This window comes from Lagopus muta, chromosome 11 (genome assembly GCF_023343835.1).
Source record: "Lagopus muta isolate bLagMut1 chromosome 11, bLagMut1 primary, whole genome shotgun sequence".
Classification (NCBI taxonomy): Eukaryota; Metazoa; Chordata; class Aves; order Galliformes; family Phasianidae; genus Lagopus; species Lagopus muta.
Genome location: NC_064443.1, coordinates 16,246,804 through 16,318,173, shown reverse-complemented (window position 1 = coordinate 16,318,173; position 71,370 = coordinate 16,246,804). Strand labels below are relative to the sequence as shown.

At 47.0% G+C, this 71,370-nt stretch overlaps 1 long non-coding RNA gene across 3 annotated transcripts; it reads left to right on the top strand.

Moving 5' to 3' along the window:
* Nucleotides 1-14,490: 14,490 nt before the first annotated feature.
* Nucleotides 14,491-68,091, top strand: LOC125698728 (uncharacterized). Of its 3 annotated transcripts, none has more exons than XR_007379293.1 (5): nucleotides 14,491-14,618; nucleotides 63,305-63,579; nucleotides 64,038-64,115; nucleotides 64,753-64,868; nucleotides 66,575-68,091. It is a non-coding gene; the product is annotated as an uncharacterized LOC125698728 (long non-coding RNA). The 3 variants fall into 3 exon arrangements; XR_007379294.1 differs by lacking the exon at nucleotides 66,575-68,091 and adding an exon at nucleotides 65,881-66,290; XR_007379295.1 differs by lacking the exon at nucleotides 14,491-14,618 and adding an exon at nucleotides 61,526-61,589.
* Nucleotides 68,092-71,370: the final 3,279 nt, after the last annotated feature.

The window sequence follows — 71,370 nt, the reverse complement described above, 5'->3', positions numbered from 1 at the left end:
GCACAGAAAGGCTCCACAGAAGTGGATCAGAGGTTTACAAGATGGAAACGGCACTTTTCATGGAGATTTTTCCAAGTTTGTGGCCCTTTCTGGTGGGACTGTAGAGGGTTCGCTTTGTGCCGGTCCCTGTGGAGCATGCAGTGACGATGTCACCGTTGGCTAAATATGTATCTGTGCAATGTTGGCTGCAAAAAATGGATGAAACAAATGAGGAAAGGTACAGCAAAGGCCAGTGCTCCTAGAGGTTGGTGCTCTCATCTGTGCTTTGTAATTCTGAGCTGGGAGAGGAGTGGTAATCCACCTCTATTGCACGTAAACAGTGTCATTTACTGTAGGGTCTGGATTTACAAGGGTTTATGAGACCTGAAAGCCATAGATAAGCATTTAGTAGGATTTACTGAAAAGCCATAAATGAGACTTCCAACAGGAGTTGGGTACCTTCTGCAAGTCTCACTAACTTTATACCTACACTTCTAGGGGTGTAAATACCTTCTAAAATCTAACAGACCCTCCCATCTTACCATATAAATCAAAGCAGGGCAGCCTGAAGGATAGCAAAACCATTTTCTAAGTGGGGAATCTGGACCCTATCAATAAGGTCACCATTCTGCAAATAGTTTTAGCATAAGAGCATAAGAAAAGTTGTTTTCCTACACATGGAGAGCAAATTGTATGTTGTAAGCAGGTGAGGCTGCAGCAAGGCTACAGATGGGCAGGATTTTGAAACTCCTATGGCTTCTTGCTAAAGAGGCTACCCTCCTGCATGTATCCATGCAAGCAATTTGTTCTGTCATCCAAATGGCAAAATGTGCTCTGTGTTTTCTGGGGCCTCCACACAGCTGAGATCCCAGAGCACAGCACTGGGAGCCCTTGCTCTTCCTCATCTGGAGATGCCAAACGTCAGGAGGTCGATGTGAGCAGGTTCCTGTGTGACCCTGCCTTCCTGAAGGGAAAGAACAACACCAGGCTGTGTTCTGCTTTTGAAAAATTCTTCTGATGTGAAGGGGGAAAAATAGTGCTGCAGGGACAAGGATTGAGCTCAGTTCCAAAACTAACAGACAAACAAAAAACCCCAAATAACAGAAGGCCCAGAAGCCATCGATCAAAAGGAGCCAGATCCCCAAGTGGCTGTTCAGTGGGGCAGTCTCCAGCTCCCCAGGTCTCTGTGTACAGCTGAGTGCCAGAAGCGAAGAGATGCATGTGAGGATGATTCTCGCACTGCAGGATCTGGTAATGGTCCCTGGGGCTGTGGTCCCTTGCTGCACAAGTGAAGTGCTGGTGCAGCAATGTCTGAACACTGCTGGCCCTAAGTCTGGTGATTTCTATCCCTAGGGGCTGCAGGGTGCAGGTCCTGCAGCAGGAGCAGAGCAGAGCTCAGGCCATCACTGTGCTGTGCGAGCTGCTGGGCTGCTGGGAAAGACAACAAGAGGGATTGTGCTGGAGTGCCTGGCTGATGTGGAAGTAAATCTTAGGAGGCGACGCAGAGTGCAGCTCCTTACATCAAGCTTTAAGACTAATTGATCGCTTTCCCCAAGCACACAAACCTGTCTTTATTTTGAGCCCGAAAGGAAAAGTTCTCTCAAAGTCACCAGAGACAAATAATCCTTCAGGAGTCACTGCTGACAAGGAATTATATTTTCAGTCATTTTTCAGTTGTGTGCGTCTCCATCCCGTCACATTAGTTTGCTAACACTTCCCATGTAACAATGAGACAAACAGAGCATTGTGCTGGTCCAAGCCAAACATTCATCTCTGCTTGGCGCTGGTTCAACGGGCCTGTCAAAACTCCTTGTGCACTGGCCAGAGCTCATTAACAGTGGTTGGATGCATATTTAGCATGGAAAAGAGCTTTACCGAGGGCTCTTAGTAATGCAGGGCTGAGCAGAGAGGAGGGTGGTGGGAAGCAGAGAGGGGACACGTTCTTTGCAAAGTTGAAATGAAGGGAAAAAGTACGTATCTGTGGAGCAAACATATTTCCAAGCAATGCTTTGTGCAGAAGAGAAGCGAGTTGCAAAATCCCTGGGCCCAACGCCAGCCTTAAATCTGTCTCAGAAGAGGCTCTGATGTTATCACTCCTCAACGTGCATTCACTTAGAGCTGCTCTCACTGGGATGGGAGAAGATCTGCTGACTGCAGCCTTCCTCCCCAGCCAACCTGTGGGGGCTGAGAGTGGTTTGGCCACAGGCAACTCCACTGAAGTCAATGGAAGGATCTGATGGTGGGGTCTCACACCCCTGGGCGCTGTGTGGAGCTAGCTCAGCCCTCAGCAATCTCAGAGGCCTGTTGGGGCTGGTGAGCATTTCAACAGGAGGGAGAGGGAACTAATTACACAGCCTGGGTGTTTGTGTTGAGCCGGTGTCAAGAAAGAACAATCAGGGTGTGAATGACACTTTCCAACTTGTCCGAGGTGTTCTCGTTGCTTTCTGCACATCTTTGCAGCAGAATGCTCCGTCTGCAGGAGTGTTGCTGATTTTCAAAGACATGTTGATACATTAAGGAAATCGACCCCCAGAAATGCCCACATGAAATAGAGAAAAGAAATTCTTTCCTATTTCATGTATCCATACTCAGGTACCCATGTCCCAGTTTGTCTAAGAGCACCTATTACTAAATTCCTGTGTGTGGGGATGGGTTGATGGTTGGACAAGGTGTCTTTTCCAACTTTAATGATTCTACAATCTCCTAAAGCTCTCACTACAGTTCCAGTAAGTATTCACTCTTGGAAAGGAACAACAGACCCTATGTGCTGCAGGAGAAAGGGAGGAAAAAAGAGAAAACCTGTTGGTATTGAAGAAAGCTTTTAATTCCTTTGCAGAGAGATGATTCAGTGTGAGGGCAAATAATGAAGATGCTGGAATTGAGAAGATCATAAAAAAAAAATGATGAAAGAAGTTATTCATGGACTAATTGCCAGAATGCTTGAAGCAAATGCTAACAGTTAACTGATTGAGTATCTCAAGGTGTGGCTCATTTAAACCTAGCGTCTCTTATTGCTTATTCAGTTAACACTTGTATGCTTGCTTGCAAACAACTGCAGTGCTCATTCTGCTTTTTTCCTTCCTTCTACCTTGCTGTGCTCTGCGAGATCTTGAATGTTCCTAGTCTGATATCTCATAGTGAAGTCCATTGTGATCCATGCAAGTTGTTCTGGGCCCCCAGCAGCGTTCTCTGTGCCAGGATCTGCCTTTTGGAGGTGAGCTGTGCAGTTCTGTTTGTGGTCCTTCAGGTGATGAGGGAAAATGCAGCGCAAGGCTCAGATCTCTGCTGCACCCTTATCCCAAACCACTGCTGAGAGGAGGAAATGGGGGAGATGGGCAGTAAGAACTCTGCGAAAATAGAACTTCAATTTTAAATATATTTTATTATTTTAGCTGGGGGAAAACAAGTCTAAAGCATGCCAAAAGGGAGGGTTCCAATCACCGTAAGCTAACTGTTGCATATCCTGTGTATCTTTATGACATGAACCTGAATGTGTTTCACCAAGAACCCCTGGCTTTAATATCAATTTGCTTGTAAAGACACATTCCATAAGGAATGAACAGTGTGAGCAGGGTGGGTCTGGCTAGGGGGGAAAGGCTGCTTTTGCACCACTGAATGTCCCCAACTTGCAGCACAGCTGCTGGCCCTGCATGAGATGGACCCTCCCACCTCCAGCATGCATTGTGCATAACTTTGTGCAGGTGGGATCTTGCTTCCAGCCCTCTGCCTATAGGAATGCATTGGATGGCTCGATTCAGTGTTTCGATGCCATGTTCTTCCTATTCTAAATCGCTGTGCAGCACCAGCAGGTGACCCAGCTGTTGTTCAAAGGGAGGAGAAAGCTGGTGATGGTGGGGACCACAGTGGGCATTCACAGAGCGAGATGTAATACAACGCAGGAGTAAAACTTCACCTCAGGCAGTAAGGTTTGTGTTGGGCGAAGGGAATAGCAATAAAGACTTTTAGGAGTTACTGTGAAATGTGAGAGTTCCTTAAAATCAATTACCTTGTCCTTCAGAGAGACTGACTTGATTTTATTTTTTTAATAATGCAATAATCAATAATAGATTAAATCTCCATTCCCTTACAAATCCTCTTGCCTGGGAACAACAGAACAAAGGTCTCCCGAGGTCCATTAGGAAAAGCAATCTGAACACCAACCTGGATGGTGTGTGTCTTAATCCAGAGCAGGCACGTGCACGCAGTGACCCTTTCCCTCTCACAGGCTGCATGATTGAAGAAGCCCATTCCTTCAGGATCAGGCCACAACCTGCTGCAAACAGCCCTCTGCAGTCCCTGCCTCCAGGAGCATTCAGCAACCCGTTTGTTACCTTCTGGTTTGTGGCCACTGCTCATTGAACTGAGAGCTGAGGGATGCGGTAGGGTGAGTTGCAGCCAAAGGTGGGGGGCGAGTCCAAAGCAAGCAGAGCTGTGGCCATAGGGCTGCTGCATTGCTGCTTTCCTCCCTGTCCCACTGCACACAAGGATGCTCGGGGTCAATGGAGGCTTTCCTGGGGCAGTGGCTGCAGGCATCTAACAGCATGCCTACTGCTATGGAACGAGAATGTTTTGCTCTTGTGTGCTGTCCAAGCTGCATCTCTCCAGAGCATTAAGATTAGCTTGGAAAGAAAGGTTTGGAAGGAAAATTGAAGTGTAAAATTGCTTACTTGGTGAGCTCAGGGAGGAGGGAGCATATCTGCAGACCTTGGGATTCTGGCACACGATGATGCTAAAGTACCTGCGTGTGATGTTTCCTCTGTTGACATCTTAAAAACACGAAGCAAGCAGAGGCTGGGATGCAGATAAGCGTGGGGCTGATGAATGCTCACAGAGGGAAGCTTAGCTGGAAACCATATGGGCAGTAAAAAGGCAGCTGTGTAGCATGGTCCCTGGTAAGTGGGGCTTTGCTGCTCCAGCCACAGGGCAGGGCAGCACAGCCTGGCTGTACCAGAGCAGCTTGGTCAGAGCTCCCTGGCTTGGCTTCACATCCATGCTGGGTGTTCACAATATGTTGCAGCAATGGTGTAGGATGGGAGCAATGCTGCTCCAGCCCTGCCCTGCGCAGATCCCAAATGCCACTCGGGACACTGGGGAAGGCATAGCACTGAGAGCATCACTGCCGATCTCCGGGATGCAGAGGTTGACACATTGCATTAACTGCAGAATGTTTTATTAATCACCAGAGTAAACGAATACATAAAGCCTCCAGAGCTCACTGGCAGGAAGGCAAGTCCTGCTGCCCCAAGGCTGCAATAATTTATGCTCTTCTCTTTTAATGCAGTGTCTTTTCCTGTGACCCCACAAGATTTAATGCCCTTTGGAAAGGGTGCTGTTAGTAGGCTGCAGGCACTGCTGTCAGAGCACCTCATGCCAGGGTCACTGCAATGTGCATTGCTCAAGCAGCACTCCAGCTTAATGTCCCTTTTGGGTTTTGCTGCTGACCTGAATGGAGCCAGGAGTTCATCTCTGACTGCACAGTAGCCAAACCAGACCTCTTGTCTATGCATCTCCTTGTAAATCCTTTCTGGAAATAGGAGAATAGGTGCAACTTTCAGGTCCTCCCTCAGCAGGACTGGGATCCTCCTTTGGGCTCCATCACTGCCTTGCTGAGGGTGGGCTCCCAGGGCTGCTCTTGCAGCAGACATGCCTCTCTTGGAGCTGCTGAAGGCTTTCCCTGTTGGGAGCCCCCCGGCCAACTGGTGGGCCTCTCACCAGAAATTTGGGCAGAATCGTCTTTGATGGCCTCCTGCTGCTCTTTTCTTTCCACATTCCATCCCACTGCTCCTCCCACCCCCGTTTCTTTTCTTTAAAAGCTTTATTGCAAAGCAGTAGGTTGTTTCCTACCTCTGTGCCTCTCCCTTCTCAGACTCCACTCCTTAGCACTTTTTTTTTTTTACTTCTGCTTTTAGATCGACCCAAATGACACTCACTGTTCTCAGCTTACAAAATAATCAAATGGTTACAGAAGTACAGAAATGCTCTGGTTTGGGGTTCTGTTGCTGTCCAGCAGGGAGGGTGATGGGAGGTGGGGAGGGGGAGATGCTTTTCTTTCTTCTGCCCCTTTTCAAGGAGTGAAGCCATGCAGTGTGATAGCGACAGGGTGACCAAACTTAAAGGGATGGCAGTGGGGATGGCTGGTGTCTGTGCGTTAGGGACCCCCACAGACCATCTGGAGCTGAGTGACATCTCCCCATTGGGTGTCCTGCTTACCATGGTGATCCATGAGCTGTGCGCAAGGAAGAGCCTTGCTGTAACAGGGCTGTGTGTTAATTTGACTCATAGAATCATCAAGGTAGGAAAAGACTACTAAGATCATCAAGTCCAACTGTCAGCCTATCCCTACCATGCCCCAGCTGTCAATCCATTCCCACTATGCCACATCCCTCGGGGCCACATCTACCCTTTTAAGGAAGATCTCCAAGGATGGTGACTCCAACCCTTCCCTGGGCAAATTTGGGTGCAATGAATGGGACAATGGAGTAAAAAATGTGAGTGAGCCTCTGCTGCAGTGCAAGGCAGTTACCTGAGGTGCAGGACATAAAGCAGTAAGATATTCACTTGCTTCTTCTCTGAGCAGTGAGGGCCATTAAAAATAATTGCTCCTTTCACAAAAGCCAGACGAATAAGAAAATTGGTTTCTAAAATTCAGATATGAAGGACTAACGAGGAGAGGTTAACTGGAGTAGGCCACAGCAGCATAGTTTTGGGGCAGTCCTTCGCACGGCATCACTGTCATCTTCAGGGCAAAGATCACCTGAGGTTGGTCTTGCTCAAGCCTCATCATATGTCAGCACTGCAGGCCTGCAAAACCAGGAGGGGAGAATGAAGACAAGCAACACAGTCTCCCCTTATGTAGCAAACTGGAGGCACCATTGCTATCCTGTCCTGGGTGATGTCCCAGCTGTAGATGCAGGAGCAGCGCTCTGGCTGCAGCCGTGCAGCTGCTGATTTTTCTTCCTGGGCTTTCATGCTAACTCTGTTCCCATTGGTACCCTGACGCAGTTTTCTCTATCAGCCCAAGGTGCAGTGCAAACGCACGCAGTGGGAGATGCGGCCCTCGTGGGAAATCTGTGCTGGCTTCAGATAGACCTTAATTTATTTGATAAAGGCAAAACTGTAAACAACCTAATCTCCCCCTTGGGCCTCGCAATCCTTCCTAATTATTAGCACCAGAAGGAAGCTGAGCTAGATGCCTGCTCCACCAAGCTCGGGGGATTGCATCCCTTCCAGGTCTCGCTTGAATGTTTTCTGGTAGCATGCCTGGGTCTGTGCTGGCAATCAGGAACAAATCCCTGCTCTTCGCTGTGTGTGCCTAATTCTCTGTGCCTGTGAGCAGCACCAGCTCCTTGTGACACTTTGTGGATGGGTGTCCTGGGACCAGGATTTTTGGTTCATCTCAGGAAAAGTGATGGATGCAAAGAAGATGTGCTGAGAAACTTTCCTTTTTTTTTTTTTTCCCCCTCTTATTCCTTTTGTTCATACCTCCCAGGTAAAGTCTTCTTTTTGCCCTGGCTTCTTTTTATCTCAGAGGCTTTAATATTCACAACTTAAAAAGGGGAAGTGCATGGAAGAGGTAAATCTCCGAAGTCTGAGACTACAGAGCTACTGAACAAGACAGAGCTGTGTGAAGGTAATTGCAGGGGGACAGAGGAAACCAATCCTCATCGTAGGACACAGCTATTGAGCTGCTATGGACTTTCCAAATCTGCTCTGCATTTGAGTTTCACATAGCAAAGACATTTTTAAAGGTGCCTGTGTTAAATTACAGGATCTTGAGCAAATGCATTGCTGAGATAGAGACAATCCTATGCCATTCCTGGGCAAAATGCTCCTTCCTCATCCAGTGCTTGTGTGAATGGTTTCCTTCTGTCCTTTCCTCTCCGCTGCATGAATGACTTTCTGCTCTTTTATCTCCTTTTTCTCATACGTGCCTTCACTGCTTCCCTTGGGCCTGCTTTAGTTTTCTTCTTAAATAATATTTTTCTGTTTTAATGTCTGCAAATCCATGGCTGAAAATGCAGAGGATGATGAAGCTGAGGAAACTGAGGTGTTTTTAAGGAGGCTGAAGGACAGCAATGATAGGCACCAGCACCAAGCCTGGCTTAGGCATAGGGAGGCAGCTTGCTGGAACCAGAAGTTCTCATAAGCCAAGGGAAAGATTCCCATCAGACTCAACGGGCTTTTGTCTTTTACCTGTCATGGATAGGCTCCAATTTTCTGTGTGAAAACAGAGCCCAGACCCCACTGGTATGAAGGTTAAATCTTTCAGATCGACGAAAGTTTCTCCTGAAGCACCTTGGTCCCATTACCCGCATGCCAGGGCAAGTTTAGGGTGACATCTGTCCCAGCCCAAAGGGCTCAGACTGCAGAACCCCTACAGAGTGTGCAGGTATTTCATGAAGCAGCACCCATCCTGCGCCCATCCCAGCTGCTCCCTGCTGGGACCATGCTTGCCTTGGGCTGTGGGCTGCTGGAAGTTGAGCTTTTACAATATGCAGCTCATTTCAGTGCTTTTCCAGAGGCTGCTGGAATGCAAGACACTTCCAGAGTATTTTAATAAATATAAAAACTTAAAACAAGTGCAGACATGCTGGCTCTTGCCAATTCTCCTTCCTTTCTCAATCAGGGCCTGTGTCGTATTTTTTTTTTTTCTTGGAGTATCAAGAAAGAGCAAAGCAAAGGATATGACAATGAAAGGGGGGAGAAAGCTCTGCTACCCCTAATTCACAGCAAACCTGTGTGCATAGCTTGCACCATGCTGTTCTGCCCTGCTGCAAGCACCTGATGGGAGGCATCTCCCTGTGCCTGGTAAAGCAACCTGACATTGGTGGGACACAGTCTGTTACCCCACTTGGCACCCCGCTGCTGACTGTGGGGTTTGGGGCTTCTGGGCACTGGCTGTGGGCTCACTCCCCTGGAGGAGAGCCGAGGCAGCAGTACCATCCCTCAGCCAGAAGTTAATCCGACTCCACGCGACCAGAACCTTATGCTCCACAGCCACAGAAATTAGCTTTTCCTCCCTCATTTCAAAGCTAATCCTGCCCAGAGCTGCTTCGGCACAGTCTCGCCTCCCTGGTATCTGAAGGCACGGAGCTGCAGCCGCGCTGACATTTCTGGCTGCAAATGCTGCCCTCTGCACACACACTTGATGCTGATACAAGGTCTCTTGGCTGCCTGTGCTCAGCCCCATCTGTCGCAGTGGCACTGTGCCCGCCAGCAAGATGCTATGCTATATTTACTGGAGCAGAGGTGCCAAGCGGACCAGATGTTTTCAGCAGGAAAGTGAAGCAGGGAGGCAGGGGCACTTCTAAAAGCACTGGCCCTCTTGGCAGCACTGCAAGGCAGCAGCACGGGGAAACGAAGCCATGTCACCCAGCTATCAGCACATGGGCAGCCAGCATTCCGCAGCTGAAGGCAGGAGAGCTCCATCCTCAGCACTCCAGGTCAGCTGTGCTGGTACTGAGACGAAGAGCAGAAGATGGTGCTCGCAGTTGGGTTTTGCAGCCATGAGCATTGCATGCTCAGCCATCATATCTGAGGAGAGACAGTGAATAAGGTGATGTTTCCCCTTCCACCTGAGCAGGAATTTCAGGACCAATGGCACTCCCTTGTCCCCCTAGCAGTGCACAGGGCGTGGGATCACTGGATACAGCACCAGGATGGGAAGCACTGTGTGGCTCTGGTGGCACCTTCAGCACTGGGGAAAGCTGTTCCTCCTCTGCTTATCCGGGGCAGCTTAATGTTTTTCAAGAAAGGACTGGAAAAATAAAAGGCATTGGTAACAGTGGTGAGGGTTGTGGATAACAATTCATTGATATCTGTTCACACCAGCTACAACGAAACCAACCCAGGATTACAGGCTGCTCAAATCCAGGAATGAAGGATGTTTGAAGTGCCTCACTGTTAGCAAAGCCCCCAGAGTGTTTTCTTGATATCGTTGTCAGGGAAATGTTGAGGTTGGAGATATTCACCCCACAGTTACCTTGGCTCTGCCATCAGTTGTGGATGTGCATGGAAGCTCTGTGCCTCAAGATCTCCTGGTGCTGAGCAGAGAATGAGGCAAACCCACAGAGCAGCTCACATGTGGATGCTCAGCGCTGACAATGCTGCTCTGCCCGAGAAGAGATGTGGTTCTCCAGGGTTACAGAGAAAAAAGCATGGGAAAAAAACAAAAAGTTTGAGCAATTCTTGCAGAAATCTGGCACTTCTAAATTTATTGTTCTGATTGACTTGAAAACTGCACTGCATCTGTGTTATTCCAATCAAGCAGCTCAGTGCTTCTGTGGTGTCGCAGTGAGCATCTTGTCATGAAGTCGAGCTCTGGAAAATAGTTTTGAAGCTCCCGGGACCACGACCTGTGTTTTATTGCTGTTGGCTGATGCTGTTTGTGGAAGTTGGAGCGGCGAGCTGATAATTTGCCAATCACCACCAAACAAGAACTGCTCAGCTTTCCTCGTTGGTGTCCCATGGGAGATCTCTGCTGCTTGAGATGCTCCACGAAACACAGCAAAGCTTTCTAAATTTATGGGGGATTGGGATGGACCCGGGATGTGAACGCTGCTGGCTCCCAGACAGACAGAGCTCTCTAGTTTTTGTTTTTTAAGTGTGGAAAATGGAGCTCGTGGCTGTCAGGGTTAGCCCATCCCGTGACTTATGAAGCAAATGCTGGGCCAAGCTCAGAGCTCGCAGTGTTTGTTTGTTTTTAGCAGAGCTGGCCAGAACACAGCAGCACTGTGATACTACCAGAGGGAAGCCTTAGGTTTTCTCACCTTTAGTTCTGAAAGCCTGGGAGGCACACGGCCCTCTGCTCCAGGCAGCCCACAGCTGCAGATGCAGTGGTGATGCCATGGGTGAGATTGAGCCCTCAGCTCAGAGGCCATCACTGGCAGCTCGGGGAAATCCTCACCAGAAGCACCGCTCCTGTGCGCTGTTGTGTTCCCCCCAAAATCCCCGGTTTCAAGAGATAAAAGCATCACCCACGCGTGACTCATCTTGTTAGGTGTGTTTTCCCTCCTCTTTCGAACTCATCCTGGAGCTGTGTGTGCTGTTGTGAACAGAAAGCAGCAGGACGGAGGGGGCTTTTGGGGGAAGGCAGGGTGAGAAATATTTGTGGTGAGTGAGTGCCGATGGGCATCGGTGCTTGGGAGCATACAGCCTGCTCTCTGCGAGGCACTGAAGAGCAACTGGTGAGGGGAGAACTTGGGTGCATGGGGAGGGATGAGGAAGGCTCTGACCTGCTGCAAACAGATGGGGAAAGTCCCCCTGAGTCTCATTCCCCTGTGGGAAGGCTGGGAGTGAGAGAGGCTCCTCTTCGCCTCACCGCTGGGAACCAGGTATAGCCACTCGAAGTGAATTTAACAAGATTAAAGCTCCCTGTTTGCTCTCCCTTGCTCTCTTCCAGCCCCAATTAACTCCTGCTTAAGCTCCCTGTTCCCAGCCACCGACCCCAGCAGGGGCTGTGTGATGCCCTGAAATGGGGCACGGTGGCACTCGAGCATCAACCATCTGCTCCATTGCTTCTTGCTGTGTCTGCCTTGAGCTCTGGATGCTCTGGAAGAGGAGCAGTGTCCTCAGTTCAGTGGCAAATGGAGGAGAAGGTGATGGAAGAGAAATCCATCAGTTGCATCCCTGCACCACTCCCCATCTCCATCTCCATCTTTGCTCATCCTCCCATGTTCAGGACGTCCCGCACTCTGCTGGAGAAGCAGCCACCTTTGAAAGGTATTTTTAACATCACCTTCTGAAAATGTTGAGGCTGAAACCTCCTGGCAGACAGAGAGCTATTCTTCTCTCTGATGAAGAAACTATTTCCTCATACATCTGGTTCATATTTTTCTTTAGGTTTCTGCCAGAAACAATTCCGAAAACAAAACGCAGAGCAGAGTGAATGTATACATTCCTGAAGGATTCCTTCACCGCTTCTCTCTGACCCAAACTACAGCCCTCCTCACCAACCATTCTTTCTTTCTTTCTTTTTTTTTTCCAATTTCTTTTTAATTAGTTTTCCTTTCAAAATGTGAAAACATACGGCCTGATGAGCTCTGGAACGCTGCTGCCTGCGTCATATAAAATGATCTACTTTTAGAAATTAATTACAGAGAATACGACAAGGAAAATACTCTGTTGCAGAAACTGTTGTTTGTTTGTTTGTTTTTTCCTAATTTTTTTTCCTAATCCAGTCAGATTTTGTCTGGAAATCCTTATCAGATACAAGTTTTGCCACTCTGAAATGTTGTGTTTTTCTTGGAAATCCAGGTTTTAACCCCCAAAGGGGAAGCAGTGATGCTTGGAGCTGCAATTAGGGTTGGTGTGCAGCCCTACGGCACTGTGCCGTCTCTGGTCTGGTGCCACAGGAACAGTGCCAAGGCAATGCTGGCAGGGTGCAGCTGGTGGGCAGGGGGAAAGCAAAGAAAAAGCCTGATGGAAAAAAAGCAAAGGGAGAGGGATATCCCAGCTCTGCTGCATCTAAGCCCCAACAACTGGGAAGGATGGAGTGGGAAGCTGATGGATCGGTGCAACTGTGCTGCACGCACCTGCAGTGCACGGTGTTGTCATAGCACCACACTGCTGCCCCTGGAGCTGCTGCTGGGGAAGCAAAGCGTTTGCAAGACATTGGTTTTCCCTAATTGGGAACAGACACCGTGCATTAAGAAAAAAGAGTGCAGCCCCAAATTATTTACGTCCCTTGTGGGAGCTGTGACTGCTCATTTGCAGTCAGCCTCTGCTCATGGATTATTTTTTTTTTAATTTTTTCTTTTTTTGCCAAGGTATCCAGCAAATGCCTAAGCTAAAGACCCCTCATTTTGCAGTCAATTCGATGGCAATGGTCGCAAGCAGCTCATGGAGGGAGGCTTGTTGCTGATGCAGAGCAAAGAAACCCAGGCTGGGAGCAGGACTCCCTCTGCCTCCCCCCTAAAAAATATCAGCTTTTCATTTCTAGCTTAGTTTTGCTGTGAAAGAGTGAGTGTGAAATGCCTGGGAGCTTTGCAAAAGCAGCCAGGGTTGAAGGCTTTCCTCGGGCGAGCCCGGTGCTCTCACAGCCTGAACCGAGGGAGGTAGGGATGGTTCACACAAGGCTGAGTGATGCTGCGAGGCGCTGGGGCAGAACTCGTGAGGCTCCTCTGGGAGAACAGCAGGTCAGGGCTGGGGGCATCGGGCTGCCCTCAGGGACACCGTGCGCTCAGGGGAGGATGGAGGGCAAGTCGTGGCTGGGGTTTGACCCTGGGAACGCACTTCTGGTCGCGGTTTGACCCGCTGTCCGTGGTTATTCAAACGTTGAGAGCGAGAAGGGTTACAAGGTGGCACTTTCTGGCTTTCCAGGGAAGGAAAACCGCCGGGACGCGGCGTGAACGCTGCAGCTCGGGCTGCTGGAAGGACGGGGCTGCTCCTGCCGGGGGGAATCCGTGCCAGCTGCCTCTCCTGCAGAGAAATGCCGGCTCTCACGCAGTAATTGCTGCTGCTTGTAAGCCGCGCTGCTAAAAGACCAAAGTGACTGATTACAGAAATGGGAAAGGATTAAAATCTCTAAAACAATGCGAGGGGAAGAAAATAGATGAGTTAGCAAGGGAACCGGCTTATCTCCTCTTGAGCAAACAAACAAGTGGAAGCTAATTTTCCGAGCCAGCAGCTGAATGATTAATGGAACTCCCCGTGATTAACCCTCCGTCACAAGCTCACCCCCTCCGGATAACCGCTTCGCACAGCCATTGCTCTGTTTCACGTCGGGATAAAGACGCGGTTTGATGGTCGTAAATCTGCCGCTCAGGTTGTATTTCAAAGGGCTGTGGCGTCCAGGTACATCTGCGGAAGGCAGAAAGCATCTTGCAAAGATGTTCCAGATGCACAGCACACGCACTTGTTCTAAGCACCGTCCGTTTGTGTCCTTCCCAGCATGCCATCACAACAAGCTCTGTGACACGGGAACAACACGCTTTAAAACACGAACTTGTCTTTTTCACCACATTCTGTTAAATGATTAATTTGCCTTATATTAACTTAAAATGAGCTCATTAAGAGATTTCTTTTTTTTTTTCTTTGAAAGCACTGCTCATTATACTATCATTTTAAGTAATTAAATCAGAATAAATGGCTCTGTGAAGCTATTTTAATGTAACATCTAATTATATCTGACCTAGACACTGAACTATAATCATTAACTACATGAACTGTGTAATGTTCTGCAGACTCTTAAATAATTTACACTGGCTGGATTCAGCTGCGTGGTGTTGCAAGCTGAAGTCATTAGATCCAATGCACCTGTAGGCTGTGTGGGGCTGCAGGGTAGAGGATGTTGGATGGGTTTTCCCCAGCACAGGGTCAGGCTGCTGAGCTGTGAGCTCTGTTTGGTTGGGTTGTTCTCCTTTATGTTGTGTGAGGATGGAGCACGTGTTTGCCTGATGCTTCCTTCTCTCAGGCTCGCTAATCAAGGTAATACATTGAAACCAGGTGTATTTAAATGTATTTAAATTTTAAGTCTCTCATTTAGATGCTTTCACACAAGTGGTCAGAGCACTTGGTTACAAGAAGCTTGGGCTTTTGCTGTGCTGAGCTGTATGATTTCTGTTTCTTTTCCACTGAAGCTGTGCCTCCATTTTAAAGAAGTTTTTTGCATCCAGGCTTCTGTTCCCTGAAATACTCAGGTAAGATGCACTCCTTAAAATGGGTCTCTCTGGGAAAGAGAAATAGACTGGTGGGACTGTAACCTCTTCCTAACTCAAACAGATGGAGAGGGGCCACGTGCTGTCATGCCACCCCATCCATCTTTGTGTGGGAAGGGGGCCGTGAGCACCATGTTGCAACCTATCCAAAAATTGCTGGTGCCACCTATTGGCGGAAAGTAGTCGGTTATAACACGATTAATGCGTGTGATTGTGCCCTCTGCCTCTCATTTTCCAGCTGGCAGGTGGTTCAAACCAGTTCTACTGTTGGTCTTCATATCGCTTACTGTTGGCAAACATTGTTTGCATTCCTCGTGTATCTTGGATGTGATTTGCAGAGCAGTGGCAGTGATGTGGCTTGTGGCAGTGGCCCCATAGAGCCCTGGGGATGTGTGTGCAGAGAGGGCAGGTCTGCAGACTTGAGCTGGGAGGCTGGAAACCTGGCTTGGAAAAATAGGTGCTTTTAGACAAACAGTTGAAGCCTACTTGGCTTAGGTTGGGCTTTCCTGTGGCAGGTGGCCACAGTCATGGTCAGGAAGATGAAGGATGGCAGTGTAACTTGGGGGTGTATGGCATGGTACAGGGGGCTGTGCCCACAAAAAGAAAGTGTGGGAAAGGATCTCCCATCCTTGGGATTATTTCAGCCTTGCAATAGAGGTGAGCAAAAGCTGGCTTCCTGCCGTGCTGCTGCCTCAGTGCATGAGGCCTTCAGCCAAGCCCTGATAGGCAACAAAAAGCCATGCTGGCCTCTTGCCTGGCGTGCTTAAGGAGTTTTATAGCTGTCATATAGTGCAGACCTATATTAGCATCGGGTTTAATACTCCCGGGAAACATTCAGCCACAGCACTGACATCATGGACTGAAGGCTCCAAAGGTTCACTTGCTTAAGTGGCTATTTGTAACAGAGTCTTTTAATAAAAGCTCGTTAGAGGAGAGCTCCTGCCTGAACCTGATTTCTGAGACAGATGGAGCAGAGCACAAATGCCCAGCATGGCCTGGGCTTTGGGGAGCAGCCCCACGAGGGCACTATTAGGGAAGGAGAGAAGCTCTGGGTATTGCATAGGGACCAGTTTCAGTTGCTGGAAGGGCTGGTGGGACAGAGGTGAGAAGGGCTCAGGCATTTCCAGCTCCTCCTACTTGCCCTCACTGCTGATTAGTTTGGTCCCCAAGCAAGGAGCAGAGGGTACAGGGTGCTCCCAAGTTAAGATGATGGGATGTTGGTGCTTCTCTGTGCCACTGTGTGCACCCATAGGGGTGCAATGCCCAGCCCTGTGCTGCCACCAACACTCTTGTGCCAGCCTTGAGCTGCAGTCTGTGTTCAGGGCTTCCTTTATGCTTTCTATTGCAATTTGGCTGAATTTTTTGTTATTTATTCTTGATGCACAGGGTAAAAACAATCTGAATTCTAGGGAAGAGTTTTTTTTAAATGCTTGTCTCCTCTGTAATTTTTCTGTCATGTCGTAGAGAGGAGCTGCTTGAGATGTTTCAGCAAAGAACTTACTTCAGTCCTAGGTGGTTTTTTGTTGTTGTTGTTATTGTTGGTTTTTTAAATGCCTTAAAAAATTTGCTCTTTGATGTGAAAATTATATGCACTTAGAGATATGCTAATATGAATCTGAATGGAGGAGTGCTGAGCATGGAGAGCAGCTTGTTTCCAGGCTCTCTCCTTCACCACCTGCATCTCAGACAGCCCCAGCCTCATCCATCCCTGTGCAAGTCTCTCTCTGTAGCCATGCTATTTACATGCCTATTCCTCATTTAAATTAGGTTTAAAAGCAGATTCTTCATGTTTGCATTGGGAATTTGCCTTTCTTCTTTCTCACATGAAGAGTTTTATGCCTTTCTGGTGGCTCTGGCTTTGCCAAAAGATGTTGGTGAGACACCGCTCAGGAGATGCTCCAGAACCAGCTGTGCTTTCCATGGCTGCGCCCTCACTGCTCACAGCAGAGCTGAAGCTCGGCCACAGCCCTGGGTCTCTGGTGGTCCCAGGTACTCCCTTGTTTTTGGCTTTGTATGGATGAAATCTTACTGCTGACTGAGCTAAAGCTGCCTGGCTTGGCCGCCAGTTTTGAGGGGCTGCATGCTTCTGGTGTCTGTCTGCTCTCAGAAATGTTTTGCCTACATTTTTTTACATATGCAAAATGAGATAAGCTGGTGGAAAAAAATGTAGTGGTAGAATAGCAGCCAGGATTGTATCTTCATGTTTACTTCCCTTGCTGGTTTCTGAAGCAGAGCTTGCAGCCTATAAAGGCAGGCTGGTATCATCGCAGCTGGGGATGACGGTTTGCAGCGGTGCCATGCTGTGTGCCCAGCAAGATGGCTGAAACATAGGAAAAACAGGCAAATACATGCACCCTTCACACCTGCTCAGGGAAACACCACTAATGAGCTGTGTGGGACTGGTGACTCTTCTCAGTTATGTTGTGTCCATCCAAGCTCAGCAAAAGCTGCAATCCAGCAGCTGGGAGTGGAGCAGTTCTTAACACCCAGTTGGAAGCTTGCTGCATGTTGCCTTTGCTCCCAGCACACACTGCTGGCTATTGGCTCGCCCTGCTCCTGCTGTGCAATGTATTGCTGTTCCCAGCCTGGAGCTTGCCCTTTGATTTCCATTGGTGTTAAACTAAATGTTTAATCTAAAACTTGCATGCAAATGTGAAGGCTTGGGTATAGGTTAAGCTTTGCTGCTTTAAGTCCTACACCCTAAGTTAACTTAGAGGAATGTAGGCAGCATTTTAACCTTGCCAAAGGGAGGACAAGCAGGCGGATCTTCCTCTAGTAAGTTCAGCTCTGAACAGAGTTGGCATATTTGGGGAGGAAATAACACCCCAGGGTAAGAGTGGAAAAACAAGCTGTATCTATGAAGCTTTGCATGAAATAAATCAATTGAAACCAGCTTTGGCTTTTCCATCACATGCAAAACTACAGAGCGTGCTGTCTAGGGTTGTGTGGGTAGTTTGGGAAGCTTAGCCTGAGAAGGTTTTATCTAGGGTGCTTGGGTTCTGTATGGGAATGGAGATATTCTGGCTCTTGGGAGGGGAAAGGTATCTTAAGTGTCTGAGATGTGTGTGCTGTGAGTGTACTTAGAGCTGCAGGTACTTGGAGCCCATCAACAGTATAGCAATGAATCAAAATGAACATATGCATATGTCCAGTAGAACAAAGGGAGCATTAAACAGGCACTACCCTTTTTGCTGGGGAAGAGCGAAGTTTCAGAGTGCATAAATAAAATCTTTTCCTCTTCTGATAGATGTTCTGAAGGTAACTGGTAGAAACACCAGACAGGTCACAAGCATATTTCAGTTCTGCCCAGTAGAAGGGCTGTGCGGTTGGGTTGATTCACGGCCCTTTGTAATGCCCTGGTTATCCCCTGTCACAGCAGATTTGTGCAGCAAGTGCTACACTATGTCAGTGCCTTGTTAATATTTTAGGGGGAACAGAGAACAACCATTTCATAGTTGGCTGATGTCTTTTCTTTCATTTCTTTGGTTATTTGTTAGGGAATGGTCTATACTGAAAGCCTGTGCAGAAATGGTTGTTGATGTGTATGCTGTGCACATCCAGTGACTTCTGCCATCTTTGAGTTAGCCATCAGTGTGCTGTGAGGGGCTCAGTTCTGTCAGCTGTACCAGCTGTTCAACACAGCGAAGAGATGCTGTGTGCAGGCACACCGGCTGCTACTCCCCTGCTTGCAGCTGGAATGAGACCTTTTGGGATGGAGGGAGGTGATGGACACTGTGCTCTGCTGCTTTGCTGTGCTGAGCTTCAAAGCTGCTCTGTGAAGTACTCATGCTGTGCCTGCAAGTTATCCATGTGTGAACCAAAGATACTCCTTAGAAGTCCATATTAAGCAACGTAAAGTCAGAACTGGCTGCTCAAGCATGTGCTTTGGTTGGTAGGAACAGTCCCAGCCATGGCTGAGCTGCCCCCATCACTCCAAGTGTGTTTTGTGCCACAAGCAGGGATGGTGTGGCTGAGATGGGCTTGTGTAGATGCTGGACCTGCAAAGCTTTCCATTAATCCTTCCTGAGTATCCTTTGTCGTCTGGAGATGCTTGGTAAATCTAACTGGGAAACTTGAAGAAAGTGTATGGTTAGATAATGAATTATGGGCAAGAGAAGTAAAGTTACAGATTTGTTTATTCATTGTAGCTAAATAGTTATTGATTAACTTACCTGTAGTTGCTTTGAACTTGTGCCACTTCTTTCAACATAAGGACGTACTACAGATCCTGTCTTTCTCAGTGTGATGGTTGAGCTCCACAGCACATATCTATGTAATGCAACCTAGGGTTGCTTCAGAATATTGTTGATGGCTTAGGTTTCTATACATGTATATTTTTATATATTTACTTGTATGGACTCTGAAACATTGCTGAGTATGTATACAGAGGGGAAAAAAATCCTTTTTTTTCCTTGGAGAACTCAAGCCAAATGATATGGTTTCTGGAGAGCACTGCTTTTTGAGGACTTAGAGTTACATGGTGTTTGAGTATTGACAGTGGGGCTGTGGGAGCTGGGCACCTGGAAAAGGCATTGGTGTGGAGACAGCTGAGTGAGGTGTCAGTTTTGGCAAGGGGATCAGTGGGGCTTTCCAGAGCTTGCATTTCCATTTTATTTGGGAGTCTGTCACTCAGCAAACACCTTTAACCTGGAGACACCATTTCAAGTGCAGCCTGTTGTCAAGGCTACAAAGAATCGCAGATGTGTGCGTGTGAAGCACTGAGCAAACAGCATGGGGTTTAGGCGGAAGGTTTAGGAGCGGGGTGGTACGCAGCCAGCATCCCATGCTGATTGCTCACCCAGCTGCAGCCCTGCTGCACTGCAGGTGTTTCCCAGGGGAGAGGCAGACTGCAGGGTGGGCTGGGTGCTAATGGCCTGATCTGTGTCAGGACAAAGGGCCTTTCCCTTCCATGCTGGGCTGAGATCTGCTTTCCCAGCCCTTCAGCATAGACATGGTAACATCTGGTGAAGGACCAAATGGGGAATAGCACTTGTGGGAGAACATCAGGAAAAAGATGGAACTCTGAGTCTACTGAGTGGGAGTCTGGTGTTAATTCCCTTTTTTTTTTTTTTCCAAATGGTATTTTCTGAGTAGGTGATAATCACTAGGCTCTTACTATTTAATTAAAGGGCTTAGCAAGGCAAACGATGCAGAGAACATGAAGCCTGGGAGGGGAGCGGGTGAAGGATGCTCTGTCATGTCCGCGTGGTTTTAATCTGAAGGTTTTAATCCATCTAATAGTCCTTGGCAGTAGTGAATGGGAAGGAAGGCCCAACCCCTGAGGAAGGGGAGGTTTCGAAGGGGAGAAGTGGGTGGCCAACACCATCCTCAACCACCTGGGTTGGTGCAGCTGGAGGAGCCGGCGGCAGCTGTGCTGCTCTGGTCTGAGCGCTGGGAGACAATGCTGTGTCGTCTTCAAATATTGATGTGACCTCCAGATGACGCTTCAGAAATGTGCACTGATGCTCTTCATGTTTCATTGAAATCCCTGAGAGATTTGTCGCTGCCTGCTATGAGAAAAATACGATACTCCAAGGTTGCTAATTTAATAACTTTTCAGTAGTTGTACTGCAAAATGAATGCATACATTAATGTGAGTGTGCAATAAATGTTTGGAGAATTTAACCTAGCGTAGATTAGTTCTGAGTTTACTTCTCACAGCGCCTGCTGCAACCTCTGCAGCTCCCCAAAGAGACTTGGCCCCTTGGATTGAGGGGGCATAATTCCCGGATGTCATTTTAATTCTTTAAGCTTCCAAGATCAGTATAAACTTTTGTCTGCTAAATGGTTTTGGAGGTGAAATTGAGGAAAGGAGGGCCTACATATGGAAAGATCCTTCATAAGAGGAAGGCTGTATGTCATGAAGCTGAACCACATTAACTAGCTTCTATCTCCAGCCTATGTTTGGAACCTAGGTGAATATAGTGGTACTGGTAATTAGTGTGTTCTAGGCAAGGAGGATCATTTAATGCTAAGCTTTTACATTAAGACTGCGGGAAGCGTGCCTGGACTCTCAGCATGAATGTGATCAAATCCATATGAGGACAGGGTTATCAAATTCCCCAGCTTCCCGCAAAAATGTTGTGATTAATCATGCTGAGAGTTGCAATTAGACCAAATAAAAGCAGCATGTTAAAGGAGCAGCGAAGGAGGTGAGATGAATGTTATTAATGAGCGGGAGTTCTTGGATTTGTAGTGTTTTTCAGCAGCTCTTGCCTGAAATATGTCAAACAAATAGAAGCGAGATAAATGTAGAATCAGCTGGCTGCACATTACCCACGAGGATTTGAAATGAGTGTTGGGGAGAGGAAGAAAGATCATAATTACCCAAAGGAAAAGGGCTAAATCTGTGGAGTGAAATAATTATTAACTTTAATTGTGGCCATCATTGCACAGATGTGGAAGGCAATGCTGTGAGGTTTTGAATGTGTGCTGTGTTCCAGGATGGTTGGCAGGTTTGGGATGGGCATTTATGTCCTGCGTAAAGGACATCAAGCCTCCTCCAAACCTTTGTCTCCTATAGGGATATGAACCTGTAGAAGGAAAAGGGATGGGGGGAAACTTCAACTGAAAGAACAACACTGGCAAGAAGCATCCTGTAGTCAGGTTGGCCAGTATTTATCTTCCCTTCATGGATTCTTCCATCAGCAGAATGATGCACTGCTGGTTATTATCTCCTGTAACTTAATTAAGTTGTCATACAACACCTTTTTCTGGGTTTACTTGAACTTCAACAACTCTTTTTTTTTTTTTTCTTCTTCCATTGGTTATAATCTCTGTTTTGGATTGGTTTCATGCTGGTCCTTTCCAGCATACTATGGCTATTCAGCTTTCCTTATCTGCTTTTGTGCTGTGTGCTTGCTGAGATTTATGGGCTGAAGTATTAGATGCGGAGCAGGAAAAGGGGAAATGGAGCTAAAAGCATTAAAATCCTGGAATTCAGGCATTGAAGGAATTAAGTCTTTAAAAGAAATAAGAGGAAAACCTGAACTCAGACCGGTATGTGAAATCCTTGTGCTTGGCCCCTGAAAAAGAACAGTCTGGGACTGCAGTCCAGGCCCTGCATTTCAGGCTGCAGAAAGGGAAACCAACACTGAACTGTGAGAGATGCCTCTGGTTTGGAAGGGCTCATCCTGGCTGCAGCACCCAAAGGTCTCAGTGGCACCCGCACTTAGCGGTCAGTCGGAGCCAGGTAATATCTGGCTGTCTCCCAGACTCCTTGTTTGCTTTTACATCCTCTCAGCCACGTGAGTGGCTTCCTCAGCTTCAAGGTCAGGTTGGCTCTTCACAGTCTAATGGGGTTTTTGTCATATTTATTGGGTGTTTGTGTATATCTTACCACTCAGCCTTTGAAGCTGTCCTCTCCTGTACCTGTGTCTAGTTTAATTCATCTGCAGTTATTGGCTGTAGTTGAGTATTATGTGGATCTGAATGGTGTAGTTATTAATTTAGCCTTTGGGCTTTTTTATAGGGCTTTAAAAATAAACTGGGATATTGCAGAACAGAGAGGCTAGCAAGGCCTGATTGTGCTGTCTTGTGACCTCTTCCCAGCCAGGCTGAGTTGGCAAAAGACTTAACTACAGAGAACAAGTCATCTCCTCATCTTCTCCCATAAAACAGGGCTCTGTAAAGCCTGAGGTTTGCAGCTGCCAGCTGCAGTAGACCAACAGTTGTAAGAGTTTTGAATAGCAGAGATAAAGATAATGACATGTCCTTGCTACTTGGCACTTAGTTGCAGTGATTGTATCCTATAGAATCTGAGCCACTGCTGTTTCCTGTGTCCCCAGCACTGTTCACAGTGTGCTCTGTGTGACAGGACTGATGTTACCCCTCTTGTCAGGTTCCCCCATATCTGCTTATTGATGATTTTTCCTTATGCTGCGTAGGTGCAGCTACTTACCTGCTTAAATGCTTCCAAAACACTCATTTTAACTAAAACAATGTTAATCCAGAGCAGATGCCTAAGTGCATCTTACAGAAAATTGCTCATGCCTATAGACCTGTCATCGCTCCTCTCGCAGGCACGTTTGTGCTGCTCACGTGGTGGCCACCTGGAGCTGCTGGTAACATGATGGTGATGTCCAAAGTCCTGCTTTGGTTCTCCACCAAATGAGATTTCTTCCTGTGCTCTGTATCTTTTTTTTTTTTGTGTATGGGGGGCCAGGCAAACCCATTTCCATGATCTGGATGTCAACGTGAACCTGAAGTGCTTCTTGTTGTCTAAGAAAATTGTTATAGCAAGATGTGTAAGCTGTGCCAGTGGCAGGGTTTGCTGGCTGCCTTGCTGTCTCTTCTAGGAGCTGCTCTGCAGTGTGGTGGCTGTTCTGACTCACAGCCTGAAGAAGCAGCTCAGTTCTTGTGTAGTCCTCAGCTTTATGAAATGCTCCTTGATATGGCCTCTGCTCCTTGAAATGGCCTTTCCTTGGACTGCAGCTTTTAGAATCACTGCATGCTTGGGACTGCCAAGTCCTATGTGAATGCAGTCCCCTTGCTGGGAAGTGCCAAATGGTATTTGAATTCGGGGAAGAAATAATGCAATTGGGAATGTAGTGGGAGCATCCTATCCAGGCAGTGGGTTCTGCTGTGGCTCTGCTGTTGGGCTGTCTCCCCAGCTCTGCGCTGCTGCACGTAATTAGCATTGCTCTCCTGCCCTCTCCTCTGCACTAATTTTCAGCCCCATTGGCAACATCTCTGCGCACGCTATCTCAAGTGGTCAGAGTTCTCCACCCACGGCAGCCTTGATTTTCTTCTGTCGCACTACATGGGAGAAGCTTAAGACACCTCAAGTGGACTTTATTTATTCTGTACCTTGGCCAGAGGGGAGACTGCTAATGCTGTGGTGTGAATGACAGCAAAATAAATAAATGCACTAATTGCTGCTGCTTTACCTTGGAAAGGATTCTTGCTTATGAAAACATCTCAATAGGTGTTTAAAAAAAAATAAAAAATAAAAAATAAAAAAAGGAGGGCCAGATTAGCTGTCTGTCCTAATGAGCCATTAACACAAGCCTGTTTAAGATAGAATAATAAAAAATCCCCCCTGCTGAACCCACATGAAGTTCTCATGTTGAGTTCAGCATGCTCTGGGCAATGCTCTTCTTTGTACAGGAGTGGTGATGAAATGGAGTGTGTGGGACTGGAGGAGAGGCAAGGCAGAGGTAAATCAAGTTGATGCTGTGAAGGAATTCACACCCGCCAGCACTGTGTGCATGGCTGTAACCACGTTCTTCTGCTGCTCGCGAGCCAAAAAATTGACACAAAAAGAAATGACGGGGGGGAAAAAATGCTAATCACCATCTTTCCTTTCATATAAATGTGTTAATGGTTTAGTAAGTGTTTCCAAAAATGTGTGTGTGGGATTAAAATAGAAACCACAGCCAAGTTTAAAATGAGCTCTTGGCTGGAGAGCAGACAGTAGTGCATGTCCTTGTGCTGCAGCTCCAGTGGTGGAGGGGGATGTGTGGGAGCACACTGGGGCAGTGGGATGGGAATGGGGTGCATGGGGGCACTCTGCTGGTGTTTGGGGAGCTCAGCCATCCTGCTTCATAGGAGCAGTGCTCTGCACGAGCAAAAAGTAACACGTACTGAAGCATGCAAGTGTTGCCATGGAAATCGGGTGTTGTTACTGGGAGCAGGAAAAACATGAATGATCTGAGAAACCATGGGTTATTATAGCTTCCTACCCTCTGCTCTGCAAAACCCTCACCTAAATTATTTAATTATGGGCTAGTAGTTGGCTGTGCATGCATGCTGTGGCTGGAGCTGAGCAGAGAGGCAGGTATGCAATTGTACCATGCTGAAGCTTGTAGCCCATGCACTCCATCATTATGCTGGTCTGCAGTGCTGGCTGTGGGTATCCATACTGGACCTCCCTGGAGAATGCAGCACCATGCGACCAGCTCCAGAACACCAGGAAGCCATGCCAGTGCCATCACCTGCAGCTCCCAGGGTCACAGGACGAGTGGGGGGAAGCCTAAGGAATCAATTCCAAAAAGATCAGATGGGAGCTCTGTTGAAATGGGTGCAGCAGTGTATGGAAGTGAAATGGTATTTTGGAACTGCAAGTTGAAATATATTTAACAGCAATGAAGGCTGGAGGTCTGCATTGGAAATGGCAGCACACTTGCTGCTTCCACACTTTTATTTTAAAGCCAAGATACTGGAATTGCCATTCAGTGTGCCTTCTGAGAGTTGCAGTGCCCCCTGAAACACTGGGTCTGTAATAGCTGAAAAGCTGCAGAGTGGGTCCTGCAGGAGCAGTCTGGGAGCTGCTGGAAACTATGGGGTTTACCTTTGGCAGCCTGGTGACTGAGTGTGCAGTGCCCTGTAAGGATGTAGCTGCAGTTTGAAGCCACTCTTGTCTGTGCTTCACAGGCAGCTGTGCTGAGCTACAGGAAGGGAAATAGAATTTACTTCCAAGGATGCTTCTGCTGTCTGTGGACTTGTATATTTGAGTTTGCTTTGAAGAGCCAAACCACTCAACCATATCTGGGTCGCAAGTGATGGAAGGTTTTGGTGCAAGGTGGCACAGTGCAGGCGAGAGCTGAGCAGGGATGATCTGGCTGCAGTGACAGTGGTGACCTCGTGGGCACTGCTGGGCAGCATGTGGCTATGGGGAAGGACCCAGAACTTCCACTGCACTGGGGTATTTTTGGTGTTGCTGTGATTAACTTTCTACCATTGGCCTCCACCTCTGTGCATATAAACTTGAGCCGTTCCTTTAGTAGAGGTCTCAGAGCATCATCTTACAAGGAGGAAAAGAATTTTCATTTATAATCCATGAGCCCTATTCAGCCATGGGCTGTTCTCCCCCTCCCACTGCCAATAGGCCTCTAAGTGAACAAACAAATGTCTGGAAATACAAGCAATTTAGCTCGGAAGAGATATCATCAGCATGGTTCAGAGGTTAATGGGCATGGAGGATTTATAACAAACCAGGCCTATAAAGAACAAAAAAGAAAAAAGGAGGAAAGGAAAAGTGGGGGGGGGGGAAGAGGGGAGGGTGTAATCTAGTTGACATCTATTGTTCTTTGTGTAACAGCTCATCTGTATTCTATCTGGTTGAGGGTATTACAATGAGAATTCAAAAACGTGTGCACGTGCACACGCACAGCTCTCTGTGCACTCATAGATGTGCTCGTATAAACTGAAATATAACGAGGGAAAAAGCCCCTGTAAGTTCGAACCAACAACAGCAATCCATATATCTTTATTTGCTGCCAACATCCAAGCGCTGAACTCTCGAGGAGCCTGGATCTCTGCCATCATCTGTCCGTGTCTGATCTCTTTGGTAAATACGACGGCTGCCAAGAATGAGGCAAACGCAAAGCACTCGCAGATTAGAAAGAAACACATGGCAGCCACTGACCTGCTGAAATCATAAAATACATCATGAAGTAAGAAAAGAGGGAAACAAATCATCCTCTCAGGGACTGCCCATCTGCTCGCATAAAGCCGCAATCATTATTGCAAATAAATACATTCAGACTGGAGAAGCCTGGGAATAATTTAGGGGGTGGGCTATCAGTTTTTGCTTTTCTTTTTCTTTTTTTGGAACCCTCTGGAAGTTTTCCTACATAAACATGATGATATCATCAGGCAGAAATAGATATCTATCAATTGTACCCTTCTTAATTATGTAAGGAGCGAGCCTTTATTTTATAGGTGTAATTATAAAAAGCAATTACCTCCAGGACAGGATGGGGCCATGGTGCTGGAAACAGAGCCCTGCGAAATGGCAGCTCCATGTTTTTTCAATGGAGGGCGGATGTAGAGGTATTTACTTCATCTGAAAGGCTCTGCAAAGAGAATGGTGTCTGTGTTTCTGCTATGAAACGAAGGGATAAGGCGAATGGCTTCTATTAGATAACTTAATGCATGCTTTGCTATTTTTTTTTTTCCTTGATGTTCCATAGGGCTTTATCCAGGTATTAAATTCAAGGACACAACTTGGGTTGGATCTTTTTCAATTTTGGGCTTTCTGGATTAAATTTTACCCTAGAGGCCTGGTGTGCATACAGACCTTGCTAAAGCCCAGAGTGAAGGGGTGAAGCAGGGAGGGCTGGCATGGGAGGGGAGAGCTGACAGCTGGAGCGACATGCAAATTTTGTCATCTCTTTTCTTCATTATTTTCTTTCCTCTTGTTCCTTTTCATCAAACTGCTCTGGAAACCTTCCCTGCAGGGGTTATCCTGTATTTCATAGTGCTTGCCTTCTCCTTGAGACAAAGGTGCAGTTGTGAGGCATTTGGTGCCTCGTTCTGCTGAGATGATTTTCCTTAGTGTGTGGAGTGAAAGCTGTGCATGGTGTGTGTTGGCTGCATGGGGCTGTGTGCTCAGGATGGGTCCTCTGCATCCCCATCTCTCATGTTGAGCTATCTCCATCACCACCACAGCACTCAGAGAAATGCCTTTTCTCTTTAGCAGTCATGCATTTCCTTTTGAAATAAGTGCTTTTGAAACAGCAAAGGAAGTTGTTAAAAATACCAAAATGGGGAGAAAAAGGTGCTTGTATGGGTTGATTCCCTCCCATTTGGCCAAGCAGCTGAGCGTGTTCCCTCAGACCTGTAAGTTCATCCATACATATGCTTATAAAACCAAGCAGTGTCTGCCAGTGGGGTTGGTGTGGGGGGATGCCCTCATGTCTCACTAGTTGTCCCCAGGGGTCTCAGACCAGCAGCATTTCTGAGAAGCCCTTGGTCGCATGAGAGCTATGCCACTTGTCTTGGGGCAGGACCTTGTCAACTGCATCCATGCATCCTCCCTGCTCCATACAACCAACTAGCTTCCCCTACAGCAGGGAGGAAACGCAGCAGCAAACACACCACAAGTTCAAAACCTTTCCAGTCCCATTTTGGAGTTTCAGGAGTTAAAAGAACAGCAGTTATACCGAGAAAGGCTTTTTTTATGAGATGACTTAGCAGAGTCAGGAAGAAAATGAGGAAGAATCCCCCAGCGCCAAAGGCAGGCTGGCTGAGTGACCCTTACTTGCTGGGAAGCCAGCAGGGTGGCTGGATCTTGTCACGATGTGTTAATGTATAGGTTCCTCCCATATACATGGAAGTGAAGATTTTGTGCCTGATGCCAAGCAACTCTAAAAGCACAGGGTTTTCCATCTCTGTGAGCTGCTGCTCCTGTTATGTTGTTACGCCTTTAAAACTGCATGAGAATCCCTGCTTTCTGGCTTCTCTGAATTTATTTTTAATACTCCTTGTCTGTTCATTCCTCTGCTTTATACCCAAACTCCTCTGGGAGCCTTTTCTGTGGGTACAGCCCAGCACAGACCGCACAGTGCCAGACAGCAGAGTGGCACCTGGCTGCTCCTCCTGCTCGGTTACAGACACTGACAGTGGTGGGAGCAGTCCCCTGAGCATTTGTTGGCACATGTTATTTTCCTTGGATTTATGAGCATCTTCATACTCTTTGCAGTTATATTCTGATCTTCTAATTCTCTTTGTTTCTCTATAGGGCTAAGTTAACATAAGAAATTGAACCTTTGCTTAACTCTTTTCCCACAGTTAGCAAAGAAAATCAGTTCTCCTTCTCACCTGTCCTGCAGGACTGGAATTGCTGCCTGGTGTTTTTAGTAGATGGCTCCTTACCAGTATTTATTAGTTTGTGGTATGGCAGAATTTCCAGTTTTCTCCCTTGCTTCGTGCCAAACTTTCTATCCTCAGTGACAATGGGAATCCAGATATATAACATGGGCTGTAATATGTCTTCTTCAGAAAATAACGAGCCAACCAATTTATCATATTTTTAGTTTCCTCTTTATGGACCCCAGGGGATGCTCTGTTTTGTTTTCTTTTGCTTTTTTTGTCTCCATTCCAAGATTAGTGATGAAATGACATAACTTATCTTCCTTATTCCCTCAAGATACTGCATTTGCACGCTTGCCATGCTGCAACAGCTAAAGCTCCTCATTCCCTGGGGGAATGTTGTCTCCTAGTCGCTCAAGCCTTTGCAGGACTGCATGCCAAGCTGTGCTGCCTGAAACACTCCAGCTCTCATATGGCCACAGAGAGGGAGTGCAAGATACAGCTTTGCTGTGGCTTTGCTCCAGTCTCCCCTTGTCATGTTCCTGCTCCCTTGGGAGCTTGTACCTTGCTGTAGGGCCTTTCACAGCTTGCTTCCCTCTTCTGACTCCCAAAACGTTGTCCAGTGCAAATGATGAAGTGATGTGGGTATGTATAAGTGACCACAGCAGATGGCAGATTTCACTTACAGTGTGGGCTCTGCATTGTGGCACCCAATTGGCTATTTTCCATGTACAGACTGGGGTTGTGTGCTGAGATGCTGGCTTTGGCGTGGTTCTCCTTCTCAAATGATCACTTAAGGCAGCTAACCTGAATTTTTGGGTGACGCTGGACATTTGTGGGAATAGCCTTGCTGTAAATGGTTGCTAGGACAGTTGCATGTGAGGACAAGCTGCTTGTTGATAACAAAATGCTGTCAGTCTGAGGGCCCCATCTTGCCCTCTCCCTGCCACCCTGCAAGCAGAGGTGAGACGAAATTGCATCATTTTGGCACAAAGCGGGGTTGTGGCTTCAGAGCAGCATGCTGCAGGTGTGAGTCCATGTGGACTAAAACATGCAAGGCAGCATGCAGGCGTTTGTTGAAAGCTGGAACAGATCCATATCTGTTTTCTCCCTCACCTTTTGCAGCCCGCTTGGATGGTTTAAAGGAAAGCTGGTCACGTGCCAGATCACATGCTGATGAACCATGTTGGGCTGTTATGAAAATTATTGCATTAAAAGCATAACATTGGCAAGAAGCTTCTTTAATAGAGCATCCTGGGGAAATTATGCACCTCACTTCAGCTGAAAGCAAGAGCTTGCCTCAACCCCTCTGCTATGAACATGCTTCCCTTCCTCTATGGCTGAGATGTGCTCCCATCCCAGCGCAGGGCTGGAGCCCAACTCCTTCCTTCTCTCTGTGGTGTAAGAGACCTGTTTTGCTCAGGAATTTGGGGCTGTGGGACTGGTGCACGTTCTTATACAGATGCATTGTGCTTGTAATGGAAACACATTGCTTTCTGCTTAAAAGCCATGCATCAATCTCTGTATCAGCTGTGAGACACTAAGATATAGATCTGGGTCTTTGGTCTTTAGGCCATGCAGGAAAATAATGTGGCAGACACCTCAGAAACATCAATGGATGTCATCATTGAAGTGTTGCATCAAAGCCAATTTTGTTAGCTGTCACTGAGCCCAAGTGATGTGCTCATGGTGGAGTGATGGAACACCCCAAACTCTTGGGATAGGAGCATTTCATCCGTGGGTAGCCCATAGCATCTGGGCCTGCAGCACCTCCATCCCCTTGGGAAGCCCAAGGGCAGACCCCACCTGTGGACGCTTCATGCCACAGTGCTGGAGTCTGGGGGAGGACCCACAACTGTGTCTGTCCCACATGGGTGGAGAAAAAAAACTGGGTTTGGTACAGTGCAGTCTCAGGGAAAAGCATCTTCTCACCTAAAACCATTCTTCAGAAACATTGAGATATTTTTGGAGGAAAAAAAAATCCTGAATTGTACTCTATGAATGTACTTGTAAATCAGGATTGTATCCTGTAAGATGGGAACAGCTGGGCTCTGGATATGGTGGGGGAGAATAAGGACCTGGGAGGCATAGGAAACATTTGGAGGGGTACTAAAGGGGACAAAAGAGGGGTTGCTCTGGAGCTGCCTGCATCCAGGGCAGGGGTTGGATGGGCTGAGCCAACAGCACTGACCTGCTTCCCTCTGACAGAAGTCCTAACTGCACGGGGCTGCTAATTTCACCCTAAACTCTTGCTTACAATTTCTGAGATGGGCAAACTGTCTATGCAGTTGGGAGGGAAGAATGTGTATGTCTGTCTGCTTTATACAGATGCAGAAATACACTTGTTTGCCGCTGCCTGGCAGCTTTCTGTGAGCTTCGGCCAAGTGCTGTGCTATTCCCAAAACTGGAGCACAAACCAATGTCACCTATTGCAGTTGCCTTAACAAGCAGTCCTGGCAGCAGGATGCAGCTCCAGCTTTGTGGTGCTGCAGAATATGTGCCCCAGGGTCAAAAGGAGAAGGAAGGGTCTGTCCCTGATGCCTGTACCTGGGACAGAGGCTGGCTATGACCCTTTGGGGATATGGTCCTTTGCAGTACTGTAAAAGAAAAAGCAACAACATTAAAAACAAAAATCACAGCTCATTCATACTGGGGCTTTGGACAGGTGTTAAATCCCTAGCACAGACCATCTTGTGCATCTGTGTGGCTGCTGCGGGTTTGCCTGCACGGGCCACCTGTCCCTTTACGTCTAACTTTATTCTTTGCTTACATTTTCCTAAATGCCTTGGGCAAACAAATGTAATTCTCTTAATGAAAAATGCATATATTTCTGTTAAATGGATCTAGCTGTCACTGTGTGGCTGCATTTCCCCCGTTCAGGGCTCACTAACAGGCTGGGCTCCGCACATGTGCCGCATCCATCATCTGTCACGAGTGTGCGCCGAGGCATGCAAGGATCCGAGCACTAACTCTATTTCCTAGCAACCAGAGGAAACCATCACACACCACTATTTTCCCTCTGTCAGCAGGATTGCTCCAATTTATGTAACCTACAAAATGTGTGTTATCACCACAACAAACCATATATTCTGAGGCGTTATTTACAGCCCGGTAATCAGAGATGCATCCCTGCAGCCTAATGCTTCCTTGCTTGGGACCATGGTTGGTTGGAAACCTCATGCAAGTGTGGTTAAATGCTTCTTTGACAATGGTGCTAACCGCTTAATTATTGAGGAAGAGAGCAAGTTGTGTGTTGCGTGCTGAAGTATTGAAAAATAGCTGAAGCAACCTTGATTTGCAGGCTAGGGAGAAGGATTCCTACCTGCAAATAACTGAGTGGGATGTGTCAAAATGGACTGCTGGCAATAATTAGCTCTACAAATGACAAAGCTGGAAGTGTGGAGGAGTAAACTCATCCTAGGGCATGTCTGATGGAAGCAACACTGCTGCAGTAGTGCTGGGAGACAGAGCTCTGCCTCAATGCAGAGGCTGCCCAGCAGCTCCACACGGACTGCCTGAAGCCTCTGCAAGCGGTCAGCCTGTTTGGGTCATGCAGACCTCTGGGTTCTGTCCTTGGGATGCCCTGGTCCTGCTGGGCAGCCTCTCTGGTTGGCTGGAGCCCACCCGGGTGCCACCTGCCAGGGCCAGGCTGTGATCCAATTAACTTTTCAGGAAGAAAAAGGGCTTCTGGCTCTTTGGCGCATTTGTAAATCACAAGAAGCAAATGATTCAATCAGCAGATGAATATCAAGGAACCTTAGTGAGCAGCTTCTGCATCACCAGCCCGTTTAACAGCAGATTGAGCTGCAGATTACTGAGACATTAGAGCACAGTGTGATGCATCACAGCGTAAATGGGAAGGCTGAAATCAGCGCAAATTTCCTGGAGAGCTGCTTTATTTTCCTGTAATGCCAAGCCCATTATAGTCCAAAGGTTCTTAAATAACTCTTCTAACAGCAGATAATTTTACAGACTATGGCAAAAAAAAAAACTGAGGACTACAAAAGGAGACAGAGATGAGGGAAACACTGTTTCAGAGAGTTCAATAGAATAGGAGAGCTGTGCAGCACGAGAGAGCTCACAGACTCATAAAGGCTCATTATGTGAATGCTGCAGCGGTCTAATCCAGAGCAGATTGCCCACGGGTATCTGCTCAGATTAAACACCCTCGTGGTGTGCCGCCTACTGCGAGGAATGGCATCATACTGCTAAACCCATCTCCAGCCTGCATGCTGGCATGATAATGATGATGCAGAGAGACCACAAAAATGTCAAGGCTGAGCCCAGCAGATGAGCAGGCAGTGCCAGCCTGACCTGCAGACCCACAAATGCTGGCTGCTGCCAGCCCACGCACATTTGGGTTTTGACAGTGATGCAGAAGCTGCTCAGTCTCTGAGCATGATGAATGTGTCACCTTCAGGATGCATAAAGGCATCTGTTGCGTCACTTAAACAGGAGCATGGTGGGCTGTGGAGTTGTTGTTTGCTCGTTTGTTAGCTATTCAGCTCGAAGTAGTGGAGCCTATTTACATGTGTAGCTTATTATTTGAAAGAAGGCAGCATGGTGCATAATGTGGCCTCTCAGTTAGAGCTGAGCATCACGGTAATGATAAACAAGCCTGAGAGAAGGAAACGCTTATTTTTCTTGGCTGAAGCTGTTCCCTATTGGGATAGCAGCCTTGCCAGCTGCCAAAGGTGTTTACTGCTGAGCACACTGGCGCTGCTGGGGTCCCAAAGGGTCGGGAATCCAGCTTCATGGTGCTGCAGGTTTGTCCTGTTCTGGCTGGGACAAGCCCGAGCTTCTCTTGGTGGCACTGAGCAGCCCATACGCTCCCTGCTGCTCTCAGCTGTCCTCATATTGCTTGCTCCTCCTGCATGGAGCCGTTGGTGGGTGAAGTAAGAAACTTAAAAATAACCTGCCAGAACCAAAAAAGCCTGGGGGGTATTTTTAGCTTGTAGCATTTCCCTGTGTGATTCACCACGTGGCCTGTGTGTGTGGCTGAATCAGCCCTGGTAGGGATGAGATGCAGGCAGAGGACAGGTGGTGGGGATGGTATGAGGGCTGCTGAGGCATCCCCTGCGCCCTTCAAGAGCTCTTCTCTCACCCCCACATCTCCTCCAATGTGAGGCTGTTTTGGGAAAACACACTTTGTAAGCACTCTGACATAGTTTGGTGTTTTTTGGAGGCTTTATTTTGTTCCCTTTGTAAGTCCAGGTGCTGAGGCCAAGCAGGGTGCTGAAGGAACCAAGGGGCTCCTCCTTGCCCGCAGCACTTTTTGCTCGATGTTGTTTAATGCTGAATGATTTCAGCGTGTAATAGCATTACCAGGGCTTTGGGTTTGTTGAAACAGTTGCAGCAAATTAAACCTACTGGGGGCCCTACGAGCATGTGCGTGCTTGGAGCAAACCTCAAATCTGCCACCCTCTTGGGCTGCATTCCAACCCCTGGGAGCTCACAGCTGTTGGAACGGTTCCCTGAAGGATTTGTTTCTCTCTATTTACAGCTCAGCCGCTCGCTACCCCCAGCTTCTGCAGGCACAGCTCCACTGCTAGCAGCGGGATGGCTGCTGTGAGCAGGGGATGCTCTCCCACTTATTTTGATTTGTATTGGTTTTGTTTCAGCTGACTTTGGCGAGAGATTTACGCGCGGTGGTTTTGGGACTATCATGTTTTAAATGAGGGTAATCAAGCCAGCACACTGTGAGAGCCAGAAAATGCAACAAAAGAACTCCTGAGTGTGCTGCAATTTTGCCTGTAGTAGGTTGTACTTGTATTACCAGGATAAAGTTTAGCAAAAACCAAACTTCACATTCCTTATAGGCATTAATCGCATCCCTTCTTCTCCCATGAGTGCAATCTGGCGTCCCCCAGGGACTTCTGCAAGCTTTTCCAAGGAGGAAAGAGTGAGTGAGACAAAGTTTGCTGCAAGATCCACACATATTTTGAAGTGTTTCTATCTTGCACCAATACCCATCTGTGTATTTCTGTGTAAGCAGCTTCAATTCTAAGCTCTGATGTGCTAAAATATGTCCTAGACAGTTTTGATGAGACACATCACTCCTAGATATGCATGTTAATGATAGGCTGGCTGCCCAAACTCCCAAGGAAGCGATGAACAGGGTGCATAACCTGGGTGTAGAAGCAAGTCATTCCAAGGACTGAAGTATGGGGCTACGTCCTGCATCTGAGCTGCTCTTGCCATCTGTGCAGGACAAGCTAATGCAAAAAAAACAACACCAAAACTCTTTTATTGCACTTTTTCCCAATATGATCTTTTCAAAGAAAGCCTGCATCACTATCTTTTATTCAGGGTTTTTATGTTACTAGTTCCAGGTAACCGATGTATATGAGAGTTGTTTCCCCGTAAAACACTGCAGCCTACTGTGTGGTGTCTGTATGGGGCTCTGAGTTACTCATCCCCATGGCTTGAGCTGCTCCCACAGCTCGGCCAGGAGCTGGGTCAGGTCCTGCAGCAGAATGAGGAAGGAACAGGAGGAGCACAGCATGCAAAGGGCTGCTGGCTCTGCCCACACCTGAGGTAGCCTTGCCACAGCATCTCTCCAGCTTTGCTGTTGTTCCTGCTGTTATTAATTAGCAAAGTGCCTGTGAAATACCAGAAGCCGATCAACGTTTTGGTGGAGTTGGGTTGCAAAATTCTTCTTTATTTCCATGGAAACCACTCCCTCTGCTAGGGAGGCTTGTTCCCAGACAACGGGCCTCACTGTGCCACAGGGCTGGGAGGGCAGCATGAGGTGATGCCACCAAGGCGAGCAGCTCCCATGTCCTCACTGCTCACATGCAGTTGCTCCGCAACTGCGCTCACAGCCTCCGCATGCATGTGTCAGCCTTGCCAGTACTGGCTGGCTCTGCACAGAGCTACAAATAGTCCTTTAAATACAAATGATTGAGGTTAAAGGCTTTGCAGTACATGGGTACAGTGCTTCAGTTGTAATTAAACAAGAAAGTCGCAGCCTTGAGCCCTTGCGGTGTCAGTGTGACAAACAGAGGAAACAGCCTCTGAGTGGCAGTGGTGAATGGGCATAAGGCAAGGAGGCCTCCCAGCTGGCAGATCCCATGGGCATAGCATCACCCCTCTGCATGGTGGGCTGCAGGGCACAGCATGACTGCAGGAAGGGACCTCAGAGCCTGGAAGCTCAGGGCACAATGCATCTGCTCACAGGTCCTGGATAAAGGCAGAAAAAAGCCAAACAGAATTAGCTTGATGAAATCAAATTGGATTTTTATTTTTTATCTTTTGCTGAGGAGGTAGAAAGATAGTCTCATGTCAAAAGAAGTTTGTCATTTGACCTGAAACAAAGTTTTTCCTTAATTTCCTCCTTAATATACCTTTCCATTGTTGTATGCACACCAACATCAGCGTGATGTTTTTAATAACATGTAGATGGAAATGCTCTGCTTCTAATAACAAGAAAGCTCTGAGTCACTGGTCTGTGACAGAGGCTAGCAATTTGCAAAATTGGACACAACCTTTCAAAACAAGTGACCCCATAAAACTGTGCCAGGTCAAAGTCAATCTGGCTTGTTTTTACATGAAATTTGTCTCAGCACAAACAAATCCACAAAGGGCGCTTCTGGGCTGCAGCGTGCATTTAAGCAGTGCTTAATATCTGCTAGTACTTCGTGCCTTTGAAGGAGAGCCTTAAACTTTCATGTTCAGGTGACTGCTTTTGTAAAGAAGATAGTGTCAATTAAGGGTGCGAGGAGAGAGCTCATCAGAGGCTTCTGTGCAATGTCATCACTACAGTAATGAATGCAACCTGCTGCGTGGGGAGCCGTGTGCCCTGCTGGGCTGCTTGGCTCAGGATCTCCAGCTCTTTCATAGGCAGCTTTGAATAAAAGGCTTTGAATAGTTAACTCTGAAATCAGTGGATGTAGGAGTATTATCTTTCCTCTGCCCTCTCAGCTTCTGCTTGTATCCTAAAGCATCACTGATCTGAGGATGGAGTGCTTGCCTCCATATGTCTGCTACACACAAGGGACAGCCTCAGAAAGCCACAGGACAGGCTATGACACTAGGTTTGATCTGCACATGAGGCTTTCTGTTAGCATGGGGAAAATCTGTCCATTGTAATTTCCTGCCAGTGGGTAAACCCTGCTTGTCAGACCTTGTTAGCTAAAAGGCTGCTCCCGTGAGGTGACTTTGTACTTCTGCTCACTGCCACCCAACAGGGAGCCCACAGCCTTTACCGAACGCTGTGCTACTTGTACTCCATTTTCCAGGTTGTACCCAATAAATTGTTCCTCATTCAGAAAAGGTGAAGAAGACAGTCCTAGAGGCAGCCGGTCTGGCTGTGTGACAGGGTTAGTTTGATGTGCTTGCACTGCTCTCAGTACAAGGTCAGGTCCTCAGCTGGTTTCTATCTCAGCAGATGAAGGCTTTCCAGAAGTGACAGCAAGGTTCTGGCTCCAGCATGCTAGTGGATTGTCCACAAATAGTAGTTTCAAAGGGAGCTTTGGGGTTTGCACAATGCTGCGTTGCTCTGCTTGTTGCCGGCATCCTCAGGGTTCCTGCAACAGGCAGAGCTCGGTTGTTCCTTCCCTGAGGCCATTCCATCTGGTTAGGCCAGAACAACATGCTTCTATCAGCTTGGTGTCTTTCCAGGTTTGCTCCCTTAATTGTTATAATTAATGCTTATTTTATTCAAAGTGTCAAATTGCTTTGCTATGAAGCAGAGTAAAGCACTTCACTCTAGAAAACAAGACAGTATATTTAATTGATATTGAGCTGCAGCCACTAATGGATTTTCAAAATACAATAATCAAAAGGAAATCGGTGTAACGTGACACAGAATTAAAGTGTTCTGACATAATATCCAGTGACCTCACCTGGCATATTGTACGGCCATGACTGCTTTTGTCATGAAATAATACAAAAACAAAATTAATAATTTTCAAGCAAAATAGCCATAAAGCAATAAAAATCATTTTGGGAAGAAATTCTGTAGCTGCCAGCTGCATCCTTGCTGCTCTATGAGGAGAGGTGGCCTCAGTGATGGAGCTCCCTTATGTCACTATACTGTGGAGAGGGCTTGGTCCCGTTTGCTCACCCTGCTCAGCAGTGGGAAAGCACACTTGGAGCAGTGCTGGAAGCTGGGGGCTGCAGAGCAAACCCTCTGTCTTTGCAGGATACAGCTGCAGGACATGAGAGGAGCATAGCCTAAAAGCAAACGAAGTGAGCACAGACCCCGGGAACCTTGTAGTGTGAGAACCAGCTCTGCTATTTAGCCAGCCTTCTCATTTCCTGTTGGTGCTTAGCTTCCTCAAGGCTTTTTGTTGCAGTCGCCTTTATCGGGTTAAATATCACCCGACAGCTGTGTTATGAATCTTGTCACTTTCTCTCCAAAGGTTTTCTTGAGGTTTTTCTCCCTGCTGCCGTGGAAATGCCCCTCATTTGGAGCGGGTACCAAGCCCTATCTGAGCAGGCAGGTGAGCAGAATGCTATGAATGCTGTTTTGCAGCCAGTCATTGTTGTAGCAAGCGAGAGCCGCCAGCCTGGCAGCAGTTGTGCTGCCTGTGCTGAACGTCAACTCATGCTTGAACACTTCGCTGAATCTGATGGACTCAAACATGTGCTAAGTGCTTTGCTGAGCTGGGTCTTTCTCCTGATTTATGCCAGGGTAGATTAAAATAGAATCAACCCCTTAAGTGGTCTGTGCAGTGTTGTCAGCAGGCTGGGGCACAGCGTCTGTGCTTCTGTTTTAATTAAAGGTTCCACCTATTTACGTGGAATCGATCAATCTCTGCACAAAAACATCTTTGCTGCTGATTAGCGCCGTGCCGCAGACAAATGGCGTTAAACACAAATGACTTTTTGGAGAAGTGATTTATCTACGTGGAAATGAAAACTACCATTATTTTAACCGATGCCGCTGTGTGACTGATCGCGCTGGGCTCCAGCATTGACTCTACACGTGGAGCAGTGCAGGCTTTGCGGCGGTGCCGGTGCCAGCGGTGATGTGATGGGTACCAGGGATCCCAAATTGCTGGGGCCGGGCTTTGTGAACTAGGGCTGCTCAGCTCAAACCTCTGAAACTGCGTTCATTAGATCGTGCGTGGAGCAGAAATGAGCTGAATGTGGCTTCACTTATAAATTCTTAGTGGGCTGAAGGCTAATGGGTGCTTTAATGGAGAAATGCAGCATTCCAGTGTGCTGGAACAGCAATAAGGGAGTCTATGGGCCATCGGTAATATACTCCTGGTGATTAAAATCACTCTTCTCCCAGACCCGTGTCTCTCAACGCACTCAAGGCATTTATTAGTGGTCCATTATATGCCCACTTCTATCTTACTGCTTAATTTGAACGCTAATTAACATCATCATACTTTCTAAAGCACAAATGGCACTTGGTAGTATTTCATTAACTCCAGGCTCTGTCTGGGAGCAGTAAGAGCCCAGGTTTCCCTTAAAAATGCCTCGATGGTTTCCCAGGGCTGCAGTGGGAGAAGAGCCCTGCATCCATGTGGTCCCATCCTCCAACTCTCCCTGCTGTGAGGGAAGTTTGTGGGAAGTAAAACCATGACTTCATTTCCCGAAATGCTCGGGCAGTAGCCAGCAGGCTGCCTGTATGTCTAAACATGAGCTTAATAACTTTGCTGAAGTGGGGCCCGAGGCTTGGCTTGGAGGCTGCTCCCGGCTCTGGGTGGGCTGAAGCTGGGAAGGCAGAGCTCACCCAAAATACTGTGGTCACTGTGCCTCTCTGAAGCAGCCTATATGGATCTGGAGACTTTCGGAGCATCTTTCCTCAGGTGTCTCCTCTTTGAAGTGGACAATATTTATTTTCCCTTCACGTCCCCATGAAGCAAGCCTGGTGCTCCCTTCTATCTCTGCTCCCTCCCTGGGCAAAGCAGGGTCCTTAGTGATGTCCCCTTAGCAATGGATCCTGTTGGGATGTTGGCTTCATATTTTGCAAAACCAGAGCATATCTGCCCAGTGCTGCAATTCCCAGGTCCTCTTCTGGAGGACTGCTGCCTAGACACTTACTCTGCATCTTGTACTTGCACAGCTAGTTATTCCTATTCAGTGCAATAATTTCTCCTGCCAAATCCTTCTTAGCAATCACTTAAGCCTCTCTACTGTCTAATCACCTCTATTTCTAGTCTTTCTTCTGACACAACAATAAAAAACACCCATTTTGTTAAGTCTGGACTTTGATTACAGTGAGCCTTAGGGGGAAATCTGCTGTAGGACAGTGAGGTGTTCCCATCCCTAGAGCCCTGTTCCAGCACCAGGGCTGTCATCTCCCCCCTGCAGAACATTTGGGGCATCAGAAGCTCTCTTTGCAGTTTCCTCACAATTTTAATACAGCGATACCCAAGGGGAGGGAGCACAGCACACCATCCCCTCACCTCACAGGAGCTCATTTCTCATCTCTGCAGTGCTTTTGTCGCCATCTCCTTGGCGCTGCTGTAAGTGAGAAGCTAGGGGCTGGGTAGTGCAGCATCCCTCTCCTCAGGCATTAACACTTAACGGGAAACTGGGGCAAAATCAGCGAGCAGGAAAAGGTGTGGGGTGTTGTTGCCCCCCTCCCCCCGGAATTTCTCATTGTTGGCCTTTTGGCTGAGATTGAGCATAGTGTCATTAGTTCAATCTGACATATCCTGTCAGCAGACCGCACAGTGCTTTTGCAATGAATTTCACACTGGATATATTTCTTCTGCCACCAGCTTGTCACGATCCTGCCCTGTCATGATCCCTTTTTTCAGCCTTCTCAGCTGATGTATAGACAGCAGCAGAAAAATGAAGTGCCCTTTCTCAGCAAAGATAAGCAGCAAGGTGAGTAGGGAAGTGATTGGGTGATTCAAGTGCTTCTCCAGCACGCACAGACAGGCAGGGCACGGTATGAATAAAGACTGGGTGCCAGTGAGAGGCTGTCAGTAACATTACTACCTGTCATGCGTGTGTAAAGGCATCAAGCAGCAGGTGGGCGGCCGTGACAGCCCCTGGAGAGACATCTCTATTAGTGCTCAGTGCTGCACCGGTGTGAAGCTGCCGTGTGGTAAGGGTAGGCAGGCTGCTCTGCTTAAGGTGGAAAGCGACATGTTGGGGTGATTTGATTTGGCTGAGGTTTGAGGTGGTTTAGAATCTGCTGTGAATCTTCCTATCATTGGATCCTGCCCCAGATTCACAGTGCTGCAGCATACTGCATCTTGCTTTTGGGCTCTGTGGAGCAAATGAGCTTCTGAGCCTGATGGTGTTGATTTGGTACCCAGATGGGTGACTTCTCTCATCTTCTGTTCTAAACTGGATTTCAGGATTGCAAGAAAATATAGCAGGAGTGATTTTCCTGCACCATCTGACTTACAGAAGCAGTCAGTGATTGCATGTAGCAGCCCATTTTCTCCCCCAGAAGCCTTCTTCCCTCTTCAGATCAGATCTGCTTTCTAGAAGCAGCCTTTGCCAGTGTTGGTTTTGTGCTGGAGAGGTTTCCGGCAGTGGGATATTTTTGGTGCTTAGTGTCAGGCTGCTTTGGGTGCAGGCAAGGAAAGCTGAAGGCTGCAGGGATGTTTGCAGCAGGGTGGCTGTCCCTATGTGAGCACTGCACACAAACCTGTCCTGTGCATGGAGTGGCTGTCTGCACTGCTGTAAGTTCCAGGGAGGCCTGAGAGTAGCCTTGTGATACCTAAAGGGAGGCTATGAGAAGGAAGGGGGCAGACACTTCAGCAGGATCTGCTGTGAAATGACAAGAGGAAATGGTTTCAAACTAAGAGGGAAGATCTAGACTGGACATAAGGAGGAAGTCTTTTTTATTAAAAAAAGATGGTGAGGCACTGGAACAGGTTGGCTGGAGAGATGGTAGATGTTGTATCCTTGGAGGCATTCAAGGTCAGCTTGGATCAAGGTCTGAGCAACCCGATCGAGCTGCAGCTGTTTACTGCAGGGGAGTTGGACTAGATGCCCTTTAATAGGTCACTTCCAACTCAACAGGTTCTATGGTTCAATGAACACACCAAGACTTTGTGCCAATTTTAATTGTGTGAATTTAACTATAGGATTTTCTGGCTGTAGTGAGGCTTGTATGCCACCCCTCTTAGCTGAAGCAGCAGAGCCCAGGCAGAGGGGCAGCCAAAGCCCAATGGTCCTGCCACAAGACAACAACTTCTTTCTGCCTGGGATCTCATGTATTTTTCTGCACTGAAGCAATCCTGCTTTTTTCCTGGGCAGTTTTTCTCCTGATGATGCAGGCCCTGGTGAAAAGCCAGATTCAGCAATGGATGGCTCTGCCCACTGAAGGTACAGCTATCAGATCTCTGGTCATGCTGCTCATGCTGCCATAGTCATTTTCACAGGGGGCTGTGTCTTTCTTGGCTTTCTATGCCTCTTCTCCTAGGCTGAAGGTGGTTGGTAGGAGAGAGATGAAAAGCTGGGGGTGGCAAACAAGTAGTAGCACCCATGTCTGCTGTGTCATGGGGGTGAACAAGTCATTGAGCTTTCAGCAATTCTAGAAAATCCTTTGTCTTCTCTAAAGTTTCACAAGTCATTGAGAATATTTGCTCCCGTGTCTGGGGGCAGAGATGCACTTTGGGGTTCTCAGTTATTCAGCATCTCCCTGCTCCCACCAGTGTTGTGCTCTGGTACCTCTTGACCCCGTTTCCCCACGCTGGTAAGGTCAATGCAGAGCAGCACTGTCTGCCCCACAGCGCTGCTCCCTGGAGCTTTCATTGCTTATTCCTTCCATTTTTCCACTTTGCACTGTTTAAAAACAAGCAAGTAAGAGCTCCCTGGAGCCAACCGCTCGTTTGCTGGCAAGGACTGCCTGTTAATCAATTAAAGCTCTGCAAATGGAGCAGGGTGGATGATTAAGATGCTCTCTCTCTAATGCATGCCAATGGGAAAACTGCCTGCATGGAAAATATAGGCGTGTTGGCCTCAGCCTTGAGCTCCTTGTGGTTCTGTGAGACCCCCTGCAACCCCAGCTCCTGGACACTGATATTAGGAGGAGGAAGCACTTATCACAGTGTTTCTGAGCTGTTCCAAACCTGTGCCCTGCACCTTATTATCTTTCTTACATAGCTGGATTTCTAATCTGAGCTGGAATTGGAGGTTCATGAGGGACAGAGTCTCTGAGGTGCTTTTGCCTGCAGGTCTCCTTCAGCACTGCCACCCCTGTGAAAGGGCCAGGATGGGGAGAAGTTCCCCTCATCCTAGCAGATATCAGCACCTTAATTAACTGGGGATGCTTTTCAAGGTGGCAGATACCTGACTCAGTGTAGTAAAAGCAGCCAAAGGTTGTAACAGAGAGTAAGGATGGCTGAGGGAAGGATAGCAAATATCAGTTCTTGCCAGATGTAAGTTATTGCCTGGGCACATTCTCCAGGGCAGCATCTCCTTGGGGGACCCTTGCAGATGAGGTCCTCACTGCGTCTCTGCCTGCTGGGAACAGGCTGACATTGGGGATTACCAGGAAAATCATGCTGATAAAAACAGCACTGCAAGAGCATCCAAAGTGTGCCTTGTGCTGGTGCTTTTGCTCTCCTGGCCTGCTCTCAGAACAAACCTCAGATACAGGGAATATTCCAACCCTTCTGAATGTCTTTTTAATTTCCATCAGTCATCTGCATTTCCAGGAAGGAATTTAGTTCATTTCAGAGCCATGAGAAAGGTGGTGAGTGACTACAAAGCTATTCTTATGCTCAGCTGATGGAAGGGACAATGTTGCTGCTGTGTCTGCATGCTGCAGCAGTGTATGGCGTCCTTGCTCAGGTGTCACTCTGAAGGATCACAACATAACATTGGTGTCCCATAAGCTTCAGTGCAAAAAAACTAAACAAACCCAAAAAAGCTGCATTCATACTTGCAGTGATGGAAGTGATGTGCCCATGCCCTCAGCTGGCTACTGGTCCAAAGCCCATCAAGCCTTTGAACTGGCACCATTTGCAGAACTGTGACGTAATGCAAAGTCTATCAGTGCATTTTAAAGGGCTGAGAATAATAGGAGAGGAATGAAAAAAAGGCTTTATGGGGCAGGGCTGTGTACCCCAGTTGTGCTCTGTGCAGCAGTGCTGCACAACTCCCTGCTACAGCTGCTGCCGTGGCTGTCCCTGAAAGCAAAATAAATCAGGACAATTGATGATTTGAAATATATCTATTTACTATTTTAATACTCAGGTTTCGTGGTAGCAGCTGGTCCGTCAACAAACTGGCAGCAGCTGAGAGGAAGCCCTGCATACAGAGGCAGGCAGCCGCCACCAGAGAGCAACCTTGTATGCTGTTTCTGTGGAAATAGCACTGAGCTGGGAAGTAACACGTCTTTCACCAGTCTCTCTCTTTTCTGCTGCTCCCCAGTCACTTAAAGATGCAATAATTGAAACTTGTCCATCAATCATGTTAGCAGACAAAACAACATTGTTTCTCTTTTCTTTTTCTCCAAAGTGCCGTAGCCTGATCGGCTTAACGTTGGGAACAAAGGTGCAAAGTCAAAAATCCCACTTAGACCTGTTCAAGTGTAAAAGCACATCATCTTTGGGGCGGGGAGGTACAGCACTCATTGTTTAGAAGCATTCTAGAGGAATACTCGAAAAGCAAAAAGAATACCAATACGTGCGCACTGAATGTCTTTGGGATGAGTAAAAAAAATGCCAAGACATTTACATAATGTCTGCACATCTGTAGCCCTCTCATCCCAAGGGGTGAAACGTGTGAAGGGGTTTAGCAGTGATTCCTGTTTGGGCTTTCTTGCTAAACGCTGGGCCTGTGCTTTGTCATCTGGTGTGAACGTGGGGCAGGGTGGGCTGCGGCTCTGCTGCACCGTGGAAATGATGAATGTTTTTCCTGAGCAGGTTTTCTCATTTGCCACCCTCCAGCTCTTCCCCAGTCCTTGAGGTCACTTTGCCAACCTCATACACACGTTTTTCTCCAGAAATCACTGCCTGGGCCTTGGCACATTGAAACCCAGAGCAGCCTGAACACAGGATTCTTGTTTTGGGTTCTTGTTTCTGCCATAGCGTTGCATTGGGTTTGAATATTTATGTATCCATTTACACAAGCTGATCTAGCAGAGGATGCTGGAACGGGTCTAAGGTTACTCAGTAGAAGAGCTGAAGACAAATCTCTCTATGCAAATCTTTTCCCTTTCTGTGTCAGTCAGGGAAACTGCCTATAATCAGCCAAATAAGCTGTGGGAGGCACCAGCTAGTTTATAGCTGCTTGAGCAACAGGGGGACTAGCACGCCCTGAGTCACAGCGAGCTGCTGCCTCCCACCCGGCCGTTCATGCTCCCGTTTGCAAACACTAACCAGTGGCTTTAGTGAGCCTTAAAATTAGTGGTCTGATAGTTACTGTGTGTTTCTCCCTCTGTAGTCCACCGAGGACACCACAGCTGTTAGAGCTCGTAGATGCTGTCCCCGAGCTGAGCTATGATTTCAGCTCTAGATGGTGATAGTTCTGTTAATTAAAGCATGATCGTTAACTTAAATGTGCTGTTAATGTCCTCGGTACCTTGTGCTTGTGATGCTTCAGCTTCCTCTGGGACGTTGGTGGTGTGAGAGGGGGTCTCTCACATGCTCACCATGCCATGTTTGATGCTAGACATGGAAATGCTCACGTTAGTGTTAGGCTGAACAATGAGTTTTCCTTCTGCTAAAATCCTCGACCTGTAAGACACAGGTCCATCACAGACCAAGCATGTTTCCTGAACTTCACATGATTCTGGTCAGATGGGCAGAAGGATTGAATCTGTGCTTTCTACATTCTAGTTCTTTTTTGTTGTCCTTACAGGAGTCTTATTTTTAGATGATTTTCTGACTTAATTCCAATCCTATTGCAGGGAACTCATAAAGCTGTTACTGCTCAGTCACTCCATGTCTCCTTGTTAACATAATATGATAAGCAAGGTTCACAGAAGCTGCCTACACTGGAGAAATGGAACAAGAAGGCATTTCTGAACACTGAGGGTTTTTGAAAGCTTCTTTGTTCGGAGATTGGGAGAACAACCTGTTAAACCCCATCCTCACAAAGAGAGCTGCAGATTTAAGGCTACTGAACAGAGTCATCTCTCCAGATGTAGGTTGGCATGTGGGTTCACCGTCACAGATATGACTTATGATTCATCCCCAGCATACTGGTGATGGGGGCAGAGAGTCTATATTAGGATGCATGCTGAATGGTGAGGGACAGCTCACAACTGGAAGAATGCAGAGAATGAGGTCACAGGAGACAAAATGTTTCAGTATAGCCAGGCATATGCTCATTTGCTAAAAGAGAAGAAATTTCAAGTGGTTAACATGAGGGACAATATTAGTTTTCCTGCAGATAGGCATCTTGATGGTTATTTTTACTCCGAGCAGAATCCTGCCAGGCTACCGGGTTCCTCCAGAGCTCATGTTGCTCCTGCAGCCTTGCAGTGCTCAGAGGCATCCAGCAGCCAACTGGAGTGAAGAGGAAACATTGTGAGGGAAGAGTGTGGGCTAACTCCTTTGGGGAAAAACAGTGCAGGTACGGGTGATGGAAAGTATCTGTCCCATTATGACCTTCCCAGGTCCCAGATTTGCCTCAATTTCTGGGCAGCTCCCAGCTGTGGCAGCTCTGTGCCACCTTGGGACTCTGCCGTTCAGATCCCTCCTTCCCCAGACTCGAGGTATTACTGCTGCCTTTGAAAATGCTCATGCAAAGCAGAGAGTTAAACCCAAACTTCCATCTGTTCATAACAAGACATCTTCACTGGCTGAATTTGATTAATTTAGTGATTACTATCAGGAGACAACAGTCTCTCCAAGCCCCCCAGCTGTTCCAGCATGGAAAGCCTCCTGCTTCGCTATAAAGAGCTGCAATCATTTCCTCTGTGTCTTTTATCTAATTTCATTAAAATAATTCAGCTAGTCCACTCTGGCCAGCTGTTCTTCAGGCCTCCTGGCCTGCATTGCCTATCCAAGGCTGCTGGTGATGATGTTGGATTAATCTTTCCAATGGTTTTGCATCTGTCCTCTGCTCTTGGAGTTGTTCCAGCTGTTCTCCAAACACAGCTGATAATTTAAACCCTCCCCCCCCCCCCCCACCTCCACTGATTCACCAACCTCTGAAATCTCCCAGCCGTGCTCCACTTTCATGCTTCCCAAGCTGGCAGTAGTCATTGATAATGTCGTACAAGTGTTCAACATGCCCCTGACCCCACAGATTCCTTCTCTTTGCTGTGTGCCAAACCCCAGAGTGGTCCCTGCATTCCTGACCCACTCTGGCCCAAATGCTTCTTCCCTGTTTTCTGCTCACAGTGTCCCACTGTGCATATCCCCTTTTCCTCCTCTGGATTTGGGTTCTGCTTCACAGAGGCACTTCACAGCTTTCACAGCGAGGAAGCTTTGCTCTCTTTTTTTATCACCAGATAGACAACTTTGGTGCTTTCTGAGCCTGAATATTCTCTCCTAGTTGACTGGAGAAATGTGGCTATAGCTTTCTGGATGCTGTACTGTCCGTTAAATCCTCCCAGAGATGCTGAAGCATCGGTCTACACTGTAATCACTGAAGGATTACAACCAGTGTCATTCCACATTAGTGGGATTATTAAGTAAAATTGGCTTACAGGCTCTGGCGTGCTGGCAGCTTCCCCCGGCTGCACAATAGCTGCTGTCCCTCCTGCACACCGCCCCTGCACTGCCTCCCTGCCAGCCCTCCCATTGATTTTAAATTTTACTATTGACTTTTAAAGCACTCAGGGGCTCAGGGTTTTCTGTGTCATTGATTTATAGCTTTCCTGGGAGCTGGGACAAGCTTCGAGATCTTCATCCATCAGCCTGCTGTCATTGTTGGGGTTTTGCCCTCAGATAGCAGCAATGACACACTCTGGATCCAGCACTACTGGTGCTCACTCAAAATTTGAAGCCCATCTGTTCGTGACAAGACAGTTATTAGAAACTGTCCTTACTGCACAGCAGGTAGAGGTGGCTGTAGCACTGTAGAATCATAGAATGGCTTGGGTTGGAAGGGATCCCAAAGCTCATCTAGTTCCAAATCCTCTGCCATGGGCAGGGTTGCCAGCCAATGCATCAGGACCAACTCCAGCTGCCCAGGGCCCCATGCAGCCTGGCCCTGAGCACCTCCAGGAATGGGACATCTCTGTGCAGCCTGTGCCAGCACCTCACTACCCTTTCCTGTTTAGTTTCCCATGGCAGCCAGCATCAGGGACACGTGGAAGCAAGGGACAGGTTATGGGAAGATGCTGCCCAGTGGTCATGAGGCACTTGTACCTCCTGATACACCCCCTGTGCATGCATGAAGTGTTTGTTCCTTGTCTGCAGACACGTGTTATATAATACACTTCATTTCCCACTAGAATTTAAGAAGAAAACTAATACAGACTGCTGCATCATGGCAATAACAATGCCAATTGATCATGGCAGCATTTTGAGGTTGTTTCTAGCAGGTGCTTTGGGAATTCTTTATCAAGCATGTGAGGGCTCTCTGAACTGAGTCTTTGTCTCAGGGACCCCCATAACCCAATCCAGCTTTATGTTTCCTCTTCATGATTAGCACAAACAGCATTTACCTGAAGCATTGCCCATTTTTGCCCTGCTTGCTGCCCTTGTGCTCCTGGCTGCGCTCTGAGGTAGACGCTGTGCCCATGAAGACCCAGCTTGGGGTCTGTGCTCGTTCTGTTCAGATGTGTGTACCCTAGGAAGCTGAAGAAGAAACAGTTGAAAGCTGTAACTTCTGTTTCTGAAAGCCAGAAAACAGTTATAATTAATGCACAAAATGGGATGGGATGGCTCAGGGTCTGTCCCAGCTATGGTGTCCTTTCAGTTTAAATAGGGTGAAGTGAGTGAAGTGATACGCAATCTCTTCTTCTAACAGCTCTGCATAGAATAGTTATTGCAATTCAGGGGGCAAGAGCATTGCGAGACTTCCTTCATGCTTTAATATCTCTCATCATTTCATCGAGAAAGTCCCAGGAAAGTCCTGAATTTCATCATGGGGATAATACTGTACTTTCATTTCCCCTTCCTGCCTCTGTCTTGCCCTGGGGCACTGATCCCAGAGGAATCCCCTTCCCTGCTTTGTCCTCTGTCAACTGTGATGTGTGTTGTGGATCTCAGGAGCTGTGCTGGTGCTTAGGGCCATCCGTTGCCCTGCTGAGCAGGTGGCTGGGCTCCCAAAACCCATAGTGCGTGTAGCTGCAGCAAGACCACGTCTTGCCTGCCCTGAGTTACACTCTGTATGCAACGAGTGGAATAAGTGAATGAATAAAACATTGGCATTGTAATGCTGCAGACAACTAGAAACATGATACAGCCACTGAAGGGTGGATCTGTGCTTCCCAGCAGCGTTTGATGTGGGTCACAGAAACTTTCCCCCAAGGGACTTCTGGTCCCTGGGGACCTGGTTTACGCCAGTGCTGGAGATCAAAAGCCAGGATGTGGTGTCGCACAGCCATAATAACTGCTGTCCAAGCTGTGCTCAGCTCCAGGTCTGTGAGACAATGCTAAAACGCAGCCATTGGCCAGCCAGGAATTAAACAATTTGTGTTGGCTGGCTCTGAGAGGGGATTCACTGTTTTCATCACATGCCAGTGCTAGTTCAGCTGCGTGTGGAGGAAAAGAAGAGGCTTTCTTAGGCTTTACGAATTGGCTGGCCACCAGGACCTGAGCCCCTCTAGATATAGAGTTCATCCTTACAAAATTCATCTTCCAGTTGTGGAAATGAGCAGGGCTGGGTTCCCGTCACGCAGCCCAGATTGCTGTAACCACTGATGAGATCTTCGGATACTCCGACTGGTGAAAAACCATTGCATAAAGCACCGAAGTGCCAGACGTGTTGCTAATAAATTCCTATGATGACTTTTTAATATTTACTTATGCTAGCCATTAAGCGCATTCCAGCCCCTGCTGGGACTGGGTGAACCTGTTTCTATGCAGACAGGAGCATCTGTTATTTGCTGTTGAACCGAAGCAGGGGCAGTCCTTAGCTGTAAGGAAAGCACCATGTGGGAGCCCACATGATGTTTCTGCACTAGAGACCCCCCATCCTGGCACACTTTCCCAGGGCTCCCTTTGCTAGGTATCTCAGCCTGGGAGAATGGTGTGAGATTTCCTCTATTTGAAAATGTGTGCTCCTGCGTAGGTTGGTTTGTGCCCTTGGGGAAATCACACCTCATCTGTAGATCACTGCATATTAGTCTATGGCTTCTATAAATATGAATTTAAATAGTCTATTATCTCAAAGCACTGTTAATGTTATTATTCCCACTTGTTAGGTGCACACCATATACAGAATATGCTCCAAATTCATTACCTTCGATTTTATGTTGCATAAATTTGTAGTCTGCTCTTTCCAAAGAGATGAAACCTGGCTGTAAAATTTATTGAACAATTACTGCAATGTAGCTTAATTAGCAGCTTGCAAGGATTTTGCAAACCTCTGAGCTTGAACTGCTTGAGTCACTTTATTAGTGGATTTGAGGTTAATATTTCAGATTAATAATACACATGAGCATTTATTAAACTCTAGACAACAGTTCAAAAAAAAAATAAAATTATTATATCTGTAACAGTCTGAAGGAACAGAAGGTTGCAGCTGGCCCAGTGGCCCAGGTTCTACTCTCTTTTCCTTTGTCAGTGTGGCTGAGACGGAGGGATGGCTGAGCTCCATGGAGCACGATGGGCTCATGGGTTGCCATTGAGTTTCCTTCTTAGAACAAGCGGATGGTAACCTTTAAAATGGGGCTCTTTACTCAGAAGAAGGGGAGGAGCTCGATGTTTGTAAGGCAGCTGCTTTGTATCTTTGAAAATAAAAATTCCTACTTGAGGGTTCATGTTTCCATGCAGCACCTGTTGCTGAAGAAATCACTGAGTATCACTTGACCAGTTTTGGAGTGACGATGACTTGAGTGATCTGGCTCTTGATGGCTCTGCTATGCCATGCTAGTTTGTGAGGCCTCAGTTTCCTTTAGTACTTGCTGTGTTGCAGTGAAGAAGAGCAGGATGTTCCCTAAAGACATCACAAGGCTTGCAGTACTGATGAATGCAAATGCATTTGGAGAGCCAAATTCATGCGTAAGGACTGTGTATAACTCATCAAGTTAGTGCTTGTGAGATGCACCAGCCTAGTGCTGGCTCTCTCCATGGGAATGAATTTCTTCCAAATGACTTTCATGTGGTGTGCAAACTGGAACCAGGCATGCTCGTGATGCTGTGGTGGCAGTGAAAGTCTCTGTTGGAGGGCTGGGAAGGGCTGCGGGAAGAGAAGGGCATGCAGCATCCCAGCCTCTTTATTTCATTTCTGCTTTTCACTGCCTTTCTGGCCCTTGCATCAAGGTTGACTAAACTGATCCTTGCTCCATCTCCCACACATCCCTTGGAGATCACCAGAGGAACATCTGAAGGTTTTCAGTGAGTGATGTGGAGTCTGTGACCTGCTAAGCCAGAGGCTGAGGAGAACTGTGGTTGGATCTGATGGCATCTAACACCCAGTGAAGGTCTGAGATGGGAAGGAGCTACCTCCAACCCTATCCATTTAGTGAAGTGCCATCTAACTGGTAGTGAGAAGGAGGCATAGGTTCTTTGCACAGGCATGTGGCTTGGGAAAATTTGATAGCGGTATTGTGAAATGTTGGAGACTTCATCCAAGGAGCAAAGATCACCATCATCATCATCATCACCATGCTGCTGCCTTGCCCAGCTGTGACAATCCCAACAATCAAACCTGGTTTAGGTTAAAGGCTCTGTTGCATGAAGGGCTTACCCCTGCTCCTGCCCATTCAGCGTCACCAAGACAAACCTCCTCCTGCAGCCATCCAGATCAATCTAATTGTAGGCAATAGAAAATGATGCTTTAAATAAACCTCATTTGCATACTGAGAAAAACTTCTCAGCTTACTGAGTATGGAAATTACCAGCGGAAAATCGTTTATCGTCTCAGTATCAAAATATCAGAGGTTGCCTGGTGCCTTTGGGAAAATCAATTGTGATACAGCAGTATTTCTCACTTCCCCATATATAATGTGATCTGCCAAATTTAATCCAATTTTGCATTTGATGGTCCCCAGTAGGATGAAAAGGTGAAGCTAATGTCATATAAACAATGCCAAGCATCATCCCCCATGAAATTTTGTGTGACAGTTGAAAGGTGCCAAATTATCCCAAAATAGTCTAGGGACTTCACAGCTCAGGCAAGCTGGCAGTTTGCAACAATGCATAAATGTTGTTCTTCATTTTGCTTCTGTTCTCTCTTTTTAATTGTAAATTGAATATCAGTATTTCAAGCCAGTGGGTGGAGGGATGAAGGCTGACATGCTGTGCCTTGCACTACTCTCAGTAAGGAAATGCTGTGTAGTGAGAATGCGGGGGCAGGAGCAAGGCTTTGCTAAAGCCAAATCCTGTCTTCACCTGGATCAACTGAGCGTCTCATCTGCTGCCATTGTGGAGCAATTGCTTTTGGTGCAAAATGAGTGTAAAGGTAAAGCGTTGTTACAGACATGAGTAATGTCTGCAATGAGTAATGAGGTTACCACAACCCTAAGAGGGGGTGAGACTGGTGAGCTGCTGAACCTGCAACGTGCTGGATGGCAGCAGTCTGCTGCCAAATTACTGGCATTCAGCTTGGGAGCTGCCAACAAGCTGATGGAAGTGCTTCCTGTGGATTCATTGTCCTGGAAAATATTGTGAGTGTATCTTGAAAGCAGTGCTGCGCTTTTAGCTCCTTTTCAAACTGTTCTTTGACAATATTCCTTCATTTGTGCTTTCTTTGCTTTGTTTCATCACTGAGAAGTGCTTTTCTAGCCTTTTACAGCTGGCAAAGGGACAGAGGGAGGACTGAGTGTTTGGCCACTCCACCTACTGCTCCCAAGCAGCCATGGTGCCCTGTGGCATTGTTCCCTGGCTCAGCAGGGACAGCAGGACATGACTCCCACCCTGGGCTGAAGGATTTGGGGAGAGAAAGGAACTGTTAATTACAAGCCAAATGTCCACCTTTCTCTTGCATGGCAGCAGCTGCCTTGCCCTTTGATAGCACCTAAGTCCCCTCTGGCAACACTTGAGGTCTGGTTTGGTTCTTCCAGGAGGGGTGGAATGTCCGTTCCTGTTGCCTGACATGCGAGAGGACATGGCTGAGACCACGGAGGATTTCTCCTATTGGGGTTTATGCAGCAGAGCCACACCTCTGGCTATACCACCTTCAAAACATTTTGATTTGTCACTTTAGGCTGGCTCCAGAGCCCAGCTGAACAGTTTTCCATTAGCTATAATGGGCTTGTGGACCAGCCGGGTGCTCAGAGCAGGGCTGTAGGCAGGGACGGCTCTGTCACCTCCTGCTGGAACACTCTGCAGAAAGTGTGGAGACCTGGACCCTGCCCTGAGGCAGGCAGTGGGTGCTGATCCTGCCCCGGGGTCTCAGCTGGGGGTGGGCAGGGGCAGGGGTCTGCATAGCTGTATGAGCAATCCCCAGCAACAGTGTGAATTCTCCTGCTTGCGCTGTGAAAACCAGACAGAAAATCCTAAAGGCAAAGTTAGCATTAGACAATTATGAGACATCTCCAGCTAAGCAAGCCCAGCATCTGTTCAAATGCTGATATCTTTAGTTTTCAATTGCTGCATTACATAAAATATAAGAAGAGAAAGGCACATTACTGTTTTAACTCAACCTTTCCAAACAAATCTGTATTCACACTGTACCATAACAGAGGGACCAAGGAAGCAGACAGGAATTTATCTTCTCCAGAGAGTGATCCATCAGTGCCTGGTTCGCAGGAACATTTTTCAGACATCTCAAGAGCACCATGCACAAAAATATACATACCATGAATCTCCTGAGCAGACAAGGGCTAGCTGCAATGACGGCAGCGGTGGGAAGAGCACAGACCAATAGCAGAAGCCTGGCAGGAGAAATCAAGATTATTCCACTGAAAACCCAGCAAAAACAGCAGCAAAAGTTGGCCCCCTTATTAAGCAAATGATTCACATTTCCATCACCACCTGAGCGCAGCCTTTCACGTACATCTCAGCTTGCAGGACATCAGTCTGAGTGAGCACCTCGCTCTCCCAGTTTTGAAGTATCTGTGTTTGGTCTCTGGGTGAAATTGGAGCCAGTGGGAACTTCTGAAGGGAAGTACCACTGTCAGGTAGAGGCCAGCTGAGGTTTCTTAACATTCTGCAATAAAACCACTTCTGTGTGGGGCTTTTTTCCTAACCGAGAAGCCAATCCAATGCATCTCTGGGGCTGAATTGTGGTTGAGGAAAAGACCCCCGTGTATACTGCGAGTGCAAAGCTTACCCTGCTTTGGGAGATGCTTTTTTTCCACATGACTCCTTGGTGAGTTGAGCTGTGTTGGCTGCTGCAGCATGAATAGAGGCACTGTTTGAGCTGCTCAGAGCACGCTGAGGCTCTGCAGGCTCATCTGATCAGCAGCAGCTCAACGGGGATCCTGCGATAACAAGGATGCTGAGATTAGTTGCTCCTGCTGCTCGATGTCAGTGTATTCTTCGTGCCTTGAGGACAGTGCTTGATTAGTGAGAGAATTCCAGAAACGGCAGATTGTACTCAATTGGTGATGTAATTAGTAATGTAATTACAAATTACCTAATGCTGGAAGTATACTGTGGCTAATAACTGTCTAAGGCAGGAGAAGGATGCCGGCTCTCCAACCAGTGTTAGCATAAGTACTCACGGCAGAGGTGTGACTGCCTTTCTGGAAGTGTGTGGGGCAGAAGAGGAGGGAGTAAGGATCATGGTGCTCTGGGTTACACCCAAAGCTGGCACTTGGACCTTTTTCAGCGTTGCAATTTTATTGCAGGACATTTATGCTTAAATGAGGGTCCAGCGAAACAAACGAATCTGGCCACGTGCCTCCCATGTTGGACTGAGATCTTGGTTTAAAACTCCAGCATGAAGAGCATTCCTGTTTCTAGCAATGAAAATATTTTCGGCCTTATGAGAAAAGATTATGTGAGAAATATGGCACTTCTTTGCATAATTATTAAATGATCATTATCCGTAAGTGTAAGCTTCCAAATAGCTGACTTGGTGTCTTTTTAAAACTAACGTTTGTTATAACTTACTCCAAAGTTCCCAGCACATGGCTATGGAGTTCTGTAGCTTCATATTCTTTCACCAGTCAGCTGAGTAATTAAATAGTTGGGCTGGAGACTTTATTATCCAGAAAACCTGCAATTGAGCATTTGTTGCACAGAAAATGGACACATTTCCTTTCTGGATGCATTTGGATGCAGTAGGAATCTGAATCTCTGGTGATTTTGTTAATAGAAGTTTTCCAAGCATTAAGCGATATCAAATTAAGTGAAATGGAACACTTTGTGGCTAAATATTTCACATCTCTGTACAAATAGCTGCTTCTCTTATTGAAGGCTGCGAGTTGCAGGCTGGCTCTATGTTTTCAGCATGGTGAGACTTCAGCCCTGGGACACCTATTAAGGGTGATGAGTGTCAGAGTGCCTTGTACTTCTTTTCCATCTGTGCAAGGTAAAATTCAGGCAAAGAGCCTTTTCATTTCTTCATCTCTGCAAAATGCCTTGCAGCTTGTTTTCTTCTGGCGTAGCTGGAACTCTATGCTGTTGACACTGTAGAATAATTTTTCTTTCAGAAATGATTTGTGTTATAGGGCCTGGCACCATATCTCCAATAACCAAGCAAATAACACACTGCATTAGGGGCCGGTCGCCCAGAGTGGATTTGACTCAGCCCTGTTGTTTTTGGGTTTGGAGCTGGATGTACACCGATTGCGAGGCAGGGAATGAATGCTACCCAAGACAGGGATGGATGTGAGGAGCTGACCTCACCCATGCTTTGCCCCAAGACATGGCATGTGTTGAATAGCACAGCTCCAGCCCACCTGTCTGCCAGCCAAACATCAGTGCCAGATGCCTGTTTTGAACCATCAACACTTCTGCACTGCAGGAACCTGCCCTGATTTGAGCAGAGGAATGGCATCTTCTCATGCATGGCATGGTCAGGTCCTGTTGCATGGGAAGGTCTGCAAGAGCCACTCCTTGATGCTCTGCATGCAAGAGAGGCTGTTAACAGCTGGCACTCAAAGTCTGAACCCAGGCATTAGCCGTAGGCGGCACGGAAGGAAATCATGTTATTACACAAAGCTGATTGACTTAGCCTTGATTTTAAATGGTGTGGTGTGTGGGTCCCTCTTCAGGCTTGATCCACAGCCTGTTAGAGTCACTAAAGAACTTCTGTGGATGTTGGCAATCTTGGGCTCAGGCACTAATGTGATAATGGTGCCTCTGTTGCTCAGTGTAGTTTCTCAGAACCTGGTTTCTATAATGCAACTGCTTCAACACAGCCACTGAATGCAGAAATACCTGCCTTGATCTGCTTACACTGCTTTTATTTAAGCTGGTCACTGAGTGCTCTCTTGAGAAGTACACTCAGAGTCCTAGCAGGGCCCTGCTACATGCTGGCGTACAGCAGGCTTCCCTTGCAAACCATGCTGGGGGCATCTGGTGAACGCCAACAAAATGGAGCCAACAGGAGTGCCATGGGTTTCTTCAGTGGTTGGACCCTTGAAGCCACACAGGCTGGTGCTCATTGCTCTTGGTTGTGAGAAAGCTCAGCAGCATGGATCCTCTGCTTTGAGGCAGGTTTGCTGGCAGACAGAAGAGGCATTGCCTGGGACCTGCAGGAGCACTCATTGCATGCTCTGCCCGCTCCCAGCTCCTCACATCTCCCCTTATGTGCAGGGGTTGGTGTTCCTTCAGTAGATCCAGCCCTTTAAAAGCAGACCTATAAAAACTGCCTCTGCTCAGATGTCTGAGTACCTGGAAATCTCTTGTGTATACACGCTTTAAGGTATGGTGGTTTCCAAGCCTCCTCATTCACTCTGATTTCTGTGCTCTGTGGCTCAGGGAGTCCCTGCCTTGGCTATCCTGCTTCAAAAGAGACACGGGAGAAAATCTGATTCTTCCTAGGCAGAAACCACTGGTCTGTTTCCTCCTTTGAAGAGCAGCCACCGAGACTTAACAGTCCTTTGTTATCACTGCTGTTATCACCCGCTTGGCAGCAAGAGAGGAGAGCAGCTTTGTTCCCATTCTTTTGCTACAGCACCTACCAGCACGCTGAGCTTTGTTTGAAACAATCGTGGTTTGCATTGAGAACTCTGGCTCTGAGGATATTTTTAGGGTGATAAAATTACAGAGATGATTTGGGGCAATGAATTGAATGAAAGGAGTGGCTTTTGGCTCCTGTTCCCTCGCCAGCATCTCGTGCTTTATTTATAGCCGCATGTATGTGCGTGCATTGCTACGTGTTCACCTCTTTCCCCAAATCAGATGAAATCTGCCTGGCACAGATGATATCCAGACTATGTTTCCTTATTCATCAAAGGACCGTTGCGTCATGCTTCATGTCTAAGTCATACCTAGAAGTGCATGAAGCGCAGCTTTTTGAGCTGAATTAAGATCAAATGAGTAGGCGGTGCAGCTCCAAGCCTTTGATGTAGACAAACCAGGAAAGCTCTCTCCATGGCAAGGAGCCATGCACAGCTCCCTATTCTTCCAACAAACTGCTTAAACAACTAATAGCTTCAAAAGGTGCTCCCATGAGCGCTCACCCGCTTTCTGCTCATTCAGAACCCTCCATTTAGAATGTATCTAAGGTCTTTTTGCTCTGCTTCCATCATGCTGCTAAAGGAGTGGTGATAAAAATTAATAGCATGACAACCAGCTGTGTTTGATGACTGCCACTAAAGCTGGACAGGGAGAAAGTTATATCTGGATTTCAGCCCACTTGTTTTAATTGGGCTTCCAAGGTACTTTTCACTTGTATATGTACCTGCGAGCTTTCACCTGAAGTAAATGTTTCTATTAGTCATTAGAATCATAAAATCATAGAATGGCCTGGGTTGAAAAGGACCACAATGCTCATCTACTTTCAACCCTCTGCTATGTGCAGGGTTGCCAACCATCAGACCAGGCTTCCCAGAGCCACATCCAGCCTGGCTTTGAATGCCTCCAGGGATGGGGCATCCACAGCCTCCTTGGGCAACCTGTTCCAGTGCCTCACCACCCTCTGTGTGAAAATGGATGCATTGCAGCTGGTGATTGATCTGTGGTGTGAGCTGCATGGCTGGGGAAATGGACTGAGATATGCACACCCAGAGCATGGTTGTCAGCAATGAGTGCTGAGGGCTCAGGTTCAGTGTAATTTCCAATGTGTTTTAGATAGAAGGGGGAAAAGAGAAGGAAGGAGAGGCCCAGAGTGGTGTGGATGGAGGGGAGTAGCTCAGTGTAGCTTTACGTGTGGGACTCAGGTCAGGGCTGGTCTGAAGGAGAGATGGGGCAGTGCTGAGTTTGGTTGGGCACGAAGCTCTTTGCCATTCTGAAGTAATGCAGACACACAAAAATAAAATCCTAAGTGCTGCCCTGACTCATGCTGGCTGTAGAGCTCCTTTCATGATTATCACGTTGAAAACTTTCATGTCTCAAGGTGCAAATGAAGCAGATAAATGAAGTCTTCCATCTCCTTCAAATGGAAAAAAAGAATGACAGCCATCATCACCAAAAACCTGGTGTGCTCTGACCAGCAAAAGGGATTTTTGCTGTTCTTCCTTCATGGAAGAGGTCTCTCTGCCCGTCTCAGTGATTCCTCAGGCCAACAGCTCTGTGCATCTAGCAGGGGCTGCTTCACCTCTCTGTGCTCATCCTGTGGAGCAAACAGGGCTGGATGAATGCTAGCAGAGAGGCGAGGCGGCTTTCTTCATCTGCTGCTTCTCTGCCTCGCTTGCCCAGAGCACTTCACAATTATAGAACTCAGACACTTAAAATAACATCTGGGTAAGGAAACAAAACAAAGTGTAACTTGCAGTTCACAACCAGCTCCCCAGAAAAGAAAGGAGATTAACAGGTAATGACTCGCCTAAAGAAATCCATCTGTTTAATCGCCTTGAAACCTCAGACAGGCAAGGCTAGGCAAACGCTCTGAGATGACCTCTTCTACCAGAGATGCTTCTTTTTTAGAAAGTACCATGAAACAAAGAGCTCTCTTTTGGCCCAATGGAACTTCCCTGAAGGACTGGCCTGATTTTTTTTTCTTTTTTTTCCAGACCTGCTCTCTGTTGGGTTTGGAGAAGGAAGGATCTGGTAGGAGGGTGAGGAGAAAGGCAGAAAGATCCTCCTCATAAAGCTGAAGGCCAATTGCTGGAGTCTGTCCTCTGCTTGAGCCCTGCAGCTTCCCTGAGGGTGAGAGAACAAATGTGAATAAATGTTAGAGGAACAGAAAACAGTAAGAGCCTTAGACTGGAAGTCATCTGGGAGGAGTTTCAGGGAGGTAGCAATGACTGCAGAGACTGCAGGTCCGGGTACCTCAGGCAGGAAACCAAGACAGGAACTTTCAGTGGACAGATGCTTTGCAGTGACCTGCTGCGTAGGAGACATCAGCTCCACATGGGCCAGGATCTGCTGGACAACTCTTGACTTGTGGCTTGATCAATGCCCAAGGTAAAGCTGCTGAACAAAAGTGCTCTCTGTACAATTCTATCAGCAGAATTTTCCTTGGTCGCCATGTTTCTGATGTTATTCAGGCTCTGATGGTAACAGCAAGAGTTGCTGTAAGGTATCATGAGACAGGACAGCACAGCAGCATCCCTTCCCCACTCCTCACCTTTGCTCCTGGGAGGATATCAGTGCTCTTTTGCAGCACCACTTGAAATGACAAATTACAAACGAGTCGATTTTTCAAACTTCAGATGCTGCAACGATTCGACACAAACAAATGCAACGAAAATAATTAAAGGTCAAATGAAAACTCGATATTGTTAAAGATCAGCCATCATATCCACACAGACCCATAGTAATTATGATGCATGCACAGTAATAGAAGCCTAATGGTTGCAAAATGTTCTTTGGATTAATTGGCTTTGGCAGCTTACACACTCACATGATTTTCTACATTTTTGCCCATCCTGACAATCATTCTGTGCTCTAGGCAGTCTTTGCCTGAGCTGTCTGTCTTTATAACCATCACATTATTCTGGCTTTTTGAACATCATAGTGTAGTAGTTTGCCTCTCAGCACCCAGTATGGTTTAATCATGTCCTTATTGTGCACCGTTGTGTAGAGGATAGTTGTTTCTTTCCTTTATAGACAAGGCAGTTTGCCCAGGGAAGGCAATGGTGACCCTGGAGCCATGAAAAGTGAGTTGATGAGAGTTGTGGGTCCGCAGACAGAGAATTTGATCTCGCTTTGTGGCAGTACCAGCACATGGAGTCACTACAGGAATAATGGTACATCTTAGAATAGGTTAGGGAATTAATGCCACACCACAAATGGAGCAAGGGCTGGGAGAGTGGCTTCCAAACCCACTTCAGTTTGATAGACTCATTCCACAGGGTGCAGAAGCATAGCTGCAGCTGGGCAGCACCCATCCCCACTCCCCCAAAAGCCAACATGCTCATTGGGGCAGCTCTGGGTCAGTGAGAACATGACCCAGAGCCAGCACCTTCACCTTGCAGTGGTACCACACCACATCCAGTCCTGCCACAGAACAACAGGGGGATTTTGAAGCACTGTATCCCTGACTCAGCGAGTGCTACAGCCCATGCAGTGAATGAGATGACACTTAAACAAGTACTTAAGTGCCTTGCTGCATCAGGGTCTGCATTGCTTGGAGTAAAGCAGGATAACATGTAGCAGACAGGCCACAATATGGCAGATTAAGCCTGCCTTCCAAAATTAATCTGAGCAAATCGGCAGCAGTGTCAGCACTGAAGTCAGCCTACATAGGATGAAGTTTCCAAGTGAATGGCAGAAGTCATGCTTTTTGAAGCTGCAGTCTGGGAGATTCTCAAATGCTGTTCTGTGGTCCTACCAGTAAGATAAAATCACATCAGGCAAGAATGATAGCATTGCTGCTATCTTGCAATATACCTTGAGAGAAATGAGCTAAAGTCTCCAAACATGTTCACGGAGGTCTTTGCCAGCTCTGCTTGTGCAAGTGACAGTTCTATTTAAATTGCTGCTTAGCCCTGCATTGCATGGGATAGGGCAAGGACCATGCAGGGCTGAGCATCACTGCAGGAATGTTCTGCCTTGCACGGTCTGCGTGCACAGCAAAGTGTGCTGTCAGAGCCAGCTGAACTTCAAAAACTGGTCCTGACTGAAGCTGCAGCTTGGAAGCAAATCTGCAAGGAGAAACTAAAGCAAACTTCTCATCTTTTTTTTGTTGTTGTTGTTGGTTTTTTTGGTGTTTTTTTTTTTATTATTTTTAATGATATATATAGATATATGGAAAATGCTGCAAACTAAAAGCATTGTCTGCTTGTAACTCCAGATGAAGCCTAGTAGATGGCCAAATCTCAGAAAAATTCTCTTGAATATTAGTTTGCTTATTTTGGTTCTCTCCTGCACACAAATACAGGGCTACAACCAGTCTCCCTTTCTGAATGGTTGCTGTGTTACTCTCAGTACTGCTAATCATAGAATCAGGGAATCATTTAGGATTGAAAAGACCTTCAGGATCATCAAGTCAAACCATAACATTTGTAGAAACTGTTCAAAGTTGTTTTTTTTATAAATTCAAATTAAAGTCCACTGAGTGTAAAATCTGGGTTGTTATGCTTAAGAATTCCCCACCCTGCACCATTTGGGCTTCTTCCAGCTGTCCTGCAGTTGCTAGCACAGCAGAGAGCTTTGGGAAGGCGATGCTGTAGTCCCTCTCAGCATGTGTTGCCTTGAGAAACGCAGATACCTTCTAAGAAACACATTCTTTTTCAGAAAGCACTGGAGATAAGGTCACATTTCTGACGCAGCCACACGTTATGGCATGCTGCCTGTTTGTGACAGTCCTTTAAAGAATGATTAAACAAACGTAATAGGCAGGCACGAGCATTGAGGCCCCATCTGTCTGAGGAAGAGTCGGGAGTTAATTTAAGTGACTTCTACAACATGTCGCCTAATTCCAGTGGCAGCAAAGCTAATTAAGATGGAGTTGGTCCAAGAGCATGGCGGTGTGTCAGTGGTTCGGAGGCTGCCATAAAGGCACAATCAAACCGTTATGTTAACGAGGAAGTCGGGCTGGGCACTCTGAGCCTGCGAGGAAGTGCTGAGCAGCATAATTAACTGGGTATCTCAGTGCCATTGATAACTTCATGAATATTTCATACTCTTTCCCCACCAATCTGTACTGACAACTTGTGACACACAACTAGCTGGGGTAAAACGCACTTAGCATGCAGTTGCTGTAGCTGTAAATTTGTCATCAGACGTTATTTTCTTAAGGATGTTCCTCAAGGAGCCTAGCCAGCAGCTCATCTGAGCTCCCGAAGGCCAAAGAGCAAGCACAGCCCTTCTCTAATGACTGCTTTAATGGTCTGTTAGCACCGAGCCAGCCAGCCACGTGGGGCTGTAGCCCTTGTTAGGGAATGTTAAATGAGCAGGTCCTGAGGAGGGGAGCTCAGCTTGGCAGGGTCTTGCCTGGAGGCTGGGTGCAGTGGTGCCTCCTCTTGTCCTGATAGGGGTTGGTAACTTCGTGCAACATTTGCTTGATGTTGTAGGGTAAGGGAGAGAGGATGTAGCTAGGGTTGGTTTGAGGCTGCTTCTAACTTAACTTTTCCAGGATCTAAAGGAGCCTGCTTTGTTACCAGCCAGACGTGACAGCAGTATCCAGGTGGTGGTGCATTGTATCCCCCAGAAGAGAGTAGCAAGGTCTGCTGTGTTTGGGTGTGATGCCGGGTCTGTGGGCTGCATGGGGAAAAAAATAAAAGAGAGGAAGGAATTGTGCACCTCAGACTGAAAGCAAGCTATATGTTTACATAAACCTCCTGTTCTTAAGCCAAAGCTGTGATTCAAAGGGAGGATTTGGGCTAGCAGGAGGGAAAACGGATGTGTCCCTGCTGTGCATGGTTTCCTTGTCCAGTGAGCTCACTCCTCCCCCAGCCCTGCAGAGCTCCTGGGGCTCCCTGCGTCAGCTGTGCCTTGGGGAGCTGAGAGAGGGCACGGGGTGTGGAGAGAGGAGAGATGGCTCCATCCTGCACCTGGAGCAAGCTGCCCCAAAGGCTCTCTCTCTGCCTCTGCGTGCGCTCTCCTTCCTAGGGAAGGGGCAAGCATCCCTGGGGCCTCGTGTGGCTCCCAGCTGGGACGGCTTAGGGCACGATGCCTGGGCTGTGGAGGCAAAGATGTGGGGGTGGCACTTGGGGACACGGCTGGTGAGGATGCTCAGTTTTCAAAGCACGCTTGGACCACCTGGACTGACATGCACTTTGCCTCTCTGCGCAAAGTGATCGATTTAAAACTTGAAATGTGTTTAAGTAGCACTTAATCAGAAGGGCCAAATGTTAGTGCTGCATAATTCATTTTGCCTTAGTTAACTTTTGGGCACCATGCTGAAAAAGATTAATTTTGCATCTCTCCGTATCATCTGTGCAATAGGAGCAGCAGCAGCCTTGCCACAGATATTGCAAGCATGCTCTTACCTTTTATTCAGTTGAGTTCATTTTTATCTCTTTAATCGTAAAACTATAAAAACAAGATGATATTGGCACTGGTAATTGCGTAACAAACCATTGGGCAAGAAAGAGCACATTTAAAGTTGTGTTATAAGCAAAGAAGATTTGGGGGTATTAACGACCTTGAGTATTGAAACTGAGAGAGTGAAACAAATGTATGGGGTTACAGTGCATTTAGAATACAGGAGGGAAATAATAAATCAGATGAATAGTTGTAAGGAAATTGAAAATTGTGGGGAGAGAGTAGGAAAACTACACAGAGATTGAAGGACTTATGCCTCTTGCTAAGAATGGTAATGAGAATGTGCGATTTGAATAGGTCTAAACTGCCCTTGAAATATCATTATAACTTATTTGAAAAGACATTTACCATTTGTATGATTTTCCCAAATGTAATACATTTCCTTGCATCTTTGTTCATTCAAAGCTCCTGAAATATGCCTGAAATAAACCCACATTGGAGTTGAAAATAACATAATGTTCCAGGAAATCAAATTAAAAGCATTTTTTTAATCAGTGGGGCCTCCACAGGAAAGCATTGCTGTGCAGGGAGACAGAGGCAGTGTCCAGGTTAATTTTCTTTTCTGTTCTTCCTCCTACAAATAAATGACCCAATGGAATGAGAAACGTTGGTCACAAATCCAACCACCCTAGCAGTGTGCCCCAGCACATCAAAACACCACACGTTAACCTTGTTAGCACTACCTATTATTTTTTTTCCTTGCAGTTAGCTGTGAGCAGGGCATGGACGCGTGCACTGCTGTGTTTGCTGCTGTTACACGAGGGCTGTCAGCACTGTGATGGGAATGCTGGGGAGGCAGCAGAGAAGCTGAAGAGGTGAAGCAATTTAGGACACAACCTTATCCAAGCCATCAGGAAGCTTCGTGTTGGTTCCTGCAGCCTTCGGCAAAGGCGTCCCCTCACTGCAACCACATCTGAGCCACTGCAACAGGCATTTCTTAATAGCGCTGGGAAGAGAAACAGAAGAAAATTTCTTTGAAGGTATGTGCCAATCTCCCAAGTAGCATTTCCAGCAGAAAGGCAACATAAGAGCTACTACCGCTGCAGACAGAAAAGGAAAATGCAGTCTTCTTCACCTCTCCAACGCCGCAGTGCAACTGGTGCTGGTAAATGGCTCTGAAATAGAGGCTCAGACTTTCACCACTGCTTGCTCCATTTGTGAATATGTTCATCTTGATGAACTTAGAACTAAGGTTGTGAATGTCTTCCAGTTAGCTGTATATTGGAGGTTATTGTAAGTCCCTTGCAGGGAGAGGGTATGATTTATTTTAAATGGTGATTGTGACCACTATTTTGTAAATAGAAACTCACTCCCAAGGCTGTTGTTGTGTTTTTAAGGCAGTCTCCCTGCCAAGGTCCCGTGTGGGTTGGGATTGTATGCAAAGATGCCATCTCTTCTTTTCAACAACTATTCCTCTCTCATTGTGTAAAATCCACAGTTTTACCTGGGCCTGAAGAGGCAGGAGGAGAGGAAATACAGGCAAATGGAGGAGAGCCATTTGCCACCATCCAAACAGGTGACTTTTTTTTCCCTTTCTTAAAGATTCAATGCACAAAAGTCACAAAAATCAAAGTTACAGTTCCCTCAGCAGCCATAATTCTGCTTCTGGCAGAGCAAGAGCGAGGCATAAATATGAGCTCCTACCCTGCTGTACATGCTACATATGTGCAGGGAGCTAAGTTATGGGTGCTGTGGGAGCCATGATTTTGAATGTCCTGACTTGTGAAGTCCAATATTCTGGGTAGTTTTTTTCCCCTCCTTTTTACTCTGTGTAGTTATAAATTATATTACAGCCATTGGTCTCCATCATACTGGCACAGCAGTTTGGGTTATGTGATTGGCTGGAGACTCTCTTCTCCATGAGGAAGTGATCACAGTTATTATGCATAGAATTGTCAAAGCTGGTCCATCTTCCTTTGCAGCACAAACTTCTAAGCTGAGCTGTGTCGCTCAGCTCTAACACTAATGGTGAGACAGGGAAGCACACATCATTAGCAATCTACATGGGAATGTAACCCCATTGTACATGAGTGGTGATGCTGATCATTCAGTAGGTATGTGAAGGGAATATATGTATATAGAGATATGACATGGATATATGGAGATAGAATACAACCCTAAATGCCTCATGTCTTTTTGTTGATGTGTTTCAGGTTACCAGGCGAGTCTTTCCTGTGGATAACTTGCCACGTTCTGATTGTGGATATAAAACCTAAGCTCATACTGCATCTAAAAAAGCATCTATATCAGTTCAAAGCTAAGACTAAAGGTAAGTTTTGATTGAAGCTGAAAGATCTTTAGTTGCATAAAAATTTATCCCTGCAAAGGACAGTGCCTGAGATTCATGTGTACGAGTGCTTTGCTGAATAGAAGTTCAGATATGCTTTTTGTTGATTTGTGACCATGGTTTGTAAAGTTGAGCTTGTGCTATATCACTGCCTTAAAACCTCATCCACATGACAGAGCATCATCTTTATATTCTGACTGCAAATCTTCAGTATTGAACTCTACCAACGTTCAGACTCTGTGAAGGCCTACGTAAGAAGGAATAATGTGGTATAAATAAACTCCATCTGACTTTTTTTATAACGCTTTGTGCAAACTTAACATGCAAGTCAGGTGTCACAGTAACTGTTGGAAAAATGTAATGCTGACAGTATTTGGTAATAAAATAATAATCGCTGCATGTATCTCTGATGGAAAGAGATTCACATCCTTTTGAATCCCTAATTGTGTGCCACACTACATTAGAGACAGATAGCTCCATTGTCTCCACCTTTCAGAGATGGGAAATTCAGAGCAACAGCAAGATGTTCTAGAAATAAGCCGGTTTAATGAAGCAGCAAATTAGACTCTTCTATCTCTTTATTTAACATGTAGTCCCTTGAATTTATCAGAGTTCATTACAGGGATGCAAAATAGAAAAGAAGCTGCAAAATTCATTTGCAATTAGAGCTAATGATTTTGAAAATGGCTTTTCATATTTTTATAGATAACGGCTATTATTCATTATTAAATTTGTGTCACGTTTACTCTAATGAAATGACATTCTCTCCCTTCCCTTGTTTCTATTGTTTATGGCTTGGGTTCCATAAAAGGAAGAATCGTAAAGATGCTGTATGTTTCTTGCCAGCCTGTGACATGGCTCCTGATAGCTTACTTCTGTGACTCATGTCAGAAGAATGGTTTTAAAATTTCCTTCCCAATTTAATACTTCTATAGTACTTGACACATAACGATACCGAGTAAATGCACTGATCCATTCTTACCCATAATTTCAGCTTCACAGGAGGAGTAATGGACTCAGGGCTGTAAAGTTAAGGGAGGAAAATACATTCAAACAGCAAAATGAAGACAGATTGAGCTGCTGCCCCTTTCCAACCTCTGCTCCCCACCCAGACAGCCCCTCACTGCTCCGCTGTCTGCCTTCCTCTTGTCCTCACTCCTGTTGTTTCACAGATTTTTCATTAGGACAAGTTGAAAATATATTTGATATTGAGTCAGGGATGGGCAGGCAGAACAGAGCAGTGGATGAATCTGAGGGAAGAGATGGAATTTGAAAGAAGCGAGCGTCCCTCAGAAGTCATGGCCAGCCCTGTACTACACACCTGCCCTGAGAAAATCTGGTTTTGTGGTTGGTATGAGCACAGCATTCTGAAGCTGCAAGCTTCTGTCGTGCTGCAAGCTTATTAAGATGCTCTTTAACTGCTTAATAATAATCAAAGTTGCTGAAGATAATGTATTGTCAGTTTGCTTACCCGTGTAACATCATTTCTCTGCTTTCTTTAATGTCTGTATGTGTTATTAATAGTTAACAGCCCTTTCTCTAGAATAACAGATATGGAATCACCATTTCTGACGTAGGAGGCGAAGTGAGCTGTTTATGTTATTTTTGAAAAGGATCTCCTGACATGTTATTGCTAATGACTAACGCTGCTTTGCTCTGCTCTTTGTTTCTTTCCATCCCCTCTCCAGTTTCAGCCTTTCTTCTGTTTCTTCTTAATGTGATGAAACCTGAGTCTGAATGGAGAAAGTTCATTCGTAATGTGGCCAGCCCTGCGGTGTTGAGCTGAGAAAGTCTGCGGTTATCATTTCCTCCTCTGGGGCATTTGTGGATGACCATTGCTGCCCTGGGAGCACCCGCCTGCTTGGCAGCCCCGGCCCAGTCTGCAGCCATGCAGCATGGTGTATCCCACCCACAGTGAGGCTTTGTACCAGCACCAGCTGGCTGGGGGTTACAGCCCAGGGCTCAGCACTGGTACCTTTTGCCTCCCTGTGCACACAAGGCCAATGTGGGTCTCCCTGACCTCGTGTGTCACCAAGGGAGCTTGCTTGTAAGTTTGTACAGTGCATGGCTAGGAATCAGCTGTAGCAATCTGCCCACAGAACTCAAGCAACACCAGAAAAACTCATTATTCAATACCTTATTTCATACTCTGGAAACAAGAGCAACAACCCCAGCCCTTCCTCCCCTTACAGTGGTGCAGTTTCCATCAGTCTTTTCAACTCCTAATGAGATTTAGCGCTGGGGAGGGATATTTGTGCCAGAAGGACCGAGGCTTCTGATCAAAAAGGCATTGAAGTGTGCAGGAAAGTTCCTACAACATTTGGATCAAACCCCATTTCTGTATGGAAGAACAGAGCTAATGCCACCTTAGTGAAGGTTTTAGGAGCTGTCTCTCGGCTCCTATGTCAGGAATGTGTTTGTGGAAAGTCTGTGAGATCTTACCAAGTGAATTCGTCAGAGATTCACCCTGTGCCAAAAGACACGTCGCCCCGGGGATGCTTGCACCAGTTCATGGCCTCCTCTCCTGCCCCAGTGCAAAGAACAGCTCCTGCTCATGGAGCACAGGCTGCTGTCAGAGAGCTCAGCAGCATCTCGAAAAGCAAAACCCTCTGCTCCTCCTGCAGGAGATTAGAGCTGAAGGAGGGAGTGCAGAAAAAGTACATTTTCTGCTAACAAACAGAGCTGAAGTGACAGGGAAGTGGCACTGTGACACACACACACAGTGTGCACCTTACTCTGCCATTCCCCTGATGATCAATGTTACCCGAGGCATTTTGCAGATGAGTGCAGTTACCTCTTATTCCCAGTAATGATGCAATGTGAAATGCAAATACTAGAAAGGTTGGGCTGCTGTACAGCGGTAATTAATCACTCATGCAGTTATGCAGGAATAGAACAGCAGTAGATCTTTGAGTTTATGATAAAACAATCTCAAAAATACCCTGGGCTGAAATCAACTGTTGTATACATGCATCGTTTTCCCCTCACTGTGACCCACCTGGATGCAGCCTGAGGCTTTGCAGAAGGGCTGGCAGCCCCCAGCCCTGGCCTTGGGAGCAGCCCAGCACATTCTATCATTGACCTGATGGTCCCATCCTGGCTGCTACAGAGAAACACCAACTGTGGGGACTGGGACCAAAAATACCCACAAGCCACATTACAGCAGAGCTTCACTGGTTCAGCTCTTTCCTTCTAATTAAACCACTTTGATTGTTATCACAACAGCACAAGGGCCATGGAGGGGAGAACATGAGCACCTCAGGGCTGGCTGCAGGCTGCAGTGCCTGGAGCTGAGTGCTGGCACCACAGTGTCCCCAAGGGTCGGGTGGCACGGGAGCCACCATCGAACCCAGCTCCATACATTCAGATGATTAATTTCTGTGCCAGCACAGCCTTCACAGATACACCCGAGGCCCTGATCTTAATGAATCACATAAAATGTTATGCCCTTTGGAAAGGCAAATATAACCCAAGTAATTATGAGCTGCTTTTTTTTGCTTTTTTTTTCCTGTCTCTCAAGGTCCAACTTTGACTATGCGATATGCTGCTGCTACGTTTTGTGCATGAATGCATATTTTGTGAATGAATCTTCACTGTTGGAGCTGTTGTGGGACATGGAGGGAGCTGAGATGCTGAGGGCACCCTCTGCACTGACCTGCCCATGAGTCTGGAGGAGTAGAAGTGCATGGGAGGACGTTGGGTGCTTGCCTTGATGGCACAGCCCAGCCTTTGGAGCTGCTGAAACTGCTGTCACCCATGGGAATAGCTGAGGATGGGATTTTCTTTATCAAAGACTTTATTCCCCTGACAGCTGAGTCTGAGCTGTGTGTCCACTGAATCCAGCCCTTTCATTTTCCCCCTTTAAGTTTTGAGCTCACAATTCTCATGCAGCGAGGGCAGGCTTAAGCTTGACTGTCAGTATAAAAGCCTTTTCTTTTCGTATCACTTCTCCTCTGCAGTTCAAACCAGCTCCAACCTCACTAACGTCAACTTCAAAGGCTTCCCCGTGCTGCAGCCACAGCTTTTCCTGCAGAGCCCATCCTAGTGTCACCACTAGGTGCGTGGATGCCAGGCATCAGCCATCATTTCTTCTGCAGGCATTGCTGTCCTGGCAGCAGCAGGCTGGGAGCTTGTCCTTGTGCACAGAAAGCCCCCAGAGCCTTTTTTTTTCCAGCTGACGTTGGATCAGGGATGGAAACATAAACATGCGCAGCCAAAGTCCTAAGTTCCTTGGTTCCAAGGCCAAAGGAAAGCCCCAGCTCCCGCGGGAGGCAGTTCGTTCCTGGATGCTGCGGGATGAGCTTGCTCTTGCTGCCCTCATTCTGGGCAGCTTTCTGCTGGGGGAAGTTTAAGATGTCGATAAAGATGATAGCGCATGGAGCGATTTCTTTAAATTCCTGATCTATTGGAGCAAGTTGTATTTCCCTGGGTTTGTGTTTAACGTCATGCAAATAGGAGCATTCTGTTGGAGAATAATATGTGCATGATAGATAATGTTGAGGCGTTTAGTTTTATTTTGAGCAGAGTATCCTGTTTATGCTGCTAGGAAAAGTAAAAGCCCCATCTATGAAAATTGCTTGTGCTTTTTTCAGATCTGAGCAAATCGTTGACCATGTTGCTCTGAGCTGTACTCAGGAAGGGCAGAGAAGGGAGCAGAGGAGGGGAAGTCTCAGCTATTTATGTTCATTCATATAGGAGGAGGAAACAGCAGGAAAAGGTCAGCTGCAGGAATTTGGATTGGTGCAGCTGTGCAATGGAAGACGAAAAATGGAAGACCTTTTCTCATAGGCAATTATCACCATTATGTGAACAAGCATTTAGCAGCTTCCTGACCGAACAAGGGATGGGTATGGGTGATGAGAGGTAAGTCCCTTGACACAATGCTTGTTAAACATAGAGCAGTTGCAGCTTAAAATGCCATCTCAGACAGGGTAGCAAAACGAGCTGGAAGTGTCCCAGCTCCAACTGCTGCCCTTGGAGAGACCAAGTGCAAAGGATACTTTGATGGAAGCTGTCATGAAGACTGAAATGGGAAAATGGAAAAGATTTCACAGTGGCTTTGAACATCCCCTAGAGCAGTCCCTGGAGAGCCCATTGAGAACCCTTGCCTTCCTGCTCATCACAGCACTCAGCAATGCCAAAACAAGGAATCGCTGGTTACAGCACTGGCTGGGATTTAGGGTAAACTGAAGGAAATATTTCTTCATCTATAGTGTAGTCACTCCTTGTTGCTGCAGGAAGTTGAGCAACCGGGTTTAGAAAGAGCTGGTTTTAGAAAGAGATGGAGCACTACCTGCACACTGTGCTCCATGCATCTGTGAGCATGAATGCAGCCAGTGGTTCATGCAACTGCATGCTGGGGGCCTCGATCTGATGTCCCAGTGCTTCTCAGAAAAAGGACTCAAATCTCCAGCTGTGCAAGATGAGCCTGGCTGGGCTGTGGTCTTCTCAGTAAATAAGAATATCTGTTCCTCATTTATCTGCTGCACGGGCTGGCTGCAGGAAGAGCAGCATTAGGAAATGAGGCTCCTCAGGGACCGCACAGCGGCGTGAAGTTAGGAAAACGTGATGGGCTGTTCCTTTCCACTGCACACGAACATCATGGCACCAAGATATATTGGTCACCAAGGAGTTCCTGAATTAGATGGGCCATGATTGGAGTTAATAGCAATATGAAAGAGGCAACACTTGCAAAACACAAATGGCAGCACTCCACTGGCAGCAGCCCACTGGTTGCTCACACCATGCGTGCAGAAGCTCCTGTGGGCCTTCTTCAGACTCAGCAGAATTTGGAGGAGGCTTTACTCAAAGAACACGAGCATCTTGACTATTGGGGCTTATTTATGTCTTCTTGAACCCTATTTTCAATGCAGTGTGCTGAAAAAGGATTTGCTACACAGCACTTGAAAATGCAGCCTGTAGAGCAGGAGTGTGGCTGCTTACTGGCAAGCACCCAGCCCCTCTCCCAGGGCAAAAGGCCACTCACCCTGGTGATGCTATTGCATGTGTGAGAACATGTTTTTGCAAGTGTAGTGGCTGGACTGGTTTCCACCAGGATTTAATCTGCTGCTATCATCCCAGCACAGGGTTAAAATAGAGCTGTAGCGTGTGAGTATACTGTCAGATCAACAAGAAAGTACACGATGCTCTCATTCACTGATGGTCTCACTCAGCTGAGACCCACTCACCCACGACCACATTGCCTTAGGCAGAGATGCTTCTGTGGAACCTTTGGGGATAGGAGATGTTGGCTTTTGGTGAATGGATAGGCGTGGAAAATATCATGGCCTTGTCCCTCTGGGCTTTACCTCCATCTGTGGTCCATCTCCCCAAATAGCGAGTTGCTGAAGGGATGAAGCACATCTTCCCAGCATGGCGCTCACCACTGCTGCAGGGAGCCAGCCCCAGCCTGCATTGCTGGGGTTTTGCTCTCGTTTGATCTTTACCATAAAAGCAACCCACATGAATTCCTGCAACAACGAGC